Genomic DNA, 60,948 nt, shown 5'->3' with positions numbered 1-60,948 from the left:
ACACACACAGATTGTATTACTAAACTATCTATCTAGGTATACACACACGCTAAAAAACTAAACTATAAAGAAATGTATTCTTACTGGAAGAAGTTGGTGGAACTTACAGCTACTACAAACCATGGATTGACATCTAGACCTACTGCACATACAGTATTTCAAAGTAGCGTATTTGATAGGGATTATGCACAATAGCGTCTGTCCTGTTGAAATAAGCCATGAATATGTAGCGGCTACATATTCATGGCTTATTTCAACAGGAACCACACTTTATGCATCTCATACAGTGGTGTGTTCTAGACGATCACCCACTATTCGTTTGGCCAGGGCAGACGCTATTGTGCATAATCCCTATCAAATACGCTACTTTGAAAGGTTCACGAGGGCAGACGCTATTCATATTTTATTTTTCCTCCATCACGGAGGTATAGAGGCCAGCGGCTGGCGGCGCCCTGCCCGCGAGGGTGTCACAAGTCGGGCAAGTCCGACAGCAGACCCCGTATACGTGCGTTACAGGTAGACCACAGCACTGATCTCATATAACATTGAAAGACAGACGTATAGAACAAAGTGAAACGTAGAGAACATAAACTTTGTAACGCTTACCGGGTTCGCAGTGCATCCTACAGGGCGCGGGGAGAAACGGCAGCAATCGGTGCTCTGCCTTCTGGCCACCATCATACTGTCCTCTGCGTTGTCATTGGTCTGGTTGCAGATCGTCTCCAGCAGCTCATGGCGTAGCAGGGAATGGTTAGACTGTGGGATCCCATCCTTCCTCCATCCAGTCAGACTCCACGGGCCCTGTATATGATAGAAGAAAAAAAAATACTAAATGATACGTCTGTATACGTCTGAAAACAGCAGATCTACAAGCACACAACGCCTCGCACCGCGAGGCGTTGTGTGCTTGTAGATCGGCTGTTTTCACTAGTCTAAATAATTTCAAATGTATATATGTATATATACGTGGCCACTGAATTCTATGGGCTCTGCTTTGATACAAATCTACAGTAACTATCTGCTGGCAGAGCCTATAGACTGACATAACTACTGTAGATTTGTAGATCGATTTGATAGATTATTATGTCACACACACACACACACACACACACACACACACACACACACACACACACACACACACACACACACAGATTGTATTACTAAACTATCTATCTAGGTATACACACACGCTAAAAAACTAAACTATAAAGAAATGTATTCTTACTGGAAGAAGTTGGTGGAACTTACAGCTACTACAAACCATGGATTGACATCTAGACCTACTGCACATACAGTATTTCAAAGTAGCGTATTTGATAGGGATTATGCACAATAGCGTCTGTCCTGTTGAAATAAGCCATGAATATGTAGCGGCTACATATTCATGGCTTATTTCAACAGGAACCACACTTTATGCATCTCACAGTGGTGTGTTCTAGACTCATATTTTATTGTTAGTTACTAGTTAGTGCCTAAAAAGGAGATCGGCTGTTGTTGTAGATCGGCTGTTTTCACTAGTCTAAATAATTTCAAATGATAAATGCAAAACGAGCGGTTTTGGACATAAAAAGTTTTCACTCCCTCCATCACGGAGGTATAGAGGCCGACGCCGAGCGGCGCCATGCCCAGGAGGGTCTCCCAAATCGGGCTTGAGTTGTGGAGGGTGGTCGCTAGTGCTTTGGAGGTTCCAGGGCGAGCGCCCCCACCCCGGGGCTCGCGATCAAACCTTTTGGGAACCACTGTTCTATACTAGGCTGTGATGTGATGTCCTTGGCTCATTATCGCCAAAATAAACAATGTTCTAACGTGAGTGGCACGTAGTATGCAGTGAAGAATATAGCCTAAAATCAGCGTTTCTGAATGTCGACTTTACAATGAAATGGATGCTTCTCTCGTTTGGGTCGGGACCCATTTGTGAGTCACGGAGGTATAGAGGCCGACGCCGAGCAGCGCCATGCCCAGGAGGGTCTCCCAAATCGGGCTTGAGTTGTGGAGGGTGGTCGCTAGTGCTTTGGAGGTTCCAGGGCGAGCGCCCCCACCCCGGGGCTCGCGATCAAACCTTTTGGGAACCACTGTTCTATACTAGGCTGTGATGTGATGTCCTTGGCTCATTATCGCCAAAATAAACAATGTTCTAACGTGAGTGGCACGTAGTATGCAGTGAAGAATATAGCCTAAAATCAGCGTTTCTGAATGTCGACTTTACAATGAAATGGATGCTTCTCTCGTTTGGGTCGGGACCCATTTGTGAGTCGCGGAGACAGTTTTATGGTTTATGGGCCATATATTTCATACATTTTGATACATTATACAGCACTTATCTCATATAACATTGAAAGACAGACGTATAACAAAGTGAAACGTAGAGAACATACCGCAGCACAGCTCAGCAGTGCATCCTACAGGGCGCGGGGAGAAACCGTAGCAATCGGTGGTCTGTCCCTGGCAGCATGCATGCCTCGCCGTAGAAGGAGCCCTTCTGGCCGCCAGAACCAAAATCGAGGCCGTGGATGTACCAGCGGAGGTCCTCGCTGATGAACCGATCGCCCGTAGAAGGAGCTCTTCTGGCCGCCAGAACCAAAATCGAGGCCGTGGATGTTCCAGCCGAGGCCTTCGCTGATGAACCGATCGCCCGTAGAAGGAGCTTTTCTGGCCGCCAGAACCAAAATCGAGGCCGTGGCCCGTGGGTGTAGCAGCCGAGTACCTCCGTGATTTTAGGCTAGCCCGTGGTGGCGATGTGTTCTTTTTTTTTTTTACAAAATGGACCCCCCCTCCAACCTAAACAAAGAAACTAGCCCTTCCCCCACTCCTCCTTGCTAAAACCTCTACATTCCGATCTCTCTCTCTATCTCTATCTCTCTAAATAATACTAAATCTAATGATTTTATAACTAAATTCTCTGCTTCTGATTCTCGCTCTTTCTCTCAATATATCTATCTCTCCCTCTGATTGCTGTGTGTCCAGTGACTTTGTTGTGTATATAATGGGCCTCTAGAGTCTAGACCCTTGTTTCTGGGGGGAACCGGCCAACCGGAGTGCTCGAATTTGGTCACATGACGTGTGACTTCACAATCCCATAGCCCAGAGGGCCCTGTCTGTGCTGAGGGCAAGATCAGACTGTGTGCTACTGTAATATGAAAAAAAAGCATCTGACGTCATATGACGCCAATATTAATTTCTGGCATCATTGCCAAGGTCGTGTCGGACGTCATATGACGCCCTGGCACTGAAAGTGTTAACATCTACAGCTGACTTTATGACGCTATACCCGTCCCCCTTGCCCTGTACTGTTCCAGAGTGTTAGCAAATTCGCTAACAGTAGCTCCAGATAGTATGTCCAAAAACTAGAAAAGACATTTCTAAGAAATTTTAAGTGTGCCTGCAGCTCGCTAAGTGTGTGCAACCTTGTATAGCGGTTGGTGTTAGCATTAGCGTTAGATTTTTTTTAACATTAGCATTTTTTGCATTAGCTTTAGATAGATAGATAGATAGATACCTTTATTATCCCAAGGGGGAAATTCAGTTGTCCAGTTGTAAAAGTGACCATTGTTAAAGTGACCATTTTGTTAAATTTTGCATTTGTAGTTATTTTACTGTAATTTACCAACTTAATAACCTGCACAGATAGACAAAGAGACATTCATCGATTTTTATTTAGAACTAACTTTTATCTTCCCCCCTGGACCCAGGGTATGGCAGCTGCATACTCCTGCCATACCCAATTGACGCCCCTGTACTGCGACCCTCGGTCGCAATAAAATGAATATAGTTGCAATCAGCAATACAGGGGGCCAAGCAATATCCATATTAACATTATTATTATCATTATTAATACATATACAGTTGCAATCAAAAGTTTACATACACTTGTAAAGAACATCATGACCTGACGAAGATGTATTGACAATGAAACGTTGTCACTCTTGCCTGCACCCTGTAACCAATCAAGAAGGCTTTAACAGTCCGTGTTTGCTCCAGTACACTCCTTCCACACTTGTAAAGAACATGTATGTCATGGCAGTTTTGACTTTCCAATCATTTCTAAAATTATAAATTTTTTCTGAAATAGGTTTTAAAATCACAAAGTTTATTTTATTTTCACAAATTTATTAAGGGTTTTCTGAAAATTTGACCATATCTGCTGCGTCGAAAATATACACAGCAATGCGAACATGAAATGTGACCAAATCACCTGGGTCAAACATATACATAAAGCAATGCTAATGTCCCATGGCCATGTAGAAAGTTGTGTCAATCAAATAGCAACTGTGCAGCAATTGTTTTTAAGTATAAACTGCTTGTCCCACTGGGAAGAGACCCCGGGGCAGACCAAGGTTCAGATGGTGCGATTATATCTCCACACTGACCTGGGAACACCTTGGGACCCCAGGATGAAGTTTGCTAATGTTGCTCAGGAAAGGAAAGTTTGGAGCTCTCTGTTGGAGCTACTGCCTCTGCGACCCGACTCCGGATAAGCGGTTGAAGATGGATGGATGGATCAGGAAGAAAGCGCAAGCTACCACCTACTGCTGAGAGAAAATTGGCCAGGATGATCAAGAGTAAACCTAGAACCACCAAAAAGCAGGTCTGCAATGACTTAGAAGCTGCTGGAACTGTTCTGATTGGTCGATATTTGATAGTTCCCATCTTTTAAGACTTGCCCCACATATATCCACCCATTGTTCTTATGAGTCAATATTTTAGAGTTCTTATCTTTTGACATAACGTTTGAGTGGTTTGTCGTAAGTCATTGGAGTTAATTAGCTTTGCCCCCTGTAGCCTTTAAGTTTTGTTCAGACCTTGTTTCTGTTTGCGGGTCATTTTGACCTGGGGGATATTTGGTTTAAAAAAGCAATACCAATATAATTTTTAACTTGTGATATATATATGGTACATGTTTGTATTTATGCTTTCCTATATCACATTAAACACTGAACGAGCTAGGCATTTTTTCTGATAGCTGAAATTAACACACATGAGAACACACATTAATGTCACATATGAATGTACACTTGTACGTATACGCTAGGAAGCACATGGTTCACATGAACACATGAATTATGTGCCTCACATGAACTGCATGTGAGGCACATAATTATGACCTTCTTGCACCTCCTGCAATCAGTCTGTGTCTTCCTGTCTGCTGTTGTACACATCTGAACCCCGCTTTTCTCTTGTCAGATGCATCAACTTTCAGTTTATTTTACCATATATATCATATGAATTGTTTGTAATTGAGACAAAGGTCTTTAGCAAAGACTTCATGTAATCCGTAAATTAAGATCACTGTCTGTTGCCCCCCATCTTCTGTTATTACTATACAAAAGTATTATTCAACCTATTATGGTGTATTGCTCAGCATGTTTCTTCACTATACTGTCCATGCCTAACAGAAACAAACTTTACAGTATTACCCGTATTGCGTCCAAGATCATCGGACTTCCCACACCCACACTTGCGGAGATGAATGATAAAGCCATCACACGCTTAGCACTCTCAATAACAAATGACACTGATCATCCTCTGTATCGCTACTTCGACCTCTTGCCATCAGGGCGTAGATACAGAACCTTGACGTGGCACAAGCTACGGTTTAGTAGGAGTTTTGTCCCCTCAGGCCCTCAGCCATCGCTGCACTAAACAATCTGCTAAGCAAGCGCCCCCGTCGCTAGGATGGTTTTCTGTGTATAGTGGGGACCTGATGATCTGTCTTATGTTGTTTTGTGTTATATGGTTTTGTGTTGTTTTTGTGTTGAACAGACTGTGAAGACAAATTTCCCCTTGGGGACAATAACGATTATTATTATTAAAGGTGAGGAACCAGTCTTCTTGGGGATGTTGTCTCCCTGGGTCTAGCTTTGACTTCAACGGTCTCACGGAACTTAGTCCTAAGTTTGGAAATGGTACTAGGGCTGACACCAAAGAATAATGCTGTAACATAACACAATCTTTCCATGGGTGGCTGCTAATACCGTTTGGTATTATTGAGGGGGAAAACTATTGACCCTGGGAAATGATTAGCTTGCAACAAAAATATCTTAAAGTTTATAAACAGCCTTTCATGTCCTGTCCTGTCCTGTCCTGTCCTGTCCTGTCCTGTCCTGTCCTGTCCTGTCCTGTGTTGTTTGTTCAGCTCTGTTAGTTCTTGTATTTGCTGTATTACATTTTGGTTCAACAGTGAAATGTTGTAAAACAATTGTGTCCCTGTAAGTTATTGTTGATTACTCGGCTACTCACTTAAAAATTATAACTTAACATAAAACACACTTATGGCATAACAGCTTTTGCTTTTACTTTTACTACCTGGTGCATGTATGGTTCTGTGTTGATTACATTCAAATACAATTCCCCTTTCTTTCTTTTTTATAATTGTTACTATGTCTTGGTGGAGCCTCGACCCATGATGGACTTCCTAGTGTTTTTCTCAGGTCTCAGCAGGATTATATAACACTTTGGGCCAAACAATGCCAGCAATAGACCAAAGCTAGATGCTAAAATAGCAAACACCTCCACTACATCTGCATATTTGCCTGGAGAGCTGATATATGCCGGGATGAAGGCTATCCACACGGCACAGAAGATCAACATGCTGAAGGTGATTAGCTTGGCTTCATTAATAATAATAATAATAATACATTTTATTTGAAGGCGCCTTTCAAAACACCCAAGGTCGCCGTACAGTTTAAAAACAGTCATTAAAAACAGGCAAGGAAAACATACATCAACATGTTAAATTACAGAATACACAATATATCAAAACACAGATAAAATACAGCATAGCAAGAATCAATAGTAGGAGATGAGTGAGGTTATGTAAGCAGATAAAAGGGGTGACGTGGGTATGTTAAAGTGAGTAGGCCAGTTTGAACAGGTGAGTTTTGAGTTGAGATTTGAAAATGGATATGGAGTCAGACTGTCGGATATGAGGGGGTAATGAGTTCCAGAGTCTAGGTGCAGTACAGCTAAAAGCCCTGGCGCCCATGATGCCGATGCGGGCACTGTCAGGGGGCACTGTCAAGAGTCCAGCTGAGGAGGAACGGAGGGAACGGGAGGGGACATAACCCTGGAGAAGGTCAGAGAGGTAGGTGGGGGCGAGGTTATGGAGGGCTTTGTAAGTGAGGAGGAGGTTTTTGTAGTCAATACGGTAGGGAATGGGGAGCCAGTGGAGTTGGATGAGGATGGGAGTAATGTGGGCGGATAGTTTGGTACGGGTGATGATCCGTGCAGCTGAATTCTGGATGAGTTGTAGTTTATGGAGTAATGTGGTGGGTAGGCCAGAGAGAAGTGAGTTACAGTAATCGATGCGGGATGTGACAAGTGAATTAATGAGGATTTCGGTGCTGGATTGGGACAGTGATGGGCGTAGTCTGGAGATGTTGCGGATGTGGAAGAAGGCAGACCGGGTGATGTTATTTATGTGAGGTGCAAAAGAAAGGGTGCTGTCAAGGATTACGCCGAGGCTCTTAACTTGAGGGGAGAACGGGACGGGGAAATTGTCAATGGTGATGTTGGGGATGGTGGTGAAGTTAGACAGTGTGTTTTTGGAGCCGATGAGCAGGGCCTCGGTTTTACTGGCATTTAACTTTAAAAAGTTCCTGCTCATCCAGCTCCGGATGTCCTGGAGACATGCAGTGAGGGAGGGGGGAGGGAGGGTGGTGGAGGGTTTGGTGGAGATGTAAATTTGAGTGTCATCAGCGTAACAGTGGAACTGGACACCATGGTGACGGAGGATTTTACCCAGGGGGAGGAGGTAAATGATAAATAAGAGTGGACCCAATACTGACCCCTGGGGAACACCCAGTGACACCGAAGAAGGCCCAGATCTGTGCTCCCCCAGCTGGACAAACTGTTGTCTGTCCGTGAGATAAGAATCAAACCAGGAGAGTGCAACACCCGTGATCCCTATGTTAGCCAGGCGCTCCAGGAGTAGTGGGTGGGAGATGGTGTCAAAGGCAGCGGAGAGGTCAAGGAGAATGAGGATGGTGAGTAATCCAGAATCAGCTGCACGGAGGAGGTCGTTTGTGATTTTTGCCAGGGCAGTTTCGGTGCTATGGTGGGGGCGGAAACCGGATTGAAAGGGTTCATAAAGGTTGTTGGAGTTGAGGTGGGACTGGAGTTGGGTGGCGACCACTCGCTCGAGGGATTTAGAGATGAAGGGGAGGTTGGAGATGGGGCGGTAGTGGTTCAGGTCAGTTGGGTCGGCGCCAGGTTTTTTGATGATGGGGGTGATTGCGGCTATTTTAAGAGCGGGGGGGACTGTTCCAGAAGAGAGGGAGGCGTTGATTATATTAGTTATTATAGGGGAAATGGATGGGAGGCAGGCTTTGACAAGGGTAGTAGGAAGGGGGTCTAATTGACAGGTGGTGGACTTTGATTTGTGGATGAGCACAGAGATGGTGGATTCTGAGGTGGGGGTGAAGTTGGAGAGGGGACTGGGAGGTGGTTGGTCAGCAGGATTCATCCAGGATGGGTCGACTGTTGGGGCATTGAAGTTGTCTGGGAGATTCCTTGCCATGAATGCTAGGGCGAAGCTGAGCAGTGCCAGTAAACCAATATAACCAAGTAACACTGCAAAACCAACTGTTGACCCCACATCACACTCATAGACTATCTTATCACTGCGGTATTGTGTGTTTTTATGAGGAGTTGGTGAGGCAGACAGGAGCCAAACTGTACAGATTACTGCCTGAATGAAAGTAAGAACCAGAACGGTTCCTCTCTGCTGCATGGCACCAAACAACTTCAGGATGTCTCCACTCCCAGGCTTGGAGGCCCTGAACACGGCCAACACCACCATAGTCTTTACCAGAATACAGGAGACACACAGAACAAAGCTAATCCCAAATGCTGCATGTCTCAGCTGGCAGGTCCACATTCTGGGACGACCAATGAACAAGAGTGAACACATGAAACATAGTTTGAGTGACAATAACAGTTGGAAGCTGAGTTCTGAGTTGTTAGCGCGGACCATGGGTGTGTCTCGATGATATATGAAGATTCCTAGGACAATGGCACACATGAGTGTGCCTAGCAATGAGATGTTTGTCAAGGAGATGCCCAGGGCCTCGTGGTAGGAGAGGAACTCGACGGCCTTAGGGATACAGTGGTCACGCTGGGGATTGGGCCAGGATTCATCTGAACAACTGGTGCAGTCTGTAGAGTCTAACAATAACAATTACAATTACAGTTTAGGCATTTAGGAGACAGAGTGAATAACAATAAGCAAGGATAGCACAAGGTAATACATCAAATGAAAAAAATAGTCATGTAGGATCATAGGTAAACAAAACAAACAATTGTAGAACTAGAAAAGTGTGCCTGCAGCTCGCTAAGTGTATGCATTATCATTTAAATATTAGCATTTGTAGCAAGAGCAGTAACATTTCTTTACATTAGCATTAACATTTTAATGTTACCATTAGCATTTTTAACATTAGCATTAGCAGAAGTAGCGGTTAGCATTAGCGGTTAGCCGTTAGGTCTGTCGGACGACCCATCGAGTTTGAGAACAGTAACATGTTGGGAACTGGAGTTATGGATGTTTAAAGCCCAGCCAATCGGAAGAAAGAGGGGGAGGGGCTTATCATTACAGCTTGTCCCTATTGGCCATCTGTGGCAGTTCACCCTGCCACTAACACCAACACCACATAACCACATATACACTACACTACAAAAGCCCAGGTAGCATACAAGGTTATTTTGGTGGGTGCACACACTAAGCTTTAACTATAATGTTTCCTGCGTTATTTTGTTATTTTTCCCCATAAACTGTTAACATGAATGACACAACACAGGGTTAGGGTATTATTGTAGTTTATGGTTTGTTCATTGTGATGGATTACAAGTGTTTAACTTATATTATTTCTCTTTCTTCTTGTCACAGTGCTTCCTACCTCTGGGCAGTGGAAAAGGACCCGAAGGCTGGTTCAGGTGGCCTTTTATAGTGCCTGTTCCAATTAGGGAAGCCTGCTTGGTTCATCCCACAGGACCATACCACCTGTGGGATATTGTAAATAAAGTGACCTATTGCATTATGGTTGTGGGTAATGTAAGAGACATGTATTACTAAGTATAAAATGGGGTTACAGTATATGCAATTGCAGCCCATGGTCTGTCTTTGTAAATAGAAGGGTTAACTGGCTTGTAGAGTCAATCAGGTTTGGTATGGTCGGGTGGGAGGGCCTTAAGCTTTATAAGGGTGAGCCCTGCCACTGCTCAGCAGTTAGTAGTGAAGAACTGTGGGGAGCTGACCTGGGCCAGCCTGGCCATTGTTTGATTAGCATGTTGGATGCTGTTTGTGCTTTGAACACCCCTGCTGTGGATACTCTGTGAAAGGTGAATAAACACATGGTTTTTGCATCAAAGAACTCTTGACTTTTTCCTGATTTGGGATATTTTGCTATTTGAACCTTTTGAGTCTTTTTGAGTATTTTTTGAGTACTTTGAGTATTGAGTATTTTTGAGTATTTTTTGAGTACTTTGAGTATTGAGTATTTTTGAATATTTTTGAGTATTTTTTGAGTACTTTGAGTATTGAGCATTTTTTGAGTATTCTGAGTCTTTTTGAGTATCTTTTGGAGGACTGAAGTATTTTGAGTCTTTTTGAACATTATTCAAGTGCCTTTTTTGCACATTACCTTCACTCTAGGGACAGAGTGTGACATTTTGGTGGCAGTGGTGGGATGGGGCCTCGAAAGATCCCCAAGGGGGTATTGAAAACCCATTCCACGAGAAGTAAGACTGAACTCCCACCTGAACCAGATGAGCAGGAGTGGGAGGATGATGAAGGGGAGGAGGGGGCGGCCGCTTTCCGTCGCCATACCATTCCACCCCAGCAGGAGATGGTGGATTTGCTGAGGCGGTTTATGGGGGCACAGAGGGACCGTGAGGAGCTGTTGGTGAGGGAGATGCGGGGCATACGGGCAGCAGTCCAAGCTGCCAACCAACCAGCACCACCAGCCCCACAGCATCCCCAAGCAGAACCACCAGCCCAACAGCACCCCCAAGCAGAACCACCAGCCCAACAGCACCCCCAAGCAGAACCACCAGTCCCACAGCAGCCCCAACCAGCACCACCAGTACCCCGCAAAGACCCCAAGCTGCTTCCATTCCAGGAAGGAGAAGATATGGAAAACTACCTCCTCCGATTCGAACGAATCGCCAAAACCTGGGCGTGGCCAGAAGTAGAGTGGGCCTACCGGCTTGTGCCTTTATTGACGGGGAAGGCATTGGAGGCCTACTCCGCCATGGATGAGGAGCTTTCCGACTCGTACCCAGACCTGAAACAAGCATTGTTGGCCAAGTTCAACATTTCAACCGAGACGTACCGACAGCGCTTCAGAGACACAGCAGTTCCACCAAATGAAGTGCCCACCGAGACCTACCAACGTCTGAAGGGCCTGTATCGGCGATGGATTAAACCGGACCAGACCAGCGTGGAGGACATCGGCGAGGCCATCATCTTGGAGCAGCTGCTGCGAGTGCTTGCACCTGACATCCGGACCTGGGTAAAGGAGCATGAGCCCACCACTGGCTTGGCAGCAGCCAAGCTGGCAACTCAATACGTCAACGCCCGGAGGACACCAGCTTCCAGGCCACCACGTCAGCCCACCCGAGGCAACAACCAACAAGATGGGGCGAAAGCTGGGTATGGGACTCAGGGGAACAAGGGGTATGTACAACAGCCTACTAATACCAGTCAGGGGAGAATGGGGGTTAGTACTACTAGTAGATATGGGCCACAGGCTAGCAGCAGTCGTGGTGAACTCATTTGTTTCTACTGCCAGCAGCTGGGCCATAAGGCCGCCGACTGCCCCCTAAAGAAACCGAAACTGTCTGGTTACTGTTGTGTGCCCCGCAGAGAGATGTCTAGAGAGCTAGGCATGAAGTCAGAAGATGCCTCATTCTATCCAGTGATTGTTAATGGTGTCCATGTGTTAGCTTTTTTGGATAGTGGAAGTTCTATGTCTTTGATTAAGAAATGCTATCTGACAGAAAGTGGTATTGATTATGGGCACAAAACTGACATTGAATGTGTGCACGGGGACCAGAAACCATACCCCACCGCTGAAGTTACCATCGGTGTAGCTGGGCAGGCATTTTTGCTACAGGTGGGGGTTATGGACCATTTATCTGTTGATTGTATCCTGGGGAGGGATTTGCCAATTTTGCGAGAGCTAATTGCAGAGAAACAACAGAAAATTGAAACATGTGCTATGGTCACAAGGTCCCAGGTTAAAGCTGGCCTGGAGCCTCTCCCAGATCTTGATGGTGATCTGTGTGAGGGTGCTTCCAAAGGCCCAAGAAAACCACGGCGACAGCGCCGCCTTGAGAAAATGGAAGGCACCTTTAAGAAGGTAGAGAGTCTAGAGACCTATCCTGAACCTGTTGATGTTAATTGGGACATTCCAAATGACATACAGCAGTTGCAAATGTCTGATCCTTCTCTGTCTCCTTTGTACAAGCAGGTTGAGGATGGGGAGGGGAACAAACCTACTGGTCCACATTCCATGATTGAAAATGACATTCTGTATGTGATGGGGGATGCAGGTAAACGCTTAGTTGTACCCACCAGTTGTAGGCCTCTTGTTTTACACCTGGCACACACCGTACCATGGGCAGGTCATCTAGGGCAGCAGAAAACATACACACGGCTGGGGTCACGGTTTTACTGGCCAACCATGTATAACGATGTCAAGCATTTCTGCACCACATGCCCAGATTGTCAACTCACCACACACCTCAAGCCCAAGCAGGTTCCATTACACCCATTACCAATCATTAGCACCCCTTTCCGGCGCATAGCCATGGATATTGTCGGTCCCCTGGAGAAGAGCAGCTTAAGGTACCAGTACATACTTTTTATCTGTGACTATGCCACCCGGTTTCCAGAAGCTTTTCCCCTCCGAAGCATCAAGACCCCAAAGATAATTGGTGCACTTGTCCAACTTTTCTCTCGTGTAGGCGTTCCGGCAGAAATCTTGACTGACCAAGGCAGTAACTTCACTTATGGTCTGATGAAACAGCTGCACAAGGAGCTCGGCATTAAAGGCATTCGTACTACTCCGTACCATCCAGAGACTGATGGCCTAGTTGAGAGATTTAACCAAACCTTGAAGCAGATGTTGCGTAAGTTTGTCTCTGATACCGGCCGGGACTGGGATAAGTGGTTACCCTTTGTCTTGTTTGCCTACAGGGAGGTGCCCAAGCATCCACAGGGTTTTCCCCCTTCGAACTCCTCTATGGATGGCCAGTACAGGACCCTCTGGACCTCTTGAGGAAGGAGTGGGAGGAAACCAAAACACCAGCACCAGAGGGAATCCTGTCCTATGTGCTCCAAATGCGTGACCGCCTGGAGAAGTACCGTGAGGGGGCCAAAGAGAACCTGGAAAGGGCGCAGCAGGACCAGAAGCGCTGGTATGACAAAAGGGCTCGGCAGAGGGAGCTGAAACCTGGCCAAAAAGTCCTGCTCTTACTCCCCACGTGCAGCAACAAACTGTTGGCAAGATGGCAGGGGCCCTATCCGGTGCTGAGGAAGATGGGACCAGTGACGTACGAGGTGGCTCATGCAGACAAGGGGAAAGCAACCCATATCAACCTCCTCAAAGAGTGGAAGGAGCGTGAAGTTCCAACCGCTGAAGTGTTACTGGTGCGGCAGGTCCAGGAGGAAGATGGTGAGGCTGATTCCAACCTACAGCAACTCCTCGAGCCGAAAACCATTGACCTTGATCACCTGCCATCCCAACAGTAACAGCAGTTACAGAGGCTACTGGGGGAGAGGCCTGGGCTGTTCCGAGAGGGTCCAGGGCGAACCACGCTGACTAAGCACACCATCCGTATAAAGGAAGCAGTTTCTCCCATTCGTCAGAGGCCATATCGGATCCCGGAAAGGCTGGGGGTGTCTCTCAAGGACGAGATCCACAAGATGATTGACCGGTGATCGAGCCATTCGAGAGTGAGTGGTCCAGTCCTATGGTGATGGTGCCTAAGAAGGATGGTTCTCAGCAGCCCTGTATCGACTTCAGGAAGGTCAATGCTGTCTCCCGCTTTGACGCTTACCCCATGCCTCGAATAGATGACCTGGTGGAGCGTGTTGGAAATGCCAAGTACATAACCACACTGGACCTCTGCAAAGGTTATTGGCAGATTCCATTGGAGGAGACATCGAAACAGTATACAGCCTTCCGCACCCCATCAGGGCTGTACCAATTCACAGTGATGCCATTCGGACTTCATGGAGCGCCTGCGACGTTCCAGAGGTTGATGGACACTGTTCTCAGAGGTTTGGAGTCCTTCAGTGCTGCTTACCTGGATGATGTAGTCATCTTCAGCTACTCCTGGGAGGACCATCTCCAACACCTCAGACAGGTCCTGCTGTGCATTGAGAGAGCCGGGCTGACCCTCAATGCTCAAAAGTGTGTGTGGGCCAAGGGTGAAGTGCAGTATCTCGGGTTCCAGCTGGGAGGTGGCTCCATTCGCCCTCTCGTGGACAAAGTCGAAGCCATCCGCAATGCTGCACGTCCACGTACCAAAAGGCAGGTGAGGTCTCTGTTAGGCCTTTTAGGATGGTATTGCAACTTTCTCCCTCATTACTCCACCCTTGCGCCCCTCTAACTGACCTAACCCAGAAAGCAGCACCTTTCTGGGTTAGGTCAACTCAACTGTCAGCGAAGTTAAACCAATTAAGGTGAAGAACTCTGAAATAAGTCAAATGACACCACCCACAAGCTTGTACGACAAACGGTTGATGAGTTATAGCCAAATACATTTTCGGCCAATCAGAAGAGGGGCCGAGGCTAAGTTAAACCAATTAAGCTGAAGGACTCTGAAACAAGTCAAATGACACCACCCACAAGTCTGTACGACAAACGGTTGACGAGATAAGGCCAAATAAAGTGTTGACCAAATCAGAAGAGGGGGCGGGGCCAAGTCAAACCAATAAAGGTGAAGAACTCTGAAACGAGTCAAATGACACCACCCACAAGTTTGTACGACATACAGTTGATGAGTTATAGCCAAATAAAGTTTCGGACAATCAGAATAGGGGGCAGAGCTAAGTTAAACCAATTGAGGTGAAGAATTCTGAAACAAGTCAAATGACACCACGGACAAGTTTGTACGACAGACGGTTGATGAGTTATAGCCAAATAAAGTTTTGTACAATAAGAGGGGGGTGGGGGCTAAGTTAAACCAATTAAGCTGAAGGACTCTGAAACAAGTGTGCACCACCCAAATGACGCCACCCACAAGTTTGTACGACAAACGGTTGATGAGTTAGAGACAAATAGACGAACAATCAAGTTTCGACCAATCAGAAGAGGGGGCGGGGCTATGTCAAACCAATTAAGGACAAAGACTCTGAAACAAGTCAAATAGGGTGGGGCTAAGTAATACGTCCCTATCGTCCGTTTAAGTTCAGACAGAGTTTTGAGAGGTTAACCATTCTGCAAACTGGAGTAATTAAGTGTGCCTGCCATGCAATGCAATGGCAAAACACTTATTGTAATCCGCCATACTTAGTTAAGTGTGCCTGCCATGCAATGGCAAAACACTTATTGTAATCCGCCATACATAGTTAAGTGTGCCTGCCATGCAATGGCAAAACACTTATTGTACTCCGCCATACTTAAAGGAGCACGAAACCCCGCCTCTTAATTTGTTTTATGGGATTTCAAAACATGAAAAGAAATCTGAAATGTAGGCGTGGTTATCTGCTGCTGTGGGGGGAGGGGGCGGAGTAATGCGCATATCATTGTGTTCTATCTAGAGATGGGATAGCCGGAGGCTGATGCTATGCTGTCGGCTATTTTGTGACTGTGTAGTGTAGTGTGTGTGTGTGTGTGTGTGTGTGTGTGTGTGACACGTGTTTGTGTGTGGTGACAGTGCGCACACGCACACACACTAAACGCCATGTCCACATGCACGAAAAATAGCCGCGCCGCTTTCGCGACGCATTGTGAGCTTGTAGATCGGCAATTTTTTTACATTTACGGGTACATTTTGAATCCTGGACGTTTACTTGCAGCAGAGTGTTTCTACATCGCAGTATTAATATACTTCCAACATGTAACAAGTGTTACTTTCCACCACTGAGTCGAACAGCAACAGCCCACCCCAGCCCCACGGATCACGATCGAGACAGCAGCCGCAGTACCTGCCCGCCCGTCTCTCGCCGGAGAGGGTGGACAGGTTCCTGGCATGTCTTCACTCTTTTCATCTAGACCGGGAGGTCAGGTACAAGGAGTGCATGAAGTTGACAGGGCTGATGGCTTCAGCGGTGCAACTTCTTCGCTTGGGCAGGTTCCATATGAGACCTTTCCAGCGTTGGACACAGGCTCTCAGGATTCCTTCCCTGCAAGGGTACAAGAAGGTAGTGGTCAACCAGGCCTGTTTGGCCTTGGAGGGACGGGGCGTTTCTGGCCAAGCGGGTGAGTGACCTTCATGCGCTCTCAGTGAGTCCTGATTGTATGAGGTTTCTCAATAATGACTCCAAGGTTCTTCTTAAACCGCATCTGCGGTTTATTCCTAAGAACCAGGTGATCCCGAAGGAGCCTGTTGTGTTGACGGCTTTTCACCCTCCTCCGTTTGCTTCGGAGGAGGATCTTTGTCCTGTGAGGGCCTTGAAGGCCTACTGTGACAAGACGGTGAACTGCAGGTCTACTTCTCAGCTTTTCGTGGTCATGAATGCCCGTCAGCGAAAAGCGGTGTCCAAGCCCACCTTGTCCAGGTGGATTGTGGATGCCATTAGGTTGGCATACGCCTGTGCGGGTTCCGAAGTGCCGGAGGCACTTAAGGCCCATAGCACTAGGGGTGTGTCGACTTCTTGGGCCTTGTCCAAAGGGGTCTCCATTAGTGAGATTTGTTCGGCGGCGAATTGGTCTTCGCCCGTCTACCTTTGCGGCCTATTACCACCTAGATGTGGCGCCTTCTGCTCTGGTGCATTCGGTTCTAGGTGCTGCCGCCTCTTCTACGGTGTAGTGAGGCGGCTCTCCCCTTCCTGGGTCAGCGCGCGGCTGTCCTGTGGATATTTGGGGGGAACCTGAGTTTTTCCCTTATAATTACTGTAGTATTATGAGGCGGGCCCGTGTCTGCTCTTAGCGCATAAGGCGGACTACGGTCTGTCAGGGTCTTTCTTTACTGTCTGAACACGCCCAGGCCCTGTGGGTCTGGGTCGGTCCGGTCTCAGGAGGGGTCACGCCCGTTTTGACGGTGCCTCCCTCCTGGGTTATGGATTGTGTGTGCGACGGTTTTGTCGGTTCATGGCTTCTCGGGGAGTGTATGTGTCCCAATGGGGGACCTTTTCTGGAGGTATGATAATAAACGGTCGGGTTCCGAACGGAACCCTTGTTTATTTAATAACGGAGGAAAAGGTCCCCCAGATTAAGGCCCCTCGGTTCGCAAGTTGCGGGCAGAGGAGCGGTTTAGAGGACGCCATGACAGGCGGGGTTACCTTTATGCACTCGGGGGCGGCGCCCTCGTTTGTGAGTGACAACCCTCCCGACAAATAATATTTGACGTACGGGAGTATATGAGATTACTCTGTTGCATCGCCAGATGGCGCTGTATCCCAATGGGGGACCTTTTCCTCCGGTATTAAATAAACAAGGGTTCCGTTCGGAACCCGACCGTTTTTGCACCAAAGAACCTTCAGTTTCGGCCAACCAAGAAAAGACAACAAACGTAAAGGAGAAGTAGCCGATCAGAGTGCTTTGGTTGGCCCAGTGGATGCGAAATTTAGATTTAAAAAACTCACTCGTTGATTCTCGTTCAACAAAATGTGTTTTACTTGAAAAAAAAAAATATTCTCAGGTCAAATATCGATGTGCGATTAAAATGCGATTAATTGTGATGAATTAATCACAGAGCCTGTAATTAATTAGATTATAATGTTTTATCACATCCTAGCCCTAATATATATATATATTATCGCGTTAACGGTGTCAAATTCATTTTTGGGATTAAAATATTTAACGCAATTTAACACATGCGCAGCATAACCGGCCCATTCACTGCAGCCGAGAACACAGCCTGCCCTGAAACGCAGCCTGCTCCCCCGATCCTCCCTCCCCCTTCCCCCCTCCATACACTCACATCTCACACTCAGTGAGCAGAGGGGGAGACGCTAGCTGAAAAAAAGTTGTTAAACCTCTTGGAAACATCGCTGCCACTGGATTAATAACTGATCATCAATACAGCTCAAATAGAGATCTACTACTACCTTTGGCTGTTCAATTAGAGAGGACAACAGCAACACATTAAAATCCACGATATTAGGCTTCAACTGCTTGTATTAGATCCAGAGAAATGGTCGTGATGGATGCGACCAATAATGATTAATTATTTTTTTGATGACAGCCCTATATATATATATATATATATATATATATGTGTGTGTATGTATGTATGTACATTGCATGGGCAAAAGGGGCAAGGTTAAATGGATACAGTATTGTTGTAAAGATGACTTAGCGTGCATACCGGTAGCTACATTACAATGTAACCTACCAGTCTCATTGCTGATCTCTCCCTCAGAACAAGCAATGCAGTCAAAGCAGCAGACAGGTTCCCCTTTCCTTCTGGCCAGACGGGTTCCAGGGGAACAACTCTCACTGCAGACTGACCGAGGAGGCTGCAGAGGAAAGAAACAGAATTAAAATGTTGCACTGGGAGAAAGTGAAAAAGCTCTATATAGTCCCTATAAAATGTTTTCCCCCAGTGCACAAGAGGTTCGCCTCCCTCCGCCGTAGGGTTGGAGGGGGAACAACTAGTCTTAATGGGGGACTTCAACGAACACATGAGTAATGACAGAGATACTTGGACTGGCGTGATTGGAGGAACCCCAGGCAGTTGCAAAGTACCGAGAGGCCCGAAGGGCAGCAGCCACGGCCGTGACTGAGGCTAAGCAGCGGGTGTGGGAGGAGTTTGGGGAATCCATGGAGAAGGACTTTCCGGTAGCACCAAAGTTGTTCTGGAAGATCATAGACACCTCAAGAGGGGAAAGCGAGGAACCATCCAAGCGGTGTACACCAAGAATGGGATGACTTCAAGTGAGGAAGTTGTAGGGCGGTGGAAGTAACACTTTAAGGAATTCCTAAACCAAATGACATCAGATCCACCCTCCATGACAGGAGCAGAGCCTGAGGATGATGGGGGATTTACGTCAATCTCACTGAGGTAGTTAAAGGTGTATTCAGTGATAATGAAAGTGGCCGGGGGTCATCTTGTCACAGCGTGGAAATGTTTAGTTTTTTATAGATTTTCTACACCATTATAATGTTCTCGTTTTGATCATTAGACCCAATCACTGAATATCGGTAGGCCTACGTCTCCAGCTTCAGGATATGTATGATACTGATTTACTACAAGACTGTGGCATTCAGTGGAGTTCAGTAGTTTACAATCTAGGCATTTAGCAGACGTTCTTAATTCAGAGCAACTGTGGTTCTCAAAACTTTTGTTTTGACCATCATAACTAAACATCATAACATAACTACGGCCATACTCTACCCTGATTGGTCGAGAACTGGCTGGCCACCTCTGAAAACGGAATCTAGCTATGCTCGTAACACGGGCCATGGTGGAAGTCCTTATATGGTCAGCACACATTATAGTGAGGAGAATGAATGGAAAATGTACCAATTATATTTGTATTTGAATTAAATACAATCACTGAATATACCTTTAAGTAACTCCGGGGGTTGATGTGATTCGGCCAGAAATGCTGAAGGCTTTTCAACATTGTGTGGAAGTCTGGGACAGTGCCGTGAGAGTGGCAGACCGGGGTGGTGGTCCCACTTTTCAAAAAGGGGGATGAGGGCGTGTGCCAATTACAGAGGTATCACATTACTCAGCCTCTCTGGGAAAGTTTATGGCAAGGTACTGGAAAGGAGGATCCGGCCAATTGTTGAACCTCAGAGGAGCAACTGACCAGCTCTTTACTCTTGCAGGGATCCTGGAGAGGGTCTGGGAGTATGAATATCCGGTCTACATTTGTTTTGTTGATTTGGAGAAGGCATATGACAATATGACTTAACACCAGTTGAAGGAGTTTAAGTACTGCTGCCCCGCGTTCCCGACTCCGGATAAGCGACTGAAGATGGATGGATGGATGTATGTATGTATGGATGTATGTATGGATGGATGGATGGATGGATGGATGGGAGTATGTGTGCTACATTTGACAAAGACCGGTCCAGCAGTGTCCAAGATTAGCTGCAAACAGACAGACAAACACACACACACTGGGGTGAAAATATGATCTCTGCCCACAGCGGTCTGGTGGCCTAGCTAACTGACAATGACATTCAAATCATTAGCTCAACATTAGCTATTGTAGAAAGTGAAAGTGACCTTTGCAGATTCAATGTCCCAGAAGATTCTGTCTTCATCAAGGATGAGTTGTTCACCTGCAGAGGCTGACTTCTTGAACACACCTACGTGTTGAAGCTCTGTGCTTCCATCAGGGAGCCACGACCAGTTTATGACATCATAGATTGGTAAAGCATCACCATTCTCATCAAATGATACGTCATCACCAAATGATGTCGTGAAGTTGACGTTTTCCAGGTAATACATGAGCTAGAAATGTTGATGAGCAAAGTTATGGAGAGCAAGATACTACTGCATACAATATACGGCCCTTCCACTGGTGTATTTTTTTTTTATTCAACCCAGTTTGAATCCCTTGTCGTCGTTGTCGCCCCCATGCGTACGCATGCGCCACATTTTAGTACGGTAAACGTGATAAAACAATAGAACGAAGCAAATTAAAACATTTTAACACTCACTTTTTCTTTTCTCTAATTACATCTAAAATATGAACCCTTGTTGTAAAAAAAACTAAACTGTCCTTTAAACATGTGTTTTCTAATACTCCACATGTATTATGGAATGTCTTTGATTTCTTCATGAAATTACTGACAAAAATAATTTCATTTGTTTTAAATGAATGAAAAAAAGCTCTTTTGGGAATGTTTTTTTTTTATATTTTGAAATAATAATACTAATGAACAAAATGTAGGAAACAAAAAAAAAGAATGCATCTGAGTTCATAAGAAAATTGCTTTTAGGGAATATTTGTGAAATCAATACATAAATGGATGATTAAATGAAAATAAATATAAATGGATCAAAATAATTCACCTCCGGGGCATTAACACCAAAAACTAACTCCAAATTCTGATAAGCTACTATACCACTTTCATATCACTTTAACTCATACTGTGCCCGGGCCACAAGGTGCCGCTAGAGTGCCAGACATTTCTGTATAGGCCTTCGCTCTAACATCCGTCTACAGAGGCAGTAGTGCCTTGTGATTTCACTGCACCCACTGTTATGGATGACGAGAGGAGGAAGTTAGCTAACAGTTAGCTATTAGCTTCTTTATTTTTTAGAAGCCCGATCTGAAGCTATTTTAGTCACAAAAAAACTATGTTGCTGCTCTGGGAACACAGTTCAGAGAAAAAGGTCTCTAAAGATGTGAGTTTGTATTGAAGTGGGCGGCGCGGTGCGGCAGCGTTGCCCGATTACGGGCCGATGTAAACAGAGTCTCAGTCCCAGCCATGGATGGAAAATTAGACCGGGGCTTCGTTGAGGCCTCCGATTAATTAATTAATTTTATTAAATATCCCGGACTAGTCCGGGATAGGCACCCCGGAATATGTTGCGCCGCCGACAGTCTAGATTGAGTTTTTTTGGGGGGGCTCTAAACTTTATTTTAAACCATTTTCAATGGAATACATCGTCGGACAATCTAGGATCACTCGTTGGAAAGCGTAGGACGAGCCAAGACCACCCACATCTCTACAAGCAGCTCAGGGTAAGTAAAATAGCAAAAAAAACATTGTATTGGATTGAAATAAAGCCGAACTTGTTCGGGATAGGCACAAAAAGGGTTAAGAAGATGTATTCTATAGCAGTAGTGCATTGACAACATGTCCCAGGATGCTTGTATGTTACTTCCTGATAGACCAATAAACATACTATGCAACATTACTCCACTGTGTCCCGTCTCGTCTTTATACATGGTGTCGGAGTGAAAAATAACTCAAAAGTTACTGCAATATACTCCCACGAAGCGGCGGACATTTTTTCATCAAGATAGTCAGGAGTAAAGTCTGTGCAGTCTGATCATTTAGGAAAACATGAAACGCTGAAAGCATGACAAAAAACAACTTGAGTCAGCTACACACATGGGAGAGAACGGGAGAAGTGGCAGAGCGACAAACCTTTTTCTGTATGTCACCAGCAAGGAAGCATACAGAATGGAAATAGCATTTGAACAAATATAACACCCAGAACCATTTGACTTTCTATCTCAAATCCGTCAGAATGGCCTAGATGCTATGCAACGTTACTTCACTGTGTCCTGTCTCCATCTTTATACTTTGAATTGTGAATTCATATCACACCTGCCATGGCTGCATTGTCTGAAAACTGGCGCAGCTGTGTCCAGTGAAAGGCCCTCTTCCTGGCACACATTGCAACATGTCATGGAGGGCATGTGCCAGGGCATACACAGCCTTGTACACATTATAGTTGATGCTGGCATTCTCCAAAAGGGCAGTTACTGTTCCCAGGTCCTCTTGTCCAGTACACACTTGTCCACCGGCATCCACCCACTCTGACGGAAGGGGTGCAAATTTACATTGAAACGTGTGTTCCCAAAACTGCCTTACCTGAAGACAGACCATAAAGCTGAAGATCAATTTATACTTTGCCCATGAGCTCAAATACAAGACACATCACACGGGAGTGTGTCGCTGTTACTACATCTCATCTTTTCGACACCCGACTCTAACCCTCACCCTAACCTTAACCTCCGTGGAGTGAGTCGTTAACCCTCCGGTCGAAATGATGGGCGTTCGCAAAAGCAAGATTTCCCCCATCACACTATGTGTCTCAAAATGTGTTCATGCATTCACACTGTGTGCCCACAGACAGTGTTGCAACAAAATGTAATCAAGTAATGTAACTGAATGTGATCTTTATGGGGAAGGTTTTCCAACCAATCAGACTATGTGACCCTTAATTCTTCCAGAGCTATGTTTTAACATCATTTGGACCTCCCTTTTGTCAGGACCTTACTCAAGAAACACAACCTTGATCTCTCCATGCTGGGTAATGATAGACATATTTCTAATCTGCCTTTTCTGGGCAAGGTCAATTGAATGTGTTTCTACAGAACAATAAAGGTTCATAACAAATTCCAATCTGTCTTCATGGAAAGGTCACAGCACAGAAACAGCACTTGTAAAGGTAATTAATGATCTAAGGGTGTCCCGACAATAAAAATGTTTCCGTTCTCCTACTCCTTGATCTAACAGCTGCATTTGACACAGTTGATCACACAATTTTAATACATCGTTTGCAGCACTTGATAGGGCTGTCAGGCACGGCCTTGTCTTGGTTTTACTCCTACCTAACATAAGGTATTTCGTCAATCTAGCTGACTTTGATTCAGACAAACACAACATCTGGTCTGGTATTCCACAGGGCTTGTGCGTGTTTAACTGATAAACTAGTGCCAAGTTAGTGTGATGATCAAGATAGTGTAGCGAAACAGGAGAGGCCCTACTATCAGGTCAACTATTATAATGGGTTTGAGTGGTTAAAAAAACAGATGTCAGCTTGAAATAGCAGCTTAAATACTACAGTGCATACCATGCTATGTTCACGTATGTAGTCAGGGTCGTTGTCAGGATGTACTTTTAACAAGTAGTCCTTGAGACCTGGTATCTCTCCACGGCGGATGGCAAAACCCAGGGTACCTCTCAGGTATGGCATGTAGCGAGGAGACTGGAGTGGGCTAAAGTATACCCATACCCAAGTGGCTATCCATTGCAGACCTGTCACATTCTGCTTTACCACCTGTGAAATGTGTTGATATGGTCGCAGTTAACTATGAAAACCGTCACATCTTGACCGTAACGCCTCAATGTCTATAGCTGATGACGTGTTGTGACATCAAATTGTGACATCACATTCCGTCCTTGTCCCTTGTATTCCCATTGTATGCCCATATATGGAGATCCCTGATGTCATCAATATTAAGCCCATAGCTTGGAATGCCCATATATGGACATATTGTGTGAGTCTCATGTGGTCTATAACGTAAGACATCTATGATGTCAGACAACAGTCATATCCATATTTGGGAGAATATTTTGTCCACATTTCGTCCAACCTAAAAAACCAACCGCAACTTGAATCACACTTGCAAATGAATTCCGTCCTGTGCGAATTCCGTCCTGCACAACCTCGCCCTTTAGATGAACAATGATAATCCCAAATGAAAAATTAATCATGACACCAACCTCTTCCATGAGCTTAAGCATTTGGTATGCAGGTGTAAATGAAATGACCACCCGTGCTGTGGATTTCTTCATCACAGTGACAATCCTCTGTAGTTCAGCAGGGTCAATCTTCCTTATGTCATATGGCAGAGCTTCCACATAGGCCAGACAACCCACACCAGACTGGGCCAGCTCATACAGGAAGGACTGGGCAGTTTGGCTGTTACCTTCACCATCAATAAACAGCAATCCTACCCAGGTCCAACCAAACCGTCTCAGAATCTGGAGCACAGCTCTCACCTGATTGGATTAAGAATGGAGTGAGAAGCAGTGGTGGAAGAAGTATAAAGTATTTTTTTAGTAGTACTCCTGGAAAAGGAGCTAAATAGCTCTAACATGTCGCTTTATCCGGTCAAAAACCAATGGGAAAATGTGTTAACAAATGTCCGGGCTTAAGTAAACTGAAGCCAGCTACATCAGGCCTAGATATGGCCTACATCCTGGCATCCTAGCATCACTGATTACATCAGTTTTTGTGAGAAGGCGTGCATTCCTACTAAGGAGGTTCACTGCTTCTCTAACATCAAACCATGGATGACAAAGGAAATCATTCAAAGGAAAGGGGGATTTGTTCCAGGCAGGAGAGGGAGAGGGGATGAAGGTGGTGGTGGTTGCTCAGGCAAAGGGGAGCTACAAAGCTAAGCTGGAGAAATGTCTGCAGGAGAACAATACTAGAAAAGTGTGGGGACTGGGGAGGTTTCAGGAAGATCACAGGGTACGGTTCTGCTAACTCAGCTGTGTCAGGCATGGAGGAGCTGGCAAACGAGATTAACCTTTTGTCAACCGGTTTGACGGAGTACGTGTTTCTGTTCAACAAGCTGTGGCTGGGTCAACCGCTAGCAGGAGAAATGGTGACCTCAGTAGCCACTCTGTACCCCCTCCCCTCTGACCCCCACCATTGAACAAGTGAGGCGCCAACTCGCCCAGACCAACACCAGGAAAGCAGCGGGACCTGACAAGATCAACTCTCGGGTGCTTAAGGTCGTTGCAGAGCAGTTTGCTGTCCCCTTCACACATCTCTTCAACCTCTCCCTGAGGACAGGGAGGGTGCCACAACTGGAGAGAGGGCGAGATCATTTAGCGACCTACAACCGGGTCGCGACGTGGTCGGTAGTTTTCAGCGACCGGGTCGCTAAATCGACCGACTGGGACGGTAAAACCACCGACCGGGACGCTAGAACCACCGACTGGGACGCTAAAACCACCGACCGGGACGCTAAAACCACCGACCGGGTCGCTAAATCGACCGACCGGGACGCTAAAACCACCGACCGGGACGCTAAAACCACCGACCGGGTCGCTAATTCCACCGACCGGGACGCTAATTCCACCGACCGGGACGCTAATCCAGCGACCGGGTAGGTAAATCCACTGACCGGTGGTCGCTTCCACCGACCACCGGGCTACTAACCCTAACCCTAACCCTAACCCTAACCTCAGTAACCTTACCTCAGTTAGGCTAACCTGCCACGCAAATCCACCGACCGGTGGTCGCTTCCACCGACCGCTTCCACCGACCACCGGGCTACTAACCCTAACCCTAACCTTACCTCAGTTAGGCTAACCTGCCACGCAACCTCCCGACCGGGTCGCTAAATCACCGACCGCGTCGCTAAATCACCGACCGCGTCGCTAAATCACCGACCGCGCCGCTAAAGCGAGCGACCGGGTCGCTAAATCGACCGACTGTGGCGCAAAATATTCCGACCAGGTCACCAGATGTACCAACCGGGTCGCTAAATCTACCGACCTAAAACTGCAGGCAGGTCGGTAGATTTAGCGACCGGGTCGGTCAATTTAGCGGCGCGGTCGGTGATTTAGCGACCCGGTCGCTCGATTTAGCAACCCGGTCGCTCGATTTAGCGACCCGGTCGCTGAAAACTACCGACCACGTCGCGACCCGGTTGTAGGTCGCTAAATGATCTCGCTCCTACTGCACAACTGTGGAAGTCCTCTTGCATCGTCCCGGTGCCTAAGAAGATCCGTAACTCTGTCTGCAACGACTGTCTATTGGGGACCAGTTGCCTTGACATCAAAGGTCATGAAGGCCTTTGAGTGGCTGGTACTGAACCAACTGAGACAGACTGTTAGTGAACACCTGGACCCCCTTCAGTTTGCTTACCAGGCTGACATCGGGGTCGACGGCGCCATCACCTACATGCTCAACAAGGCCCTCACCCACCTCTAAGATCTGGGCTGCACAGTCAGAATTGTTTAATTTTTTATTTCTCCAGTGCCTTCAACACTATCCAGCCTCTTCTGCTTGTGGAGAAGCTTGTGCTGATGGGGGTGGAAAAGAGCCTGGTGGCATGGATTACGGACTACCTTCCGGGCAGACCACAATGCGTGAGGCTGCAGAACTGTTGGTCTGATGTGCTGGTGAGCAATATGGGTGCCTCCCAGGGCACTGTGCTCTCACCTTTCCTGTTCACTCTCTACACATCTGATTTCCGCTTCAACTCCAAGACCTGTCATCTACAGAAGTTCTCAGATGATACTGTGGTGGTCAGCCAGATCTCTGGCGAAAACACGGCTGAGCAAGATGGTGTGGTGAGGGACTGGTGGTGGTGGACTTCCGCACGTAAAGTACCTCCGGTGCCAAGCACCATTCATAGGGAGGTGGTGGAGTTTGTGGACAACTACACATTCCTAGGAATGCACCTGAACAGCTCCTTGGACTGCTACTGGTCCGACAACGCCGAGGCGATTCACAGCAAGGGGAATGCTACAGATGTTCTACCAGTCGGTTTTGGCTAGTGTTCTTTTTTTCTATCTATCTACAAACAGATCAAAGTTTTTTTGTCCGGGCGAAAACCGTGTAAAAAATGCCTGGGCTCAAGGTTTGTTGTACACCAGGCCCGGGTCCCATTGGCCAAGCTTTGCAGGATGCCCTGTGATTGGCTAGTGAGACGACGATGATGAAAGTTACTCATAAATAGCATCCCTGACTTCACGCTAGATGTAAAAAATGTCCGGACTCTTTATGGTTTGCATATATGTCCCATATATGGCTTAATTTGATTGAACATCCCAAATTAGCCACACTTAGCAGGACTTAAACTAAACTACACTCGGGCGAGGTGCCAAATTGCGCCTCATGCACTCAGACCAAAAGAGTCTTTGCAGAATAAATATTTACTAATCATTATCTTTTTTTCTCTGTATAGCTCACCTTTGGCATCACTGCATTGCTTTTAAACATTGTGCCCTTTTAATAGGCCTATGTTACATAAACACATCGAATCAACCTTCAAACCAGACTTTCATCTGCCTTCACGTGACCATCCAATGGTGTCGCACGACACTTTTTACAGCAGACATTTTGCCGTTAAAGCAGGAAAAGCAGTGTTTGCTGTCCTCTGGTGGGTGAGATAGAGGTAATGCATCAATAACTCATATAAAAAATAAAAAATAAATCTCTGGTCTCTGGTTCATGTAACTTTTCAAATCTACACCAAAATCTAATCAGGTTGAAAATACCTGGGGCGGAACATACGTACCAAGCATGAACGTCATATGGTTTTCGAGCTCTACCCACATACCAGACAGCTAACATCACCCTACTTGCGCGCTCTGCTTACTCAAGTAAGGTGCAAGTAAAAAAACATATATATATATATATATATATATATATATATATATACTATTCATATTTGCAAATCAGTCAATCTTCTAAATAGATTCTATGCTTTCAACAAAGACCTTCGCTCCAGCAGTAATGCTCACAAGCAAAGGTGCTATGTAGAGGTGGGGCAGAGTAGTCAAAAACTGTGCTCAAGTAAAGGTACTGTTGCTTTAATAATTATGCAATTAAAAGTATCGGCACCAAGGTGAAGGTGTACCCAGCCTGTGTGCTCAGTACATTGCTGTATGGCAGTGAAGCATGGACCAATTACTCCTACCAAGAACATTGACTCAACGCCTTCCATCTATAATGTCCTGGCAGGACCGTATATCCTTAACAAGAACATTCTGGCACAGGCAGGAACACCAAGCTCTTTTGATCTGCTTACTCAAAGGTGCATAAGCTATTTTCAGCCGCATGCACAATGGCAGAATCCCAAAAGACATGCTTTATGGGGAGCTCCAGGACCTAAAGGAAGGCCTCATATTTGTTTTAAGGATGTCTGCAAGCGAGAAGTGAAGGCAGGCAATATCGACCCAGCAGGCTACAGTAAGTATGAGAAGTCAAAAGAGCACGCACATCTTATAAAAACTTTCCGGTGCAGAGCTAAAAAAACATACAGAGTAGAAAGGAGGAGGCTCGCACACCGTCTTAACCCATACAGGGCCAGATTTCCAAAATATGAATATGAATGTGCGCTTATAACGCCAGGAAATAGCTATTTTGTATCCCCCCAGACCACCTTAACCAGACCACCTTAACGAATGCACGTTCAGCATACCATACCACCAGATGACCACTAGAGACCACCATACACCATACACTGACATGGTCCCATGTTAAGCCTGTTTAAATCCACATAACAGGATGAGAGGCTGACTTGGTCCTCATTGACTTAACATGGACGGGCCGCCGGTCACCATTTCAGCTCAATACTGTTCAATTCGTGCTTGATCGTCTCAAACCACCATTGGTATGGGCATCGGGACGTATATAGATGCCACACAGAAAGTTTCAGAATCAAAATCCGACCTAGTGAAGCTACGTGAGGGTCGGATGGTTGCATTGAGGCTAACGCTAGCAGAGGCCTGTTGTCAACAGGAAGCCCTGGTTTAAAGGTGACGTCATAATCGTATCCTTTTTTTTCACGGTTTACGTGTGGACATTAGCTGAGGTAAGCTAACCATTTCGCTCCGTCTATAAACACATATTAAAAGCTTAAACAATGCTTTTATATAAAAGTCGCTCCGAGTCGCTCGGCACCAAACGCCATAGTGAACTAGTCGCTCGTAAAGTCGCCCGGCGCTAACTGAGTTAAGCTCCCAAAAGAGTAAATTTATTGCAACGTTTCGACCCGCAGTAGGTCTTCGTCAGGCATGGCGACATACAGAGAATGTGAATGTTAAATACAAGCACAACAAGTGGTGAGTAGCAATGCACACAGCTGATCACAATGTTACAAACAAAGTAACCCCACCCCCCTCTCATTACCACGTTAACAGGCTGCAGTGACCAATGACAAGCCTCTGTAGGGTAAAATACATATCAAATTATATTATTATATCAGGGACTAAGGGGGTTACAAAGGGGACACATTCTCCAAGATGCAGAGTGATACAAATAAATAAACTGCACAGCAAAAGCAAAGAAACATTGTGTTGAGTGACTCAAAGTCTACAAAATGTCACCATTTAATTAATAAAAGTACAGCATATAGCAATATATAAATGTAAATGTAAGTAAGAACAGGATACAAAAGGGCATCAAAACAAACAATGACAAATGCAAAAACAATGCAAATATTAAAAAGGCAAGTATATAAAACAAACATAAAGCTAACCTAAGAATGGTTTGATATCAAATTCCTCGTTAAGGCCGTGAGGGGCCATAGTGTTCAGTGAGTAGATGTAAAAAGCCCCCCACGTGTGGGGGTCTGTTGACCTTTTCAATACCCCAGTACCTTAGACTAGAGATACTATGGCCCATTTGTTTAAAGTGGGCAGCTACAGGGTTATGAATATCACCACACCTAATGTTGCTTCTATGCTCACTTATTCGAGTCCGAAGAGCTCTGCTGGTTTTCCCAATGTAAGCTAGTCCACATGGGCATTTAATAAGGTATACAACATAGGTCGTGGCACAAGTAATGGCTCCATGAATGGACATTATCTTGCCACTATGAGGATGAGTAAGGGAGTTGGTCTTGGTGGTAAAACTACACTGAGCACAATGTGAAAATTTGTAAGTAGTCATCAAAGCTGGAACATAAAATATTTGATAACATATTTTGTGTGTAGTAGTTTACCTGGAAGGCATCATTTGGGATTGTTCTAAAGAATGACGGGAACTCGTTCCTCTCACTCAGACAGGAGCAGGTGTCAACATAGCTGACCTGACAAAGACACAACACATCTGTTACATAATACACAAAAATGTGAGACATTTTAACAGATGCTCTTCTCAAGAGCAGTGTTGGGTGTGTAACTTTATATTAGTGATGTATTACTTATTATGTATTACCTTCATTTTAAAGTAATAAATATTGTTACATATTACTGTCTGAGCAAGAGTATTTTATTAATATTACTTGACCTTTAAGTCACTTTCACCAAAATGCCCAAAATTAACAACATAGTCTACACCCTCATTTTGACAAATATCATGAAATCATGTAATTATATTGTATGCTCAGAGTTGTTCGCTACTGTAGGCCACAGTATAGGCCAAATGATTCATTCATTTATTAAATACATGTTTATTTATTTGACTTAAAAAAAAGTAAACAAATCCCTTTTTTGTAGAAAATGTATTTCTTAATATTTTGGACAAAAGAGACATTTTTACATCAAGCTGCCCAGATGTCCCGTAGGATATCTCTTTTAGGCCTAAGCATTGACACTTTGCTATTAAATTCGTAATGAAAATGATCAGATTAAGAACAAGAATTGTTGGGCTAACTGTTTCACTGTTAACCCTTGTTTTGGGCATGTTTGATCTGCGCCAGAGAAAACATCCATCACCCAATGCTACAGTTCGCGGCCACAAGGCTCTTAATGATGCTGTCAGACCAAACGTTTGATAGTTCTCACTAACACTAACACATACATATTAGCTTGCGTTTTCTCTTCAGTTATAAGGCTTATTAGGCGAATTGTTCAGAATATCCGGGCGCGTGTGCAGTGGTTTCCACTCCACCCGACAATGCATGAGCACGCAGCAGCCACAGAAGCATGCCGCTCAGAGCGCACTAGTGTTAATTTCGTCGACTAAAACTAAGACGAAAAATGTTTGTCGACTACCTTTTTTCACTGACAAAAAATAAATAAATGCTAGATAAAAACTAAGCTATTATGACTAAAACTAAGAATACATGTACTGACAATTTTGTCAACAAATAAAAACGAGATCAAAACTAAGCTATGATGACTAATACTAAGACTAAATGTACTGACAAATAAAAAGAAACTTAAGGTCGTTGCACACTGCTGCATTTTTTGGCCGAATATAGGAGCGAATTTCGGAGCACTTAATAAAGAATTCAACCTCACGTTATGTGCTCGTTCGTGCATGCGCACGCGGGCGGCAAGAGATGGATTGTGTTCATCTTTGTGAAATACCGTGCAGCGTTTACTCACTGAGCGAGTGTGTTTGTGCCTCACCACGGCGCTGATCCTAGCGGGAGCCCCACAGCAACCGCTGCAGTGTCAGTCTAAAGAGCCCTTTAGACTGACACTAAATAAAAAAATGGCTCATAAAATTAACACTAGAGCGTACACCAGACATGGCAGAGAGGAAAGCTGAAGGCACCTGAAGTCCAACCCTCTGTTACAGGCCTGCTTCTTGTGTTTTATTTTGTTCATCACTGTTAAAATCAATGTTGATGGTCAGGTGGTTTGTTTATGAAAATTCTGATATATTGGCTCAAAACAGGACAACGGGACCCTGGTCGGTAACACATATATTGCAGATTTTTTTTTAGTAATGCGTTATATTGCCCATTACCGCAATTCGGTATTATATTAGTAATATATATATATGTTACTTTAGTAGTGGTGTTACCCCAACACTGCGCAAGAGTGACAATACAATAAGCAAAGTAAATAATCACAACATAGAAGTAATTAATAGAGGTGTAGAGCCTCAAGAAACCATCCCAGGTAAACCATGAACCTAGCATCTGTCTAAGGCTTATATAAGTTTGTAAATTACTGTACATTCTCATCAGATGTGGTCAGAGTGGAGCAGAGCTTTGTTGTGTTGTACTGCAAACACACAGTGGCAATAACAATTCACCCATATTCCTCTCTCTCTCTCTCTCTCTCTCTCTCTCTCGCTCTCTCTCGCTCTCTCTCAAATGTTACAATATAATAACAGATAAAATATGCTAAATATATTAGATAACTTACCATGGGCATTCTGTACAAACCTAATATTCGAGAGATTTGAACAGACATTCTTCCACCTCCGCACACAAGTCCCAGCATTGGAGGGGACCCAGCACAGCTCTCATTCAGTTGAAACACCTCTGTACCGCTGACCAGTGTCAACGCTGCAGGGACGCCTCCAAACGGGACACAGTTATCATAGATTCTATATCCTAGAGTCACGTTGGGTAGAAGGCTGGGGTTTCTGTTGATCTCGTTAATGGCAAAAGCCATGGTCTGGGACCATATGTACCCTTGAATGAGAAAACTAACACACAAATATGACTACTTTGTAGTAATACAAATCACGAATTAAAATAACGGTACATTATTTCAAAACAAGTTCCCTGTTCTCATGCTTGCTATTGTATATGTGATGTGATACTACTCACCCTTGGCAAGTGGGGTACTGTGGCTTGGAGGTGAAAGACGACTTATGATAGACAGGCTGGTGGTAGAAGGGAAACGCGCCACCCAGAACAATGTCTCCAGCCTTTTGCATTCTGGTGAGATGAAACTGTGCCTGTAACTCACAAGAAGAGGAAGGTGAGGAAGACAAAGCAGAGAATGAAGAGAACAATATCAAGGTCAAGTACAGGTATGAAAGCAGGTGTATGTCTAGAGAAGCCCTCATGGCTGCCCTCCTCTGTCTGACCACTCCTTTGTACTGTTGTTATGTTTTATAGACAGTGCTGTGCCAACCCCTAACATAGGACACTACGTAATTCACAACACCCATATGTGGCAGAAGCAGGGCGTAACATATTAGCAATCCATTAATATCAAAATAGGTCTCTGCCAGGCCGGGTGGCTTACCCAGGGCCTGCAAAAGGCATAGCCACTTTGAATATGATCTGGAAAATCTAACTGATACATATTGATCACATCACTCCAGGGATAATGTGTACCAATGTGTGAGAGTTTTGGACCAAATCTGTAGGTGTATTAGTTAAAGGTGTTTTTTGAAGGAAAGGCAAAAAGGCGGAAAATGCAATTTGGCACAAATGGCTGGGGCCTATATTAAGAGTGAGCATCCAAGGAATCAAGGAAATATTTATTGCATGACAAGCAAAGTGCCGCCGCTACCATGACGCACAGCACGCACTGTGCGTCGGGCACCACACTGCCCAAGGCCATTATCAAAAAAAAAAGAAGGAAAAAAATAATACATCACAAATATGTTTTTGCACTGCAAAAGAATAATCACGCCATGCCACGGCATGCATGCAAGCCTGCATGATGCCTGATCGTCCCTTGTCCCATATATTCTGCTCAATGGTTTTATTCATATGAACTTGGGGCAGGGCCGCAGCGCAGTCTGCAACTCACTCACTCACTCACTCACTCACTCACTCACTCCCTCACTCAGACATGTCTCCATTCCGACATTGACTTCTTATTGTCGGAGTGGCAACACTTCCATAGAGGTTAAGTTTAGGGTTAGGGTTAGAGATAGGGTTAGTGTCGGAATGGAGACATGTCGGAAAGGAGACATGTAACCGCCCCCCGCAGCACCCACAGCGTTTGATTCTTACTTTGCAATGCATCAGATCAGTCTATGACCGTTGAATCTTTACTGTGTCAAGTGGTTACATGTCTCCTAGACTGATCTGATGCATTGCAAAGTAAGAATCAAACGCTGTGGGTGCTGCGGGGGGCACCAACGGCCAGTTGTGCCGTCGGCAGTGTTTTCCTGATTCGATTTTTAGGGGGTTTTCATGACGTGAAGCGCACGTCAGTCAATGGTGTATTGGGTGTACTGATATGCTTACAGGCTTGTCCCTTTATTCGCCCTGTTGTGACACTAAAGCGTTTGTAAACAACAGACCAATGGAAAACTCTACGTGCATGATGTTTTGACAAAGTCTGTAGGAATAGTACCAAGAAAATTGTTTAGCCTGGTGATGGTGGTTTAATAGGATGATTTGAAATGTTTGGAGCGGAGGTTCTTCTTTGACATACTGGGAGTGTGGCTTCAAAGTTTCTGGCCGATCAGTCCAGCTTTGGTTTGCCTCTACCACATAATGTGGCCTTACTTATGCATACACATGCGCACACACACACACACGCACGCGCACACACACACACACACACACACACACACACACACACACACACACACACACACACACACACACATTTTCGAGGTACTTGTTCGTCATATCTTGTTTGAAGCTTATGTCTTAACTTATACTTGTTTATTGCGACCGAAGATCGCAGTTTAGTAGGTGAAACGGCACATGCTGACTCTGTCTGTCTGTCTGTCTGTCTGGACGTGTACACTTTTTTTCGGTCTATGGGTTTCCCGCTCTGACATCACGATTTGACATCACTGAGATGTCATGGGAACAACTCTATCAGTCCCCTGATGTCATTAATATTAAGCCCATATCTAACAGGACTTCATATGGGAATGCCCATATATGGAGGGAGACAACCCAAATCTGTGTGGCTGGTTCAGACAGGGATCTCCATGTATGGGCATGAAAGGGATTGTATGTATGATGTCAGATGTGATACACATCATACGATTTTCACATAACGAATAACTTATTAAGCATTTTTGGGGTCTCCCAGCATATCTCCATATACAGTACATGGAACTCCATATATGGGTACCAGGGTCTCCATATATGGGTAACTGGTCTGATATACATCACTGGCCAGATGGCCAAACACATGGCGTGATCTCGCCCTTTAGGGTGAGGTCGCTTGTCGCCCTGAGGCATCTTACTAGTTATTTTAGGTGAGAGCCTTGTATGAGCCCTACTGTATAAGTCGTGAAAATGTGTGCAAATCTTTGAATATATGTATTTTCAAAGCGAACGTTTGTAACTCATATTTTGCTTCTGGGGGGTCCCTGGAACTAAACATTTTGAGATGGGGGTCTGTGGCCAAATGAATATCATTTTGGGGGTCCTTCACATGAAAAGGTTTGAGAACCACTGACATAGTAGTCTCTCAAGAACAAACTAACTGAGCTCCATTTAAGTTTTTTCCTCAATATTTTTTGAAATAGCAAATATACAAGCTCACAATGTGTCGCAATGTGACACATTGTGAGCTTGCTGATCTGCCATTTTCAAATGTAAATCTAAGTAAAACTGAGCCTAGTTGCTTCTGTTGGGCTTATTTCTTTGGCAAAATCTGGCAACAGACAATTCCCTTTCACTTCCTTTGTTGGGAGGAAGTGAAAAGATGTTTTTGAAGCAGCACACAGAAGAACTCTCTAGCGCCCTCTGTAAAAGGCAATGGCAGCCTCCCTAAAGAGGGCCAGGCATAAGGTGAATAAGGCCTGTGAGGTTGCGAGGCCCTGTTTGGAATGCATACCCACATCCACCTGTCTTGCATTGCACCACGAGCAAGAGTCCTCTCTGATGCGCATGCTGAACTGTACTGTCATGTATTTTCCTATGTAAACTGCAAAAAAGTATTCAATCAATCAATAATCAATGTCATAGTGATGTGGCCGTGGTCCTGCCTTTTACATTTTACATGACATTTTACTGGAAAACCACCTTGTGACACCTGCCTTGTAATGTACTTTTTATGCTCTTTATACATACCTGAAGTATTTCTTCAAATAAGTTGATTGTGTTAGTAATACATAGTAAGAATAAAAATCAGTGTCATCCCTTGTGTCCCCTAGAGGAACATGTTGTTCGTCAGCTTAACACCTGGAAAATTACCAGTGAAGTCTCTAAACACTTCATTCAACTAGAGAATGATGTCATCTCTCAGCGTTTATTGCTCAAACTGGGTGGAAACAAAGTCTTCAGGGCGGTTCTTCATACTTCGGTGGTGACATGATTGGGGTCTAAAGCAGTGGGTGTGGCTTTGCGTTCTCGCCAGTGTTCTTGCAGCCTCCTTGCATTCAGATGTGTCCAGACGTATCTGTAGGCGGACATCTCTGAACGTCTGGCAACACCAGACTATACCCAGGTGGGTTACCGTGGGAACAAATTAAATTAATGAGCTCCAGTGATGAAACCTGGCCCAGGGGTGATGAAATACTGAAATAGTGGATCAACAGGTGCCATGTTGTAAAATAATTAAACAATATATTTTCAAGGCCAATAAGTCCCTGGAACTTTTTTCAAAACATGCTAACATTAATTAACAATGAGGGGTGTTACTGTAGCTACTTTAGGTCTGTTGTACAGCGTCCATAATACAGATGGTCAACAATACATCACATTTCTTAAATGGGAGGATCATACTTTTTCCTTCAATAATTTGCAAATATTTATAAGAACTCTCTTATTTGTGATGCAGTAAATCAATCAAACACTAAACCCGCTCACATACATGAGGAAATGGAGGGGGGGGGGGGGGGGGGGGGGGGCATCTCAACATGTGATACATTGATTACAACACATGAACCAGACATAGCATGGCTGCCATGGCCTGGGACACTACACACCCTGTGATGTGGGTTCTCAAATCCGACATTTTCGGGCTGCCTAGGGGGCCTAACATTTATGCTGATTAGTCGGGCCAGGGCCTTCATTTTCAGGCCCGTTGAGAGCTTTAATTGCGACCGTCAGGGAGCAGTTTACTATGAAAACCTCCACCGGCCGTCCGTCCGTCCGTCCGTCGGTCACACGTCACACGTCACACCTTTGCCCTGCTCATATCTCCGCATCAGTATGACATCACACCACATGTGTACACAAACCTTTGTGTACGTTGCTGTGGCAACAGTCTGTTGTTGCTGGTCTGTTAGTGTACGTTAGCAACCACCTTAGCAACCATGGTTTTACCCTAGCAACCAACTGTTTACCCTAGCAACCAACTGTTTACCATAGCAACCATGTTTTTTTACCCTAGCAACCAACTGTTTACCATAGCAACCAGATACGCAGAGCAGGGATCTCCATATATGGGCATAAACAGGTGACATCACACTGATGTCAGATACTCAGAGCAGGGATTTCTCCATAATATATGGGCATAAAAGGGATTCTGTTAGGGATCTCCATATATGGGCATAAAAGGGATTCTGTTAGGGATCTCCATATATGGGCATACAAGGGATTCTGTTAGGGATCTCTATATATGGGCATAAAAGGGATTCTGTTAGGGATCTCCATATATGGGCATAAAAGGGATTCTGTTAGGGATCTCCATATATGGGCATAAAAGGGATTCTGTTAGGGATCTCCATATATGGGCATAAAAGGGATTCTGTTAGCTGTTAGTGATCTCCATATATGGGCATAAAAGGGATGCTGTTAGGGATCTCCATATATGGGCATAAAAGGGATTCTGTTAGGGATCTCCATATATGGGCATGAAAGGGATTCTGTTAGGGATCTCCATATATGGGCATAAAAGGGATTGTATCCCAGATGATGCCCTGTTAGGAGATCCACACTAACAGAATCCATATATGGTCCTACCGACAGCTGCTATAAGCCAACCCTGGCGATAAGGTCTGAGTCGAAGAAATGCTTCTTTCCTGGCAAGAATTGCCCCTTTATACTGTAGGGCTCGTTTGTGTATTGTATGACATCACGCCACATTATCGGCTGAGGACTGTGTGATGTCATCATATCTCCATATATGGAGACATAAGTTGCTCATGCCCAAATATGGGCTGGTGAGGTCAGACTTAGTGTGATGCGTAGGTTATCTCCATATATGGAGATTCAACTTCAATGAGTAAGCATGGCAAACTGTCAACTGCCCGTATGTCTTGATAATTGGTAAAACAAACTTTTGGCCTATTTGTGGAGATAAGCGACCAACGGTCGCTTATCTCCCGATTAGGGAGTCTTACTGGTGTCTCCTGCTGGTAGCTGATGTTATTACTGTTGCTTTTACTTACTTTTTATTGCGACCGTCAGGGAGCAGTTTACTATGAAAACCTCCACCGGCCGTCCGTCCGTCCGTCGGTCACACGTCACACGTCACACCTTTGCCCTGCTCATATCTCCGCATCAGTATGACATCACACCACATGTGTACACAAACCTTTGTGTACGTTGCTGTGGCAACAGTCTGTTGTTGCTGGTCTGTTAGTGTACGTTAGCAACCACCTTAGCAACCATGGTTTTACCCTAGCAACCAACTGTTTACCCTAGCAACCAACTGTTTACCATAGCAACCATGTGTTTTAGCCTAGCAACCAACTGTTTACCATAGCAACCAGATACGCAGAGCAGGGATCTCCATATATGGGCATAAACAGGTGACATCACACTGATGTCAGATACTCAGAGCAGGGATTTCTCCATAATATATGGGCATAAAAGGGATTCTGTTAGGGATCTCCATATATGGGCATAAAAGGGATTCTGTTAGGGATCTCCATATATGGGCATACAAGGGATTCTGTTAGGGATCTCCATAAATGGGCATAAAAGGGATTCTGTTAGGGATCTCCATATATGGGCATAAAAGGGATTATGTTAGGGATCTCCATATATGGGCATAAAAGGGATTCTGTTAGGGATCTCCATATATGGGCATAAAAGGGATTCTGTTAGGGATCTCCATATATGGGCATAAAAGGGATTCTGTTAGCTGTTAGTGATCTCCATATATGGGCATAAAAGGGATGCTGTTAGGGATCTCCATATATGGGCATAAAAGGGATTCTGTTAGGGATCTCCATATATGGGCATGAAAGGGATTCTGTTAGGGATCTCCATATATGGGCATAAAAGGGATTGTATCCCAGATGATGCCCTGTTAGGAGATCCACACTAACAGAATCCATATATGGTCCTACCGACAGCTGCTATAAGCCAACCCTGGCGATAAGGTCTGAGTCGAAGAAATGCTTCTTTCCTGGCAAGAATTGCCCCTTTATACTGTAGGGCTCGTTTGTGTATTGTATGACATCACGCCACATCATCGGCTGAGGACTGTGTGATGTCATCATATCTCCATATATGGAGACATAAGTTGCTCATGCCCAAATATGGGCTGGTGAGGTCAGACTTAGTGTGATGCGTAGGTTATCTCCATATATGGAGATTCAACTTCAATGAGTAACCATGGCAAACTGTCAACTGCCCGTATGTCTTGATAATTGGTAAAACAAACTTTTGGCCTATTTGTGGAGATAAGCGACCAACGGTCGCTTATCTCCCGATTAGGGAGTCTTACTGGTGGTGTTTTTGTCAAAACCTCGACCAGCTGTCCGTCCGTCAGTCCGTCAGTCACACGTCACACTCACACTTCACACTTTTGCCCTGCTCATATCTCTGCAACTGTTGCCCCGATCCATGCCAAATTTTGCACACACACTCCTTGCCTGCCAAACCACAACCTCCACCCATCAATTCTCACATGGCCCTCTTCACCATGAGGCCGATTCTTGCAAAACACATGTTTGGACACTGCTCCTACAATTTTTGCCCTAAAATCACGCAAATCGGTACACAGTATGTCTACACTCATCTCATCAACAAGGATCTGTCCCATTTAGCGCCACCTTCAGGCCAATTTTTTAAAACACATTTTTGGACACTACTCCTACAGATTTGGCCCTAAAATCATGCAAATCGCTACACAGTATGTCTACACTCATGTCATCAACATGGATCTGTCCCATTTAGCGCCACCATCAGGCCGATTTTTTCAAACACATTTCTGGACACTGCTCCTACAAATGTTGCCCTAAAATCACGCAAATCGGTACACACTTGCTCTACACTCATGCCATCAACTTGGATCTGTCCCATTTAGCGCCACCTTCAGGACGATTTTTTAAAACACATTTTTGGACACTACTCCTACAGATTTTGCCCTAATATCACGCAAATCGGTACACAGTATGTCTACACTCATCTCATCAACATGGATCTGTCCCATATAGCCCCACCCTCAGGCTGATTTTTTCAAACATATTTTTGGACACTACTCCTACACATTTTGCCATAAAATCACGCTGCGACCTGACGGTTGCTTATCTCCCGATTAGGGAGTCTTACTGGTATGTAGTTATGATGGGCTTGGTTGTAAGTATTGTTTGGCGTTTTCTTTCTTATTAGTTTAGTTGTCATTATTTTGTTTTTGAGACCGTCAGGTCGCAGTTACTATCAAAATCTCCTCCGGCTGTCAGTCTGTCAGTCAGTCACGTCACATCACACTTCCCCTACTCATATCTCCGCAACTTTGCACACACACTCCTTGGCTGCCAAACCACAACCACATCATTTCTCACATGGCCCTCTTCTAGCGCCACCATTAGGCCGATTCTTGCAAAACACATTTTTGGACACTGCTCCTACAGATTTTTCCCTAAAACCAGTAAGACTCCCTAAGCTGGAGATAAGCGACCGTCAGGTCTTATGTAAAAATCGGCCTGATGTGTACCGCTTTGCGTGATTTTAGAGCAAAATCAATAGGAGCAGTGTCCAAAAATGTGTTTGAAAAAATCAGCCTGATCGTGGCGCTAAATGGGACAGATCCATGTTGATGACATGACTGCAGACATACTATGTACCGCTATGCATGATTTTAGGGCAAAATCTGTAGGAGCAGTGTCCAAAAATGTGTTTTGCAAGAATCGGCCTCATGGTGGTGCTAGAAGAGTAAAGTTTGGCATAGATTGGGGCAACCAGGACCGCCACAAGGCATTTTGGTGCCTGACTCACAACCGGTGGAGGTTTTGATAGTAACTGCCACCTGACGGTCACAATCACACAAAGTGGTACACTCTGGCGGTTTCTCAATGTGAATGCTTGTATATATATATATATATATATATATATATATATATATATATATATATTAGGATGGATCTTAAATTACCTTTTTTTGATTTTCTTGAGTCTTACCCCCCAATTATGTTCCAATGTACAAAAAACTGCTTTGGTTAAAATTTGGTTGAATTTCAAGCATATTTAGAGGTAGCTCAATCAAGTCAAAGATTGTACATTTTATTGGTCAAAATCGAATTGCACTGCAGGCACATTTAAGTTATACATTACACATTATTCTTATACTAAGCACAGAAATTATATTTTTTAAGCTTACAAATCTAAACACAAATCTGATTACATGTTTGTCATATGTCAAACCAGAATTAATGTATTGTAGGAAATAGCAAAGCAAAGAATGACAAATTGCTATTTTTCAATTAACGTGCACATGCACAATGACATGTCTTTATTGCACACTCTTCAATCATACTCACAACACACAACAAGCACACAGCCCCACTTCCTTGTTTACCCCCAAAACCCCCGAAAGTCACTGCAGTATAGCAATTCAGTAGTTACTGATCAATTAAAGTTTGTTTACGGCTATCGGGATACTTGTGCCGATGGTTCTGCACAATTTGCAGCAAGTATTGGAGTTGGGACTCATCTTTAGTAATGAGACCACACTATTCTTGTATTAGGGCAACCCCACGCTCTGCATGATCATTGACAACATTCATCGCCTTCACTACAGCCAGAGCTTCTTGGTAGTCCACCCTGGGCTCCCACTCATCGGGATCAACGTCAAGGAAGTCATCTGGGAGATCCATCATTTTGAAAAGCACTTCAATGTTCTTCCTTGCAATTGTTCCAAGGTCAACAGTATTATCTTCATATGCCCCTGTTCATGATCTTCATTTCCATCTTTCATGGCTCTCACCATCAGCCTCTTCGTTTGCGCGCTCACTTGACTGTCAAACAATGCAAGTCCGACGATCTCTGGAGCCAAATACCATAAGTGATTGGAAAACTTTTGAGAAGCAGCTTTAGACACCTCAGCATTTATTGATGAATATTCCAGCAACGATTTTAACAGCTGCCAAGTCATTTAGTGGAGCGCTGACAGCAACAGGTGCCATCATCCATGCCTTCACATAATTGCAAACTGCAAAAATGCACAAATCCATGCATGCTTTTTCTTCCCTGAAGGTCAGTTTGAATTGGCCATGAAACATCCAGATCTTCATACAATAAATAACCTTTGCCATCCAATGGGAATGATGGGTAGCTCCTGGAGCTCTGAACCGGATACCTCGAGCAGCGAGGTATCCGGTTCATCAATAAATGCTGAGGTGTCTAAAGCTGCTTCTCAAAAGTTTTCCAATCACTTATGGTGAACAGGGGCATATGAAGAGAATTACTGATGACCTTGGAACAATTGCAAGGAAGAACATTGAATATTTTTTCCAAGGTGCTTTGAGTGGGAGCCCAGGGAGGACTACCAAGAAGCTCTGGCTGTAGTGAAGGCGATGAATGTTGTCAATGATCATGCAGAGCGTGGGGTTGCCCTAATACAAGAATATTGTGGTCTCATTACTAAAGATGAGCCCCAACTCCAATACTTGCTGCAAATTGTGCAGGACTATCGGCACAAGTATCCCGATAGCCGTAAACAAACTTTAATTGATCAGTAACTACTGAATTTCTATACTGCAGTGACTTTCGGGGGTTTTGGGGGTAAACAAGGAAGTGGGGCTGTGTGCTTGTTGTGTGTTGTGAGTATGATTGAAGAGTGTGCAATAAAGACATGTCATTGTGCACGTTAAATGAAAAATTGCAAATTGTCATTCTTTGCTTTGCTATTTCCTACAATACATTAATTCTGGTTTGACATATGACAAACATGTAATCAGATTTGTGTTTAGATTTGTAAGCTTAAAAAATATAATTTCTTTGCTTAGTATAAGAATAATGTGTAATGTATAACTTAAATGTGCCTGCAGTGCAATTCGATTTTGACCAATAAAATGTACAATCTTTGACTTGATTGAGCTACCTCTAAATATGCTTGAAATTCAACCAAATTTTAACCAAAGCAGTTTTTTGTACATTGGAACATGATTGGGGGGTAAGACTCAAGAAAATAAAAAAAAAGGTAATTTAAGATCCACCCTAATATATATATATATATATATATATATATATATATATATATATATATATATATATATATACTGTATGTCACAGTCAGTTTGGGTAACTGAGATTGGGGTAAGAGTGCTCGTTTTGTCGTTTACCACACACCACCTGGATCAATTCACTTTGATAATCTCTTATCAGCGCACCTGTGTAATTCTGCGTAGTCACCATGAGATGGCGACAACAGCCATTCACTTGTGTAGTTGCTGACGTCACTCGTTTGCGACACCTCTTTCTTTGTTTCTTTGCCTAGCTCAGCTGTGTTTAGCCATTAGCTTACTATGCCTAATTCTAATCCTAACCTTAACCTCTGTAAAATTATGCATAATCCTAAACCTAACCCTAACCCTAACCTCCGTGGGGTGAGGCGCTATCATTCCTGCCGACGCTCAGTGTTGCGTATATACACTATTATTTAATATATTTTATACTATATGATATATCTTTATTCATATAATGATATTAGACACATCTGAGATCTTCTGAAACACTTCTGGTGTAATGTTTCTGATGGAAAACATTATTGCAGAAGAGCAGAACATCACTAGAATACTTATGCATACATTTAAATGTTGAAATAAAATATCTTTATATTACTTTTATCTACACACCATCAAAAATGACCTTTTGAACACGTTACTTGAGAAAATGTAGAAAACATTATCCACATTACCATCACACACAATAATTCTTGGATAATCCAATGCTAATCTTTATAATAACAATGGACAACAGATTGAGAAATGAATGTTTAAGTTTGGCTTCAAACAGCTAGTTAATAGTCCAACAACAGATCATAGAACTCTTCTAGATCATGTATATTTCAGACCACGATTTAATATTGATATCGTTACCATTGATTTAATCTTTTTTTTGTTTTTTTTGTTATACCAGATAGTTTACAGGTTTACAGATTTGGTTTTGGCATTTTCTGAATTATACATTATACATTTTTTTAAACAAAATATAAAATAATTAAATAATGTCTTTATGTATTATTTGTTAATTCATTCTTAAAATACATTTTAAACATAACATTTTTGTGATTTTAGAATCTTGTCTTAACTATTTGCATTTTTTTCATATTTATATTACATTTAAACAATCACACTTTTTTGATTTTGTGATTATATTTAATATACTTGAACTCCATTAAACAACAATAGTATTTGTGTTTACTCCTCATCAGAGTGCAGTCTTGTTTATTTTACATTACTGTAACACAATGTTTACTTTGCAGCAATATAATTCTTCTTGATTGATTTTATGTATTTTCAATTGGGCAGCACATTGGAAACCTTGTATTTGTAAAATATGCTATTTAAATAAATGGGATTGGACACACGCACACATAAACACTGACCTCTACCTTGACCTCCAATGTCTCCACGTACTACTGCTGTTATTTTGGTAGATTTGGACCTAGAAACCCCACATTGAAATGAGGCAGCCAACTCTATCTAGTAAAGAATGTGCTCATTTTTCATTCATCTTTTCTTTCAACAAGGCACAGAAAAAGTGCACTGATCCCAGTGTGAGTTGCTTCATTGGACTTTGCTTTACAGTCCTTGTCCTTCATTGGTATCAATGAGATCTGCCCCCTGTTCTAATGCGCCCCCGTTCTCATTGGTCGATATTTGATAGTTCCTATCTTTTGACACGACTTGCCCTGCATGTCATTGCTACTTGTGGGTCACAATCATAGGACTTGGGTTAAATTACCTGTCCTTCATTCGTGTCACTTAGATCCGCCCAGTGTTCTTATTGGTCGAATTCTTATCCTTTGACATAACTTTTGAGCGGTTTGTCGTGAGTCATTAGAGTTATTTAGCTTTGCGCCGTGTTTGTCACATAGATTTTCCAATGAAAACCTGTAGGTCCGTATACATAGCTTTTAATTTGGCTGAGTATTCATCCCCTTCAATAATACCAATTGGTATTGGGTTTTACATCATTGTTATCATTGCAATAACTTGAGAGGATCGCGCAATCGTGGAATGAGCATCACAGCTAAACGTGGGGGCAGCGGCCCTCATACATTATTCAAAATCTTCTTCTGTTGGTATTCGCTCTTGTTTTGAGCAATGTGCCAGCACATCAACTGAGCATGGGTCCTGCAACTTTGAACTTTAACAGAGATCTGTCTGTGTTACCGTTGTACGCCTATACATCTGTGGAAGAAAGCCTATGAAGCAAAGGTGAGGAACCGGTCTTCTTGGGGATATTGTCTCTCTGGGTCTAGCTTTGACTTCACCGGTCTCACGGAACTATGTTTGGAAATGGTACAAGGGCTGACACCAAAGTATAATGCCACTCTGCGTAACGGAACACAATCTCTCAATGGGTGGCAGTTGCTGCTAATACCAAATTATATTATTGAAGGGAAAAATAATCGACTGATAAGTTTTCACATTTTTGGGAGGAATTAGTTTACAAAAACATTGACCCTGGAAAATGATTAGCTCGCTCGATGTTAAAGGTGATGAACAGCTTGTCATGTCCTGTGTTGTTTGTTCATCTCTATTAGTTCTTGTATTTGCTGTATTAAACTTTGGTTCAACAGTGAAATGTTGTAAAACATAATTGTGTCCCCGTAAGTTACATAACATATAACACACTAATGGCATAACAGCTTTTACTTATCGCTCCTGGTGCATGTATGGATCTGTGTTGATTACATTCAAATACACATTTTTTCCCTTTTTTTTTTTTAGGGCCCGAGCACACACAGTGTGTGAGGACCCTATTGTAATTGTAAAGATTATTTTATCCAAAATGAATCGCGTTTTTGAGGGACAAAACATACTCCAAAAGTTGTGCAACTTTGCACGCTCATCACAAGTGGCGAAGAATTACGTATTTAATTTTGTTTTAAAGGGGGCGTGGCCTAATGGCGCAACAATGCCCCCTAGAAAATGTCAATAGCGCAGCCCCACTATACGGTTTCACCTAAAAATTGGTACACACCTGTATCATTTCCGGACTCATTTTTGACTGTTTTCACGTGTCGCACTTTAACAAACTCCTCCTAGGGGGTTAATCGGATCAACTTCAAATTCGCTCTGCATACTCAAGACACCTTAACGATGAAAAGTTGTGCGAATCGTGAGTTTTCGTAAAACGGCATGCCGGTGGCGAAGTGTCAAACTTCCTTCACCAAACAGGAAGTGCCCCCTCTTCTGATTAGTCGATACTTGATTGTTCCTTATTTTGGCTATTACTCATCAACCGTTTGTCGTACAGACTTCTGGTTGGAGTCATTTGACTTGTTTCAGAGTCCTTCAGCTTAATTGGTTTAACTTAGCCCCGCCCCTTCTTCTGATTGGCCGAAACTTAGACTTGTGGGTGGAGTCATTTGAATGCTAATGCTAAATATGCTAATGCTAAAAATGCTAATGCTAATAATGCTAATGCTAAAAATGCTAATGCTAATAATGCTAATGCTAAAAAATGCTAATGCTAAAAATGTTAATGCTAATGTTAAAAATGCAAAAAATGCTAATGCTAAACATGCTGATGTGAAAATGCTAATGCTAAATATGCTAATGCTAATAATAATAAAAATGCTAACGTTAAAGCTAATGTAAAAAAATGTTATTGCTAGTGCTAAAAATTCTAATGCTAATTGGCTGCTACCCCTTGTGACGTGGGTAGAGCTGCGAGGGCCCGGTTTGTCGCTGTTTTCAGCTTTAATTTTAATTATTGTTACTATGTCTTGGTGGAGCCTCGACCCATGATGGACTTCTTAGTGTTTTTCTCAGGTCTCAGCAGGATTATATAACACTTTGGGCCAAACAATGCCAGCAATAGACCAAAACTAGATGCTAAAATAGCAAACACCTCCACTACATCTGCATATTTGCCTGGAGAGCTGATATATGCTGGGACGAAGGCTATCCACACGGCACAGAAGATCAACATGCTGAAGGTGATTAGCTTGGCTTCATTGAAGTTGTCTGGGAGATTCCTGGCCATGAAAGCTAGAGCGAAGCTGAGGAGTGCCAATACACCAATATAACCCAGCAACACAGCAAAACCAACTGTTGACCCCACATCACATTCATAGACTATCTTATCACTGAAGTATTTTGTGTTTTTATGAGGAGTTGGTGAGGCAGACAGGAGCCAAACTGTACAGATTACTGCCTGAATGAAAGTAAGAACCAGAACTGTTCCTCTCTGCTGCATGGCACCAAACAACTTCAGGATGTCTCCACTCCCAGGCTTGGAGGCCCTGAACACGGCCAACACCACCATAGTCTTTACCAGAATACAGGAGACACAGAGCACAAAACTGATCCCAAATGCTGCATGTCTCAGCTGGCAGGTCCACATTCTGGGACGACCAATGAACAAGAGTGAACACATGAAACATAGTTTGAGTGAAAGCAAGAGTTGGAAGCTCAGTTCTGAGTTGTTAGCGCGGACCATGGGTGTGTCTCGATGATATATGAAGATTCCTAGGACAATGGCACACATGAGTGTGCCTAGCAATGAGATGTTGGTCAAGGAGATGCCCAGGGCCTCATGGTAGGAGAGGAACTCGACGGCCTTAGGGATACAGTGGTCACGCTGGGGATTGGGCCAGGATTCATCTGGACAACTGGTGCACTCTGCGGAGCCTAACAATAACAATTGCAATTACAGTTTAGGCATTTAGGAGACGCTCTCAATCCACACACACCCACGGCTTACTGTACATAATGCAGCTACATAATGTAAACCTACCAGTCTCATTGCTGATTTCTCCCTCAGAACAAGCAATGCAGTCAAAGCAGCAGACAGGTTCCCCTTTCCTTCTGGCCAGACGGGTTCCAGGGGAACAACTCTCACTGCACACTGACCGAGGAGGCTACAGAGGAAAGAAACAGATTCAGCATTTCTATAAATAAAGTGAAAGCTCTATAGAGGCCCTGGGTGAATGTTAACCCGGTGAAATGCTAACCTGCCGATGCTGGTGAGTAGCTAACCTGCCGACACTGATGAGTAGCTAATCTGCCGACACTGGGGAATGTTAACCACTATGCCCAAACCCTGACCTTAGCCTCAGTGGGGCTGAGGGAACATAGAGACAAGAGGTTCGCCTCCTTTCGCCATAGGGTTGGAGGGGGAAAAACTCTGACTGTTGTTTATGTGTACAAACCATATTCAGAGTATTCTTGGATACCGGTGGGGGGATTTCCTAGTCTTACTGAGGGACATCAACCCACACGTGGGCAATGACAGAGATAATTGGACTGACATGAATGTTTCCCTGATCTGAACCCAAGTGGTAGCTTGTTGGTTTTCTGTGCTAGTCATGGAATGACGGTAACAAACACCACGTCCAAACATAAGGATGCTCAGTGTACTTGGTACCAGAGCACCCTAGGCCAAAGATCAATGATCAATGTTGTAATCGTATCAGCTGATCTAAGGCTCTATGTTCAGGACACTCTTGTGAAGAGAGGGGCTTAACTGTCAACTGACCACGCATTGGTCGTGAGCTGGTTCAGATGGCAGGGGAAGCCTCTGGAGTCTGTACAGAACATTTGGAGGAGACTTCTGTCCGGCAGGAATTTAACTCCACCTCTGGTGGGACTTCTATGCCATCCCTATGGATATTGGGGACATTGAACAGGAAAGGGCATAGAGCTGTGGTCAGAAGGCTTTAGGTGCCTCAAGGGGCAGTAACCCTCGAACACCCTGGTGGACAACGGTGGTGAGGGAAGCCGTCCGACTGAAGAAAGAGACCTATCGAGGTATGTTATCTCGGGGAACTCCGGAGGCAGTTGCAAGTTACCAGCAGGCCCGACGGGCAGCAGCCATGGCCATGACTGAGGCTAAGCTGCGGGTGTGGGAGGAGTTCTGGGAATCCATGGAGAAGGACCTTACGCTGGCACCAAAGTTGTTCAGGAAGATCATATGACACCTCAGGAGGAGAAAGCGAGGAACCATCCAAGCTGTGTACAGCAAAGATGGGATGACTTCAAGTGAGGAAGTCGTAGGGCGGTGGAAGGAACACTTTAAGGAACTCCTAAACCCAAATATCAGACCCACCCTCCATAACAGGAGTAGAGCCTGAGGATGATGGGGGATTGATGTCAATCTACCGGAAGGAAGTCACTGACGTAGTTAAGTAACTCCACAGTGGCAAAGCTCCGGCGGATGAGGAGATTTGGCCAGAATTGCTGAAGGCTTTTCAGCATTGTTTGGAAGTCTGGGCCAGTAACGAGATTGGCAGACCAGCTCTTTACTCTTGCAGGGATCCTGGAGAGGTCCTGGAAGTATGAATGGCTGGTCTACATGTGTTTGGAGAAGGCATATGACCACATGACTTTGCACCAGTTGAAGGAGTTTGAGTAACTCAGGGTCTTGTTCATGAGTGACGAGAAGACAGAGCAGGAGATCGGCTGTAGAATTGGAGCAGCAGGAGTGGTATTGTAGTTGCTGTACCGCACTGTTGTGACGAAAAGAGAGTTGAGCCTGGAGGCAACGCTCTCTGTCTACCAAGCAATCTTGGTCCCATCCTCTTTTACAGTACACTTTAAGACATAATAAGACATAATAAGACAGAATAAAGCCATAATAAGAAATAATGTGTTGGTAATTAGAGCTAATATATTTTATTAGACAGAAACAAAGACAGAATAGTAGAAAGAGCGAATACATTCTCTGGCACCGTCACCTGCCGCGGAACTGCAGCGGCAGACACTGATAAATATATTATTAGTAAACAACAACACCTTCTTATTCCCATATGAGATACAATAATCCATCACACAGAAATAAGACAGGAGAGTGATCAGAGTGAGAATGGAATGTTTTACTATGGAGAGAGAGTATTCAAGACAAAGGTACAACAGAATAATCAATGGTTCGTGCTCTCTCTGACAAATTATGTTTTGACATGAGTATAAGTATGGTCTTTTCATCAGTCAATGGATGACGTTTCAACAGTTAATAGGATATGTTTCTTGTCCACAAATCAAAAGACAAAGAGTCCATATACAGGGTTCCTGGGGGGGGAGATGTGTCCTTGCTGGTGTCTGGATGACACCAAATGTCCCAGGCCGAGCCTTAGAATACCAAAACAATTCTCATTGTTTTAGGAACAGGCTCCATGGCAGTAGATAAGGCCTGATTTCTACCAGACGGAGACCTTGTGTGTGTACTGTACATGACATTTTTATGACACAGTCACTGTGCCTTAAACTTCAGGTGGTCATCAATATGTATTGATAAAAAGATGATATGAACTATAACAAAATACCTATCAGACACTGCAGTAGGACCGGCGGCCGCCGCACAGACCGGCAGGTCCCGTGGCGGTAAACTGCCCGTCCGTGCGGTGGTGGCTGAGACAGAATAGCAGAAATCGAATACATTATCTGGCACCGGCATCGCTGGTAACTGCCGCGGCAGCCACCACCGCACGGACGGGTAGTTTACCGCTACGGGACCTGCCGGTCCGTGCGGCGGCCGCCGGTCCTACTGGCGGGACTGCTGGTCCTATCGCCGGCGATGCAGTGCGACTGCTGGTCGAACTAGCGGTCGTGCAGCAGTGTCTGCCGCTGCAGTTCCGCGGCAGGTGACGGTGCCAGAGAATGTATTCGCTCTTTCTACTATTCTGTCTTTGTTTCTGTCTAATAAAATATATTAGCTCTAATTACCAACACATTATTTCTTATTATGGCTTTATTCTGTCTTATTATGTCTTAAAGTGTACTGTAAAAGAGGATGGGACCGCAATCTTTGTTCCTACTCTCACCTACCGGTATGGTCATGAAGTTTGAGTCATCAAAAGAATAAGGTCGAGGATGCAAGTGGCCAAAATCTGTTTTCTCTCAGATGAGTAGCTGGCATTGCCCTTAGAGATAGAGTGAGAAATTTTAGTCACTTAAGTTTTAGTCACTTGAGAGAGACTCAGAGTAGAGCCGCTGCTCTTTCACTTGGAAAGGAGCCAGCTTAGGTGGTTCGGGCATCTAGTATGGATGCTTCCTGAGCGTCTCCCGAGGGAGTCCCTTGCTGCTTGTCTCACTGGGAGGAGAAACTAGGGCAGAACGAGGACCAGATGGGGGGATTACATCTCCACTCTTGGAACAAGCCTTGGAACACCTCGGGATCCCCAGGAGGAAGGTGGTAATGTTGCTCAGGAGAGGGACGTCTGGAGCTCTCTGTTGGAGTTGCTGCCCCCGCAATCAAGACTCCGGATAAGCAACTCTGGATCGATGGATACTCAGAGTATGTGTGCTACATTCATTAAAGATCAGTCCAGCACTCCAGCAGTGTCCAATATTAGCTTCATACAGGCGAACAAACACACACACACACACACACACACACACACACACACACACACACACACACACACACACACACACACACACACACACACACACACACACGGTCTGGGGGCCTAGCTAGCGGATATAATTAATTACATTCAAATCTTTAGCTCAACATTAGCTATTGTAGTAAGTGAAAGTGACCTTTTTGGATTCAGTGTTCCAGAAGATTCTGTCTTCATCAAGGATGAGTTGTTCACCTGCGGAGGCTGACTTCTTGAACACACCTACGTGTTGAAGCTCTGTGCTTCCGTCAGGGAGCCACGCCCAGTTTATGACATCATAGATTGGTAAAGCGTCACCGTTCTCATCAAATGATACATCATCACCAAATGATGTGTTGAAGTTGACGTTTTCCAGGTAATACATGAGCTGCAAATGGTGATGAGCAAAGTTTTGAAGAAAAAGATACTGCTGCATACAATATTATAGCCTTAACCCGTATCCCTAAACTTTTATTGTACTATTTTGAAAAACGGTTTAAAATAGTTCCAATAGCCGATTTACATTGAAACGTTCTGAGCTTGAGCTATGCTATTTGAAATATTATCAAAATAGTAAAAAAAAAAAAAAAAACGTTTAGGGATAAGGTGATAAGGTGTAAGGCATGGAAGAAAATAGGGCCCCTAGTGTCTCAAGGCACACCTGAGTTAGTAGGACAAATAGCTGAAATACAAGCTCACATCTCATCAGAATGCAGCACGATATGTGCCGCTTTTTTGGAACGTTTGTGAAATCTGTACATAAGTGGATGAATAAATGAATGTAAAAGAAAAAAAAAGACGCCTCCGAAAACGTATGTCTAACTACTGCTCCAAATAGGCTACTGCTAAGCATACCGTCAGTAAATAAGTATTACTATACATCACTTTAAGAAGATGTATACATTTCTAATCCTAATAAAGAATGTCCTATATGCTTTCTACCAATGTCATATTAAACTTTTTTAGGCCTATTATATTATAATACATATCACACCTGCCATGGCTGCACTGTCTGCAAAGTGGCACAGCTGTGCCCAGTGAAAGGCCCTCTTCCTGGCACACATTGCAACATGTCATGGAGGGCATGGGCCAGGGCATAGACAGCCTTGTACACATTATAGATGATTCTGGGATTATTCGCAAAAGGAGAAGTTACCGGTCCTGGGTCCTCTTGTCCACTACACACCCGTCCACCGGCATCCACCCACTCTGACGGAAGGGGTGCAAATTTACACTGAAACGTTCTTTCCCAAAACTGCCTTACCTGTAGACAGACCATCAAGACTGAAGATCAATTTATACTTTGCACAAGAGCTCAAATACAAGACACTGCGTGTCTCAAAACGTTTTCTTGAGTTTTTGAGCATTCACACTGTGTGTGCACGGTGTTGCAACAAAATGTATCAAGGAAGTGATAGTGATCTCTGTGGTGAACGAGCGTACAAGTATTCCCAACCAATCTATGTGACCCTTAATTTATTCCAGAGCTACGTGAAATTTGTATTTGACCTCACTTTTGTCATGCCATGTGTCACTCACAACTTGTCATGCGAAGCATAAATTGATCTGTAAGCGTTGTACTTTCATTTACCGTATTTACCTTAACTATGAGTTAAGTTTAAAGCTTTATTTTATAGCTCAAATAATATTTAAGAACAACCCTAGTATCCCCATTATGGGGTGAACTTTTGGGGAAAATAGCAGATCTAAAAGCTTACAACGTGTTGCGTTGAAGATCTGCTATTTTCGATGAAGACATTTTGGCACTATTTTGCATCTAGTCGTGCTACCCACTGTGCAAGGGGCGTTCCTGTGGCAAAGTTGCTGCCACCAATCTTATCCTAGCTCCTTTCGGAACCCCTCACTCCACTGCTACGCAGCTCCGAGATGGGGTTCCTACTGGTCGCATGCCAGAATCCTGTAACTGCATGGATCGACGATCCGCCGTTAGCGAACACTTCTTACCTTTGGTGAACACTCTATCCAAAAAGTGACGGGTCTTTGTTAATCTATAATCGTTTTACTTCTTTATCGTGGAAGAAACTCGAATCACTGGGGTGAAATAAAGACTTTATATCGCTCAGAAGATCAGCCGGTTCTGTGTTTTTAGACATTCCGGAAGTTGCGGCCGCATAGGAAAACATTACTGCCTCCCCATGTCACGTGGTATATACACAAGTTACACAACGGGGAAAACACAGAACCGGCTGATCTTCTGAGCGATATAAAGTCTTTATTTCACCCCAGTGCTTCGAGTTTCTTCCAAGATGAAGAAGTAAAACGATTATAGATTAACAGAGACCCGTCACTTTTTGGATAGAGTGTTCACCAAAGGTAAGAAGTGTTCGCTAACGGCGGATCGTCGATCCAGCAACAGGATTCCGGCATGCGACCAGTAGGAACCCCATCTCGGAGCTGCGTAGCAGTGGAGTGAGGGGTTCCGAAAGGAGCTAATCTTATCCCTAAATGCTATGCCGTATGCCCAGCGCTATCGTACGGTCTCTTTTTTTTCCTTGCCCAATGGATTATTTAAACTGAAGTGAAGGAGCAAATGCCACTGCACAGCACAATTTGTTGTCTTATATAAACACAAGGAATTGCTGATTATAGTAAAATTTCGTTGAGAATTAGGAGTTGGAATGTTTGATTGTTGTGTGATTATTGCATATTGAAGAGAGAGGAGGGGACACACTCTATGACTGCATATCTAGGCAAGTAGACACTGCTGTAAACTTGAATTTTATGTCATAGGATTAATTTAGGAATAAGTCTTTGAAATGCCACTTAAAAACAGGAGAGGCCGTACTATCGGTTCAACTAACAAAAAACAGATGTCAGCTTTAAATAGCATCTTAAATACTACAGTACATACCATGCTATGTTCATGTATGTAGTCAGGGTCGTTGTCAGGATGCATTTTTATGAAGAAGTCCCTTAGACCTGGTATCTCTCCACGGCGGATGGCAAAACCCAGGGTGCCTCTCAGGTACGGTATGTAGGGAGCAGACTGGGGCAAGTAAGTAATTACGTTCGCCCAGAAACAACTGGCTATCCATTGCAGACCTGTCACATTCTGCTTTACCACCTGTAAAATGTGTTGATATACAGTATGTATGCATGCATGCATGTGTCAATTTACAATTTAGGCATTTAGCAGACGCTCTTAATCCAGAGCGACTTACAATAAGCAAGATAATACATCAACACAATAAGCACGGTAATACATCAATACATCAACATCAATACATCATATACATAGAAATATCAATCTAGACAAAAGTCTTGTCAGCCCACCAATGCCTTAAATGTGCTCTGAACTTAATGGCAACAGGCAATACAGTAATACAATCCATCAGTGGATTGTATTATTTTATTTCTTCAATATAACTAATTTAACCATGAACCCCAAAATGAACATATATCATGACACCGACCTCTTCCATGAGCTTAAGCATGTGGTACGCAGGTGTAAATGAAATGACCACCCGCGCTGTGGATTTCTTCATCACTGTGACACTCCTCTGTAGTTCAACGGGGTCAGTCTTCCTTATGTCATATGGCAAAGCCTCCACATAGGCCAGACAACCCACACCAGACAGGGCTAGTTCAGACTGGAAGGACTGGGCAGTTCGGGTGTTAGCTTCATCATCCATAAACAGCAATCCTACCCAGGTCCAACTGAACCGTCTCAGAATCTGGAGCACAGCTCTCACCTGATTGGATGAAGAATGGAGTGATAGTATCAGTATACCAACTTTTTTTTTTAACTTAACCCTGAAGTTCTGTTCGGATTCACTTCACCTTGGTTCTGTTCGCGGGTCATTTTAACCCGGGGGATATGTGGTTTCAAAAACAATACTAATATAAAATGTAACTTAACAAATCATCATCATACATTGACTTTGTTTCAATTCCAAACAATTCATATGATATATATGGTAAAGGTTTGCATTTATGCCTTGCTATATCGCATTAAACACTGAAAGAGCTAGGTGTTTTTACTGATAGCTGAAATTCATGTAAAATAAGAGCTGAACACACGTGACCATGAACACACATGTGACCATGTGAACACACATTAACATTACATATGAATGTACACTTCTACGTATACTCTAGGACGCACATGCTTCACAAACACAGACTGCATGTGAGGCTCATATGATCAGTCTGTCTTCCTGTCTACTGTTGTAGGACACACTGAACAGCGCTTTCTCTTGCCAGATGCTTCAACTCTAAGTTCACTGTTTATTTTACCATATATATCATATGAATTGTTTGGAATTGAGACAAAGTCAATGTATGATGATGATTTGTTAAAGTTATACTATGTAACTTTTTTTATAAAACATATCTTAAAATTGTCCTAACTATTAAATCGCTAAAGTTTTAGAACCCCCACTCTGTTAATTTCAGCTCCCAAAGCCTTTTCTTTATATGTGTTCTACTGAGCCCTGGTGGCCGTGACCGGGGCTGTTTTTCCCAGCAAAATTACGTCATATGCATCATTCTGTACACGTGTCTCCCTACCGGCCAATCAAAGCCCAGATCATACACTGCTGAGCTCTTCAGGAAGTACACTGCAGTGTTTACACTGGGCTAGGAGTCTAGCATGTAACTCCCCAACCGAGGCTTGTAGAGGGGCGGCGAAAAACGGCCGAAAAAAGCAGACGCGACCGCGGTTTGCTCTACTGCTACTGACCACTAGTTGAGCAACTTACACAGTATAGCTTTAAGTTAAAATGTATATTAATATTGTTTTTTAAACCAAATATCCCCCGGGTCAAAATGACCCGCAAACAGAATTAGAGGCTCAAAGAAATGGTGGGGGTGTAGCATGGGTGTAGTGCAAAAACATATTTTTTACACTCTTTGATGTCTACCGGTGCCACGTTGTAGGCTATAGTAAACTATATTAATCTGTAGCTACTGTACGAGGCAACCGCGGTGAAGAGAAACACTCCAATTCCTGAAATGCAATGGGGTATCATATGACCGGGAGCTCCGGCTTCCTCATAGACAGCAGTTTTATGCTGCTGCACAAAATGCATTTATCTCCTTATCTAGCTTTTAAATCACGTTAAAGCCTTCTCTACTGGCCGTTACAAAAGCACTGATGCCTGCGATTGTTATGTTTCTGTTCTGAGTGAAAGAAAATACTATCGCAAAAATAAACAGGACATACTCGGATTACATTTACTCGGATTACTTTTTTCCTGGAGCTACAAAAGAAGGTCAAATGGCGGGTTTCCATGGCAACAGCCGATTAAATCTTGAATAATCCTGGGCACCCGAGGTGTTTTAATAGGCCTAGGTTACATAAACACATCGAATCAAACCAGACTTTCATCTGCCTTCACGTGACCATGCAATGGTGTCGCACGACACTGGGACTTCCTGGATTACAGACCCTTTTCACAGCAGGCATTACTTCATTGTCTTGTGAGACCGAAGGAAGCCAACAATAGAAGTAAAAGTAGTCATCAAAGTAAATAAGTACACAAAAAGTACAAAGTTTTCTAGAGAAAAGACTACTAAAGTACTGATTTACTTCAAATGGTCTGATGTATTGTTTAAATACATTGAACTTAATATACTGCATGTGCTTGTGCAACAGAAAACCAACTATAAAATAGCCATGTGCAAATTAGAAATATAATATACTGTAACTATATGCAATAACCAACCGAAAAAACACACACATAACTGCAGTCTCTCTGGGAAAATTAAATAACATAATATTGCTTTTCTGTACATAAATATTCTTGAATAATAAAATTAAAAAGTTCCTTTCTCAAGTAAATGTAACTCATTACTATCCAAATCTGGTTGTGACCAAAGGTCAGAGTTTACAATGAGAAATGTCACAGCTTGTCCGTGTGTAGACGGATGTGTACACATTTTTTACGGTCTATGGGTTTGCTGCTCTGATATCATGCTCTGATATCACTGTGATGTCCGGCACATCTTGTCCATGTATCCGTGTATCTCTGAAGGTCACGCCTGACACTGTGGTTCCCTTGGCACATCACTGTGACATCACAGGTGAAATCACAGGTGACATCACCCATGTACAATTCCATATATGGGTATTCCCCAGAATCCCTTTTATGCCCATATATGAAGATCCATGATGTCATCGATATATATCACTGGCCAGATGGCCAACCCATATCTGTGTGGCTCGCCTGGTTCAGATAGGGATCTCCATGTATGGGCATACAACATATTGTATTCTGTACTCTAACAGAATCCCTTTTATGCCCATATATGGAGATCCCTGATATGGCATAAATATTAAGCCCATATCTAACAGGACTTCATATGGGAATGAGGAAGACAGCCCATATCTGTGTGGCCGGTCAGACAGGGATCTCCATGTATCGAGGGCTTGGAGCAAAAAGGGCGTAAGTGATATTCTCAAATATTTTACAGGACAGCTTTCCATTGATTGTAATACTTTAGGGTAATTAAAAAGTATTTAAAAAGTATTTTAAAATATATTCATTGAAGCCTAATCTGTATTAAAGTATAGATTGCTTAAGCATATAGCTTTCAATTAAATAATTAAAATCAATGGAAAGCTGTCCTGTAAAATATTTGAGAATGTCACTTACGCCCTTTTTGCGCCAAGCCCTCGCGGGCATAAAAGGGATGTACTATATACAGTACATGGATCTCCATATATGGGTAACTGGTCCAATATACATCACTGGCCAGATGTCCAAGATTTGGCACGAGGGCGACCGCATGTTGCCCTGAGGCGTCTTACTAGTAGTGATATGTAATACTGATGACACTCACTAGAGGGAGGTATTTCTCCAGTGTGTGGACCTTGAACGTAAAGTAATAACATGTTTTGTGTGTAGCAGTTCACCTCGAAGGCATCACTTGGGATTGTTCTAAAGAATGACGGGAACTGGTTTCTCTCACTCAGACAGGCGCAGGTGTCAATATAACTGATCTGACAAAGACACAACACACACCACATTGTTTTGAGAAATGTCCATAATTTGCCTGGCATTTTGGAAGATGCTCTTCTCAAGACTGACTTAATAACAATTTACAATTTAGGCATTGGGCAGACGCTCTTAATCCAGAGCGATTTACAATAAGCAAGTTAATACATCAATACATCAACAATAATACATCGAATGCATAGAAATAGTCCTCTAAGAAAAAAAACATAGCACCGCGACAAAGCACCTATTCAGTATTTTGTTTTATTTTGTATATGAAAAACAAAAAAAATGCTACCTAAATTACATGTATGGTCATTGAGGGTGCTACAGTAGGTGCCATGGGTCAAGGTGGAGTTTGAAGAGGTGAGTGTTCAGAACGGAAGCTAGGCAGTGAGTCAGCCATTCTGTGCAACTGGGAGTTTATTCCACAGTTTGGGGGCCAGGAGGGCAAAGAGACTAAGTAAAGTATAAGTAAATAATCACAACATAGAATGCAGAGAGAGACAGTGTAGTGCCTGAAGAAACCATCCCAGGTAAACCATGAACCTAGCATCTGTCTAAGGCTTATATAAGTTTGTAAATTACATTCTTATTATCATTTGTGGTCAGATGTGGGCAGAGCTTTGTTGTGTTGTGCTGCAAAGGTACAGTGGCAAAAAAGCAATTCACTTAGTCCTCTCTCTCTCTCTCTCTCACACACACACACACACACACACACACACACACACACACACACACACACACACACACACACACACACACAATGTTACAATGTAATAATAAATACAACATGCTTAGTAGATAACTTACCATGGGCACTCTGTACAAACCTAATATTCGAGAGATTTGAACAGAACTTTCTGAACCTCCGCACACAATTCCAAGCATTGGAGGGGACCCAGCACAGCTCTCATTCAGTTGAAACACCTTCTCTTTCCCACTGACCAGCGTCAACGCTGCAGGGACGCCTCCAAACGGGACACAGTTATCATAGATACTATATCCTAGAGTCACGTTGGGTAGAAGGCTGGGGTTTCTGTTGATTTCAGTAATCGCACAAGCCATGGTCTGGGACCATATGTACCCTTGAATGAGAAAACTAACACACAAATATGACTAGCCTACTTTGTCGTAAAACAAATCATCAGCTAAACTAAAGGTACTTTATTTCAAAACAAGTTCCCTGTCGTCGTGCTTGCTATTGTATATGTGATGTGTGATACTCACCCTTGGCAAGTGGGGTACTGAGGCTTGGTGGCGAAAGACAGCTCATGGAAGACAGGCTGGTGATAGATGGGAAACGCGCCACCCAGAACAATGTCTGCAGCCTTTTGCATTCTGGTGAGATGAAACTGTGCCTGTAACTCACAAGAAGAGGAAGGTGAGGAAGACAAAGCAGAGAATGAAGAGAACAATATCAAAGTCAAGTACAGGTATGAAAGCAGGGGTATGTCTGGAGACGCCCTCATGACTGCCCGCCTCTGTCTGACCACTCCTTTGCTGCGTTTTATAGACAGTGCTGTGCCATCCCCGGTGTCAACATAGGGCACTACGTAATTCATTCACAGCCATCTGTGGCAGAAGCAGGGCTTAACATATTAGCAATCGAGTCATATAAAAATAGCAGGTATGGGCTTGACATCACCCAGAGGTTATGTGGGAAGGCCTACTGAGTGGCAAAAAACAGAGTCAGGTGATTGGGTGGCGCAGTGGTAAAGTCCCTGCCCACCACCACGGAAGGTTGTGGGTTCGAATCCCCTGTGGTGCAACCGGCTATGTCGGGTGTCTGTGCGAACACAATTGGTCTGTGTTGCGGGGAGGGAAGCCGGACAGGGAGGGTGACACTGGTCATTGCATGTATTCCTATGGGCTGGGGCGGCACCCGTCAGCAGGGAGTGTTGGGCGGGAGGATAAGGACGAAGGCTCTACCTCCTCCTGGTAGGTGAGTCAGTAGGATACAATAGCAGTGACAACAGAAATACGTATGGGGAGGAATCAATTGGTATAACTACTAAAAGGAGTAAAAATGATTGGCTAAAACCCTCTGGGACTCAAATTATTAAAAAGAGAAGAGAGGAAAAAAAACAGAGTGAGGAGGAATGCTTCATGCTACTTTATGTTTAGTCTATCAGTCTGTCCATGGTGCTGATCCTGAGTGGCATATGATGCATACCCTCTATACTGTAGGTCTCTGCCAGGCCAGGTGGCTTACCCAGGGCACGCACATTTTGATCACCCCAGAGATATGTGTACCGATGTGTGAGAGTTTTGAACCAAATCTGTAGGTGTTGTAGTGAAAAGTGTTATTATTATTTTTTAGAAAATGTTTAATGGCGGAAAATGCAATCTGGCACAAATCGCCGGGTCCTATATTAAGAGTGAGCATCCAAGGTATCCAGGAAATAGTTATTGCA

The 60,948-nt window shown here is 43.9% G+C and overlaps 2 protein-coding genes across 2 annotated transcripts; both read right to left on the bottom strand.

Annotated features, from left to right (window-relative positions):
• Positions 1–6,378: 6,378 nt before the first annotated feature.
• On the bottom strand, positions 6,379–32,639 carry LOC308306266 (extracellular calcium-sensing receptor-like; the record flags this gene model as incomplete). Its single annotated transcript, XM_080751166.1, has 9 exons — positions 6,379–6,606; positions 8,480–9,165; positions 18,508–18,631; positions 20,353–20,580; positions 22,413–22,679; positions 24,318–24,596; positions 25,314–25,388; positions 30,287–30,373; positions 32,520–32,639. 9 exons carry the CDS (start codon positions 32,637–32,639, stop codon positions 6,379–6,381), a joined length of 2,094 nt encoding a protein of 697 aa, XP_080607292.1.
• A 14,330-nt stretch (positions 32,640–46,969) lies between these two features.
• Positions 46,970–59,871, bottom strand: LOC308306265 (extracellular calcium-sensing receptor-like; the record flags this gene model as incomplete). The annotated part of the gene is made up of 7 exons (XM_080751165.1): positions 46,970–47,883; positions 47,990–48,113; positions 51,733–51,960; positions 55,007–55,285; positions 58,450–58,536; positions 59,462–59,570; positions 59,762–59,871. The coding sequence occupies 7 exons, from the start codon at positions 59,869–59,871 to the stop codon at positions 46,970–46,972; spliced, it is 1,851 nt and encodes a 616-aa protein (XP_080607291.1).
• Between the last annotated feature and the right edge of the window lie 1,077 nt (positions 59,872–60,948).

The sequence above is a fragment of the Nannobrachium achirus genome (assembly GCF_963921795.1).
Source record: "Nannobrachium achirus genome assembly, chromosome: 20".
Taxonomy (NCBI): Eukaryota; Metazoa; Chordata; class Actinopteri; order Myctophiformes; family Myctophidae; genus Nannobrachium; species Nannobrachium achirus.
The sequence above is the reverse complement of the archived record's forward strand: the minus strand, read 5'-3'. Positions and strand labels throughout refer to the sequence as shown.